Source organism: Aricia agestis, chromosome 13 (assembly GCF_905147365.1).
Source record: "Aricia agestis chromosome 13, ilAriAges1.1, whole genome shotgun sequence".
Taxonomy (NCBI): Eukaryota; Metazoa; Arthropoda; class Insecta; order Lepidoptera; family Lycaenidae; genus Aricia; species Aricia agestis.
Genome location: NC_056418.1, coordinates 9091283 through 9163371, shown reverse-complemented (window position 1 = coordinate 9163371; position 72089 = coordinate 9091283). Strand labels below are relative to the sequence as shown.

Genomic DNA, 72089 nt, shown 5'->3' with positions numbered 1-72089 from the left:
TTGTCGCCCGGTGCGGGAGAGATCAGACCACATACAGTATGTCAAACGGCGCACTCAGGTGCTCCGCGCTCGTACATAATGATTAATGCCCCGCCGCGATTGTTACGGTGGTAACTTTAACTGCAGCTACCGTTCGGCTCAACACAAAATCAAAATATCGCGAGAACCTCACGTTTCGCTGGTCGATTAGGTTCAATTTATACTAGCGCAGTCTAGGCGCATCGAAGCAAATTATTAAAACTTAACATAACAATTTTAACCTTAATATCTCATATAAACATTGCAATGCGTTTTCTTTTCAGTTCTTTTGACAATTTATTGAGATATATTTCATGCTAGATGACGCTCGCAACTCCGTTGCGCCAAAATTCATTTATCGCGGCGGAACCGTACATTTTTTCGATAAAAAGTATTCTATGTCCATTCTCGGGTTTCAAAATATCCCCATACCAAATTTCATCAAAATCGGTTCAGCGGTTTGGGCGTGAAGAGATAACAGACAGACAGACGGACAGACAGACAGACACACTTTCGCATTTATAATAGTAATAGGATGACGACGTCCGCAACTCCTTTTATCGCGCATTCACGCGGGAACCGTACATATATACCGAAATTTGGTACTACTAATCCTACTATCCTATCCTACTAATATTATAAAGGCGAAAGTTTGTTTGGATATATGGATGTATAGATGTATGGATGTGTGGATGTATGGATGTTTGTTACTCTTTCACGCAAAAACTACTGAACGCATTTTAATGAAACTTTACAATAATATAGCTTATACATCACAATAACACATAGGCTACAATTTTAACCGACTTTCAAAATGGAGGAGGTGCTATGTTCGTTTTCTTATGTTTAACGATTACTCCGCCGTTTGTTAACCGATTTTCAAAATTTTTCTTTTGGTATATAGGGTATCATCCCAATTTGGTATTATATTCACAAAAGTGGTGATCTGATGATGGATCCATAAGTAATCGAGGGAACTCCTCAAAATTTATGGGGAAACATGTGGTGACTTCGGTTTCGTGAGAAGTATTCTAAGCATTTGCTACAAACAAGTAAGATTTTGCACCGAGGTATACCTGGTATACCTGAGGTGAAGGTGCTGAGAGAACTTCTGGTTATTTATAGATACAAGTTTGGGAGTTTCGGCGTTGTTTTAAGAACGGAAAGCATATGTTACTATGCAAATTACCATAATATTATACCATGCATCGACCCATGATCATGAGCCTTTTCATAGTCTTTTAGATCGAGGCTCGAGTTTGTCAAGCGATAATTAAAAAAAATATATATTTAATATTATAAACCTGAAGAGTATGTTTGCTTGAATGCGCTAATCTCAGGAACTACAGGTTCGATTTTAAAACTTATTTCAGTGTTCTTCTCATTTATCTAGTAAGGATATAGGCTGCATTATATTATATTATCACGCTAAGACTAATACGACCGAAGAAACTCAGGAAAATGTGGTAAAAACGGGGAAAATATTAGAAATTGTTTATCTCACGAACTACTGGAGCAATTTTTATAGCAATATTTGGCACTTATATAGAGTAAACCACGTGAAAGGAGTATTTATAGCTATTTTTATTCGAAAATAGTACGGTTTCTGTGAAATTCCTAAGCGCGTCCGCGGGCGAAGCCGCGCGGGACATCTAGTATAATATATTCTGTGCCGAGATAAAGTATATCCAACGTCCTTTCCCGGGACTCGTATCTCCATACGAAATTTCTGAAAAATCGGTTCAGTGATTTGGGCGTGAAGAGAGAGACAGAGAGACACACTTCCGCATTTAATGGCATTTATAATATCAGGTGTGGTCAACTCCTTTATTGCTTGAGATCACTTCTCACCTGGACCAAGGAGATGGTCTTGTCGTCGGACTTAGAGCACCGTATGTCGGGGAGGTCGCGGATGACCCTCTTGTACTTCAGGAGCAGGCCTTGGAAGCGGGGGATGAAGTGGCAGTCGCAGCGCCACGGGTTGTGGCCGAGGTAGACATTCATTATGTTGTTGTTGCTCTGAAAAGCCTTGTCGAACGCGTACACGGGGATCTGTGAAACAATAATATTATAATAGTTTATAAAACAAAAAAAAAACATGCTTTTAGCACGCACTTTAATACCCACATCATGGGGGTGCATTTCAAATAGGGAATAGCCAATCCGTCATCCTAGATGTCAGCCATGTTGGATTTAAGTCACGTGACAATTTTTGTATTCCTGACAGCAAACCCTTTCATTTGATACCCATATATTATCATAGGGATGCATTTCAAATAGCCTGTCCGCCATCTTAGGGAGGCCGCCATATTGGATTTGTAATGACGTTTCTTAGCTAGTCATGTGTATTGTCATCAGAACTCAAAGCGTGTGCAAAATTTTATCCATATCGAAGACCGGGAAGTAAGTCAAATTAAGATTCTAAGGTTTTCTTACATACACAGTTACAAGTGAAGCTAGTAAAAGCATGTTAAAAATTTGGTAATTAAAAAAACTGTGTATGCTAGGGACACAATAGACATAACTACCAGTAGTTCGACTGCAAAGAGACGGACAGGTTTCAATATCTGTCAAATTCGTCGGGTTTCACTAGGAATATCAAAATTGGATTCTGACCATAAACTTATAATATACTGATTTTGACAATTTTAATCGCATGTGCCAAAACACAAACAACAATATGACCAAAGAGGAACACGTCCAGCGAATATGTCATAGTTTTAAATTCGTAGGTGTTATATAATATATAATCAAATGAATTTTATTTCACTGTTAGCAGTGAAATAAAATTCATTTGATTATCAAAAGAATGAAAGTTTTAAAAAATCCATTAATATATTTGTTTATAAATTATATTTGATAAAAAATATGTCTCATCTGGTTATCAGATCGGTGAAGGTCGACCACCCATCGGCTCTTAGACCAAAAGGAATGAAGATATTATGCATAAAATAGAGCGAGACAGTTCAAGTACCTATATGAACAAAACATAGTAGGCGCGTGAACGAAGAACGTGACGATTTTGTATTAAGTATGGCCTGTATTCACTTTGATGAGTGTGAGTGCCGGTGATTAGTGATGAGTGAGAAAGTAAAGGACTTGCACTAATCAATCGCTGTCCACACTAATTACTTTCTCCTGATTACTAATCACGTGCACCTATCACAATCAAAGTTAATACAGGTACTGTAGGTAGGTAATACATTGCTTTAACATATTTTCTCACGTACAAGAATTAATTTAACTTAAAAAATATTACTTGTTTCAGCAGGTTTCCTCTTAAGCTGAGAACCCTGAATGTGGTGAACCACTCGGTGCCCTCCAGCTCCTTGATGGAGTGTATAGTGTTGTTGTCCAGGTACAGGTCCATCAGACGACGATATTGAGGGTTCTGGACCAGGTGTCTGATCGTTGATATCTGTTGGACGAGTAATAATCAGATAACCCATACTAATACGAAAGTGTGTCTGTCTGTCTGTTACCTTCACACTCAAATCGCTGAACCGAATTTGCTGGGTGGAGATGATACTTTGAGTCCTGAGAAAGGACATAGGATACTTTTTATCCCGGAAAATGTACTATCAGAGAAGTTGATTCATAGGCAAATGGCGGACCTACGTAGTTTGGTTGAGTTATGTCAATCCTCAGCCGACCGATCACAATTCACAGCTAACATGGAATTGACATAAGGACCGGGACACATAAACACGATACGACGTTGTGTCGTACCACGATGCGGCGTCGTTTCACGATGCGACGTCGCGTCGTGGGAATCTACGACGAGCATCTTAAAAAACTGTCGCGACATCGTAACGTGCTACGATACACGGCACGACGTCGCGTCGTAGAAACTCACGATGCGTCATCTTTGAATTTTGAATAACAACTGTGGCACCTCGACCAATTGACGTAGGTCCGTCAACTGCCTAGGAAATAGGAATCAATTTCCTCGATGGTACATAAACTGGTGCAACGGAGTGGCTGGCATCAACTAGACCCGTATAAAGTCATTTAGCTCATATCATGTTACCTTGTTCCCTTCTAGCCGGAGCGTGGTGGAGTTGGGCGGCAGGGCGGCGGGCGGCTCCGTCAGGCGGCGTCGGGCGCAGTCCACCGTGATCAGCGGGATGACGGTCCCCGCCGCGTCCGACACCACGTGCGTCATCGCGCATGCGCAGGGCTGGGGGCAGGTCTCGCGCACCATCTGGAAAAAACAAAATAAATAACCACAATTATTAAAAAAAAAACTTGAGAGGTCAAGAGACACCCGGATGCAGCAAAGTTATGTTAAAAAAAATTAATGAAGAGTACCGCCACCACACCCAGCTAAAAAAAAAAACAAATTTTCCGCCATAGAGGAATGGTAGAATTTTATCCCTTCAGTTGACGTCATCGCCGTATCAACGCCCTATGCCCCTAGTCCCTACTTTGCAGGTACTAAAAAAGTATCGTTACAACTTTTTCCGTCTAGCCCCCTTTCGCAACGCGCGATAAGGAACTTCGTAAAGTTTTTTTTTACCTTTTTTATATTATTGTTACTATAGCAGAATGTTAGAACTAAGTATTAATTAAGACCTTTATATCAACAACATTCTGGCAATAAAGGCTTGAATTTGAATGCTATTTTGCTTCTCACCTTGATAATATCCATGACGGTGTGCAAAGGTTTCCCCTTGTAGAGCTGATGGTGGCACAGTATCCTGTAGTAGTCCTTCACGCGGGTCCGCGTGCGCCCGCTCTCCTTCTCCATCGCCAGCCAGTCGAGACCACCGTTGCTACAGTCCCATTTGTTATCTGAAATTATGAAAAAAGAAAAATAATATTAATTTTAAATAAAGAAAAAAAAAGTTCGTGTGACATTCGGATTTTGGGGACTGCCGCATTAAAGCTATCGCATAGCATTTTTTATCAACTTGTGCAATTATAATAATTAGGTTTATTTTCGTTACGGAATTTATAAAAGCTATGAGATAGCTTAACAACTCCCGCTTCAAAAGTCTCGCAAATGTCAAGAATCAGAACAGTTGCTTCCCACTCTTAAACTTTCTTAATTTAATATAGACTTTGAGGGTGCCTAGAATAGGAAAGCAACTGTCACAAATATCCGGCACTGGAAGCGAGATTCCTCCACTTACCGCGAAGAATATAAGCTATGAAATTGAGATTTACTCTTTCTCGAAGGTCAGGTATACCTTCAGAACTGGATACCTCCTAAAGTAATCGCGACCGAAACTCCATTGTTGCTGGTCGTTCTTATCTCTGTAATGTTAAGTACTCACATACGGTCCTACTCGTTAGTTTTACTACAAATCGAGCAAAAACCACCGTGTGGACCGCAAAATTCACAGCTCGAAGGGTCGCGTCGAGCCAGCTCGATGTTTCCTTCGAACTTACTCGACGCGAGCAGTCGTGCTTTACTCAGCGTGTGGACGTGATTTCGAGTGGCGCGAGTCGACCTTCTCCTTAGTGACATCTTTGATCATCTTTCGTTCGGTGAATACTGAACGGCGAGCTTACTCGATAGAGTAATGCTAAATGTGTTGACGACCAAACCGCGGCTTCGGAAGTATACTTCAAGTATGTGAGTATTTAGCATAACGGTTACAAACAGGTAAACTTTCAGCTTTACGAAACGAAGGAAGGTCTGGTTCTCGCGGGCTCTTACTCTATTAATAATAACTATTGTAATTGTGTTTGTGTTCGCTGATAACCTTGTAATTCCCAGATCCAAGCGACCTTCAGGAAATGAGTGAAAAAATAGGACTGGAATGGCGATATCGCATCGCATATTCGCATCGTAATGTCATTTTTATCTATTATTAATTTTGTCGCAGATATTTGCGATGCGATGCGAATTTGCAGTTATGTGTAGAAGCCCTTACTTGCAAGGAACACTTTCTCCAATTGCAGCGGGCTCTTTACAAAGTTTTCCTTCATGTGCCTGAGGCCGTTGCCGGTGAGGTTCAGCAGCCGCAGCTCCTTCATCTCCGCTATCACCTCGGGCTCTATCTCCCACAGGTGAGGGAGACCGTGCATCGATAATGTCTGGAATGTTATAATAATATCTATAGACGCTTCACATCATGTCAATCTGGTAACCTTCAAGGTATGAGAATCAAGGCCCCAAGGCCCCAAGAAATCCAAAATTTTGCATCAGACGCAAAATTTTGCAAATTTTTTAGGCATTTATTATTATTTTTTAGCTCTTATTCAGTCACTACAAAAACATTCAGGTAAAAGTATAAAAGCTCTTATAATATTAAGATAAATAAAGCATTGCAAGAATGAAAAACTCATAATCGACAAAAACGTCTTAAACAAAAATGTTTGCTAGCATTTAAGCTTCGGCCAAACCCACGCGATCAAAGCGACTGCGAAGCGGGAGCTTCTGCAACGCGGGATGTTCGCGTCGACAGCAGAGCGGGAATAATCTACGGATTCGCACCATAGTCGCGCGGCAGGTGTGCACACCAGTTTCGCGTAGCAGACGCTCCCGTCCCGCGTTCCACGATACTGAAACGAAGGTTTGGCCGAAGCCTTAACATGTAACAAGTATTTATTATGCGTATGTGCTACTTACTTGTATATTGCTGTCTTGATTAAATTTCCCCTTGAATGTTCTGAGGATTGTGGAGTTTATGATGTCGAGGATCTCCAGGTGGGGGAAGCTCAGCTCCAGGTGGTCCACGTTCAGACATGGCCCAGGCCAGGATACTATTTGCAGGTGCTTTATCAGCCGCCTGAAATATTTTTTTGGTAAATCTTAAACAGGATGTAATGCAAAAGTAATAATACTTTAGGGTGTGTATGAGTCTGCATAGAGTTCACTGGGAAAGTAGTAGCACTGAGAGAATATTTTTATTTGAGATTTGTATGGGATATGTTTGCCAGATCAACTTTTAGCGCAACTAGTTTAAATAACGTTAACCCTAATTTCTTAATTATTGTCATTTATTTATTACATTCTGTATCAGACTAGCTGATCTTACTTTTTATTGTCACTCAGGTCACTTAAGTCTGATCTTTAATGTAACGATAAAGTTATCGAAGAAAGGATGAGCGCAATGGCTTTGGCATGGCCGAAAACCTATCGAAAACCCCGAAATTGACACGAAACTTTTTTAGGAGGTTCCGTGGCCAAATGACAAAAAACTGAACCCTTATCGATTTGTCATGTCTGTCCGTCTGTCTTTCCAAATGTCACAGTCACTTTTTAGCCGGTGACATTCACAAAAAACCAAAAATATAAGGCAAATCCTTATAAATAAGTATAGTTAAATACTTATGTCAGATTTATGTATTTAAACCTTATTTAAACATCCATTTCATTGTAGACCAAGATAACATGCTACGCCGATAATGCTACGTGGTAGGCGGCCTACGCCAATTCCTTGTCAGATATTTTAACACTCCATTTCAATTTATACTGGTAAACAAAGATTGCGACTCCATCAAGTTGTGTTATTATTTACATTTATATTGGCAGCAGTATAGTTCACACTGAACTTTTTAGCTTCAGCTAGAAATTAATGATAAAGGAGCCTGAAGAAGTTTTAGGATACGTGTTATTGGTACATAGTACTAAAACATTTTAAGCAGATGACAGACCTATGTTATATACAAGCCCCGCGTTCCATTTAACGTTTAAAAACGATCAAAACGCTCAAAATAGGAGGCATTTTGAGTGATTTGATCGTTTTTAACGCTGAATGGAACGCGGGGTATATAGTCAGATTATACGGCTTAACATAGTAATCTTGGCCCGCTGTCTATGAATTGATTTCCTGGTGGTACAATGCATTAATCAACCTAATCCATACTAAAGTTATAAACGCGAAAGTTATGTCTGTCTGTTACATCTTCACAGCCAAGCCGCTGAGCCGATTTTGATGAAATTTGATAAATATATACTTGTAATTTCGAGAAAGGACATAGATTACTTTTTATCCCGGTAAAATGTACGGTTTTTGTGCGATAAACGAATTTAGGCGCAACGGAGTTGAAATATACGGAACTTGTACAACTCACAAATTGGAGCTGAAACTTATTCCCTATGTTATGCCACCCAAATAATTGCAGTATTACTTGACTTAAGTACATAATTCCAGTCCAGTGATTATAATCCAGCGCTGAATAATGTAAACGGGCACTGGAATGCACTGAAAACGCCACATTTCATAAAACTGACGTTTTGTGTCGTGTAGCGTCGCTGCCGCGTAGAGCGGCTTGCTTCATACTATTTCATACAAAGGGCCGTGTAGTGTCGCGTCGCGTCGCTGCCGCGTTGTGTTGCTTAAGGGTTGATTCAGAACGCAACGCGACGCGTAGATGCATTTCTAAATTTGTATGGATTAGACAGATTTCAATTGCGTCACACGTCTTGCGAATCTGTCAAATCCATATAAATTTAGTAATGCATCTACGCGTCGCGTCGCGTTGCGGTCTGAATTAACCCTTAGTGTGGGCTCGCCTTTAAAGTATAAACTTGATACTTACTTATTAGCCTGTAGCCAGTAACTGCTGATGCCGTTCTTACACACCAAATAGGCTTTGGTGTAATTACAGTGGGCCCCATGACTGTACACACTCAGGGAACACTCAGTTTGTAGATAGTTCTTAGTGTTAGTCCGCGTTATACACATCAAGATGAACATAATTATTCTGAGACCTGGAACAAAGTACCTGAAATTACTATTATTAACCTATACTGTCCCATTGTTGGATAACGGCTAACTTTGAATAAATTTAACGTGTAAATTTTTTTTATCTGTAAAAATAGTAATATCCAAAAAGGGCTATTATCATGAAATTTTTGAGTAGGTACGTTGAACCCATATGACATTATACCAATCATATTATCTTAATTGCAAAACAAAATACGGTGATTTTTTTGCTGCGTACATTCCTAATTCCTTTCACAGTTTTAGTATCTAAACACACCATGCCGAAGTTCCGCGGCGGAAGTTCGGCATGATTACGTCAGCGATGTCAAACGCATACAAATCATACAATATAACGCGACGGAATTTCGGTATGCAGGTGTGTCATCGGTAATTTAAAATATATTGCAGGCGAAATCATGCCGAACTTCCGCCGCGGAACTTCGGCATGGTGTGTTAGACACTTAATTAATTTTTAGTTCAGCAATTCGAGCGAAGCGGTATCATCTCGAACCGTTTAGCATTGTGTATCGGCTACTACTAATAATATTATTAAAATTTAAAGTTACTAATACTATATAACATAGACTTAAAACTTAAGTAGGTAGGTATATAATATAATATTATTATGACATTAAATTGGAAAGCAATTGAGTCATAAGACTCGACCCTCCTGGGATGGAACGTAGTAAAAACCAAAAGGGCATTTTTCAGTACGGCCGAAAAACAAAAACGGATAAGTTTATTTTCTGTACAGTTTTTGACTCGCTTAATTTATAAGTATAATAAATAAAATAATATAAATAAAATATTCTGATTAAAGCTGATCTCACATTTGTCAGCAACATAGTCCATACGCGTCGAACGCACCGCATATTGCACGAAATGCGGCGCGTACCTACGCGTCGCGTCGCGTCGGTGCGCACATTCGTGCGAGGTTTCACATTGTTTCATATACAACGAATTCTTGCGGCGCGTACGGCGCGTGCGTGCTGATAAGTATGCGTAGGTTCACCTTTAGAAACCGTTAAAAACTTATTTTGGACAAAATAGCTTTTACGACGTTTCTACCCAGAGGGGTTGAAACGTCAAAACGTGTTGTCAAACATACATATTCGTATGTTTGACAGGAATTAACGTTTAACTATGGCCGCTTTAAAAATGGAGATAGCGTAAGGAAAGCAGCAAGCAAACTCATAATATTTTTATCATATCATCGTGGATGTATGTAATCTTATTTCGAAATAACCAAGCACGGTTTAAATGATTAAAAAAACGTAATAAAATGTTTTACAATACACTTTATTGGGTACCTAAATAATGTTATATTTCTTATAATAATATCTTTTCCCTAAGGGTCAATTTATACTAATGCAGAGTCGAAGCGCATCGAAGCGAATTATTAAAACTGAGCAACAAAGCGTTAACGCACTTTATGACTTCTGAGAATTTAAAAATGCGTGCGCATTCGCGCGAATTCGCGTGAGTGAGCTCGACCAACGCTGATTGGCCTCGCAGAAAAAATGTATGCGTTGCGCTCTCAGTTAAGGTTGAATTTTCGGTGTTCAGTTTTGGGAATTCGCTTCGCTTCGACTCTGCGCTATTATAAATTGAACCTAAGGCTCAAATCACAATTTACACCGAAATGGCCGTGGACGGCAGTGCAGTGGCAAGCGTTGTCAGGTTCATAATATTATTTCAAACTTTAATAATAACTCCCACGCCGGTTTCGGTGACGGTGGCCGGTTTTATTGAAAAGGAGGAGTAATTTCATGGTGCCCAAGTGTGTGCGCAGTACAAGAACACTCTCTATTCCTTTTACTCCTATATAATAACCCAGTGGGACGGAAGATCAGGTGCAGGACCAACTTTTTACATGCTCATCCGACGCATGGATCATCTTCCTTGTCAGACAATCAGGTGATCAGCCTGTATTGTTCTAAGTTCTAAGTCCTAACCAAAAAGTAACATGTTTCCAAAGCGGGCATCGAACCCACGACCTACGAGTCAAGAGCCGCCCTCTAAACCATCTGGACCACAAAGGCGGAGGTGATTTAAAACTTTATCCTCATTATTGTAATACATAGTATCACTTGGAACGTAGCATAGAGTAGTCGCAGGCGGCTGGTGGTAGTGTCTTGCCTACCGCCCCTGCTCTCCGCAGCCGTGCTAGCATACGCCAACGAGATATCTCACTCTACACGTTTTCTCCCAGTTTACTGGTTTATCTCTTTATCTCTGTTGATCCTAACATGACATACATTTTTTCTCGTACCTCTGTCGTCAAAATTAGAAATAATTTAGTTTTTTTATATATTGTGCTATTTTTGTCTATATACTTACTATATACGAAAGAGAAATTTATCTCTCGAGTCTCGACGTCTGCATGTTAGCGAAAAAGAGATATATATTATCGATATCGACTAATTCACTACGCTCGAGAGTGAGATATCCACGAGATATCTCGTTAGCGTATGCTAAGGGGGCAGGTCTCATTCTTTCCTACAAGTACAAACAAGATTCCTTGTATAAACTAAGCATAGAAGTAGCATGCGACAAGTCGCGATCGCCGGTCGGTTGCGAGCAGTCGCGCCGCTGTCATTTCGGTGTGACTTGAGCCTAATCTATGTATTGATGTGTCATTTCTGCGTATGGGTATGACCATAGACATAATATATACCTAAAGACCAACAAAGAGTGCGAGAGAGAAGAAAATCCTTTATGGAATTATAACAAGATGAAAAAAGAGAGGCAGTCTAATGAAAATTGTAACAACTTTTATTTGACAGGTCGTCAAAAGTCGTCAATCGTTTTTATGCCCTTTCGGTATTTGCAATTTATTATTTAAATCGTATGTTATTTTCAACAAATACTAATATATATATAACAATAATAACTTGTGCTGTGAGTGATTGCAGTGTAAATCATAGGAATAATCCTGAAAAATATACATTTCACCCGCAATTAATCTTCATGTCCTAATTGCTACGATGTGTTTATTTTTGCTATATTCTGGTCTTTAGTTCTCTATTTCAAATAAAATATTGTGAATCCTTCCTTTTACTTTCATATTTTGCGTAACTAAAGGTACTATTGTTCCTATATTACACAAATTTTGAAGAAAAATTTTTCATCAAAATTTCTTACATATACGCTAGTGCTTGAATCAAATTTATCAATATGCTTATCGATATTTTACAATAACATAAATCTAAAATAAAAATCATTTACCTTTATTATTATCACCTTAAGCCCGGCCGCACATTATCCGAAATTTCTGATCAGAAAAATTCGGACGCCCGGCGGAACGCACTCTGTTCATACATTTTGTTGTAGACCCATTATACTAAAAGAATTTCTGACGTGTCAAAATGTATGAGCGTGGCGGGGCGTCCGAATTTTAATGATCACAAATTCGGATAATGTGCGGCCGGACTAAAAGGACATATTATCTTATTTTAACTAATAGTATATTATAATATAGCTAATATAATATAACTACTATAATATAGAGTGACTCTAAAACTAGAGGAAGGTTTATATTTATATATCATAATCATTTGTTTTACAGATTCCCTCAAGATCCTCTAATAAGAGGAAAATGGCTGAAAATAATTGGGCGTGTTGGTTGGAATCCCAAGAAAAATTCAACAATATGTAGCAAACATTTCATTGAAAATTTTTAAAGAAAAATTAGAATAAATACTATTTTGGTAAAGGAGCTATCCCAACTTAATTTGTGCCAGTAAGTTTGACATACTGTTGCACTTGTTACTGAAGCAATTATTAAAAATAAGCAATTAATGCTTTTTAGTTCATTTAAGATTATACTTATATGAACTAAAAAGTATTAAATAATCCTTATTCTGTACTCAATCTTCATAATTTTGAAGTCGGTACCAGTCCTAAGTAACTGGCGATTAGGTTAGCTGGTACCGATTGCAAAATAATGAAGATTGAGAACAGAATTATACTGAGTACAGAATAAGAATTATTTAATACTTTTTAGTTCATTTAAGTATAATATTACTATTGTCATTGCCTTGGAAGTCGGTTTTAATTTTTTGTTTAAAAATAATAATTTTACTCATTTTAGCTGTCCTTAACGTTTTCTATACTTACAGTTGGTGTTTTAAAAAATCAAAATCAAAATTGCTTTATTTCTGAACAAATCTAAAATAAAATATATTTTCAGAATACATGGTGCCTACCACCGGTTCGGTAACTAAGCCGACGAGAAGAACCGGCGTAAGAAACTCGCACGCCCACTTTTTACCAAAAAAAGTGAGAAAAAAAATAATCTTTTAAAACAAAATTTACAATGCTGTAACTAAAAATGATACCTACTCGGAACAATACAATGTACAGCAAAAGAAAAAATTTGAAAATCGGTTCATAAACGGCGGAGTAATCGTTGAACATACATAAAAATATATCTACAGGCGAACGTCTAGACTCCTCCTGTTTGGAAGTCGGTTCAAAATAATTGTATTTAATTTAAGAATAAAATCAAATATACTATGTGTGTTGTTTACTTTCAACGTTTACTTTCAATGTAAGGACTGATTTACCAGATAGATTTTACCTGAGTAATAAATAAGTAACTTTATAATGTATACAATGTAAACATAGATAGATACATAATAATTGTAAGTCATGTAGAAGTAGCCTTGCAAGCAGTCATTCAGCATTCTACTCCCAAGATGTGCCATCAATTATGAAATCATTTTGGCTTTGGCACAAAACGTTCTTTGACTACTTTTTTAAATTTATTAATCGAAAGATTTTGAACGTTTTCTGGAACCATATGTTCCCATTTGAATATCAAGGAGTCACTTCGATTTCTCATTGTTTCCATCACCAGACCACCACTTTTGTGAACATGATACCTACTCGGAACAATACAATGTACAGCAAAAGAAAAAATTTGAAAATCGGTTCATAAACGGCGGAGTAATCGTTGAACATACATAAAAATATATCCACAGGCGAACGTCTAGACTCCTCCTGTTTGGAAGTCGGTTCAAAATAATTGTATTTAATTTAAGAATAAAATAAAATATACTATGTGTGTTGTTTACTTTCAACGTTTACTTTCAATGTAAGGACTGATTTACCAGATAGATTTTACCTGAGTAATAAATAAGTAACTTTATAATGTGTTAAGTGTAAATTATTTACCCCTATAAGAACCTCATGTCATAACATATCCGACGATTGAAAAATCATTCCAAAAGAAAATGTGTATCTACTTTTCAATCGTCACCTTTTTTTGCCAATTAAAATTTATGATACCTAATTTGAAATACAAATCTATCAAAGTTGCATATTATTTATTTCTTATAGAAACTCAGGTAAAATAACTCGAACGGACTAAACTATCGATAGCAAAATACTATACTATCGATAGTAAAATATACATCACTAGCACACGCACACATTGACAGATCAAAAATGGTCACGCATTTTCGAGTTGTCAGGTGGTCTTTACGACAGTATATATTATGTCTATGGGTATGACTCCAGTAGCTAGAATAGTGTGTGTGTGACACGCTGTCTTGTTTTGTGACACTTCGGTAATGACATTTCTGTCCCTTTTTGTTCCCTTTTGTTTCCTTTCTTTGTCATTCTGACAAAGAAAGGAAACTGTTTGATTTAACTCTAGATATCCATATTAATATTATAAATGCGAAAGTGTGTCTGTCCGTCTGTCTGTTACCTCTTCACGCGCGAACCGCTGAACCGATTTTGCTGAAATTTGGCATTGAAATACTTTGAGTCCCGAGAAAGGACATAGGATAGTTTTTATCCCGAAAAAATGTGCGGTTCCCGCGCGTTACACGAATTTTGGCGCAACGGAGTTGCGGGCTTCATCTAGTAATAACTAATAGTAAAGTACCAACATAATATTAGTTTCAAACTAAGTTTTACCAAATTGGTGGCTCAACTCAACTCAGCATAATATATTATTGCGTACTCAACGCGAATTTTCGGCAAGCCTAATAAAGTACCTTTAATATTATATTCCACGCGGCTCCGCCCGCGAAAATAAGATATTTTTCGGGATCCGTACATTTTTCCGCAAAAATGTAGCCTCCTTCCTGTGGTCTACTCTAATCTGTGTTACATAATTTCATAACAATCAGTTAACACGTAGCTCAATTTTTATTTTTATGAAATAAGGGGGCAAACGAGCAAACGGGTCACCTGATGCAAAGCAACTTCCGTTGCTCATGGACACTCGCAGCATCAGAAGAGCTGCTGGTGCGTTGCCGGCCTTTTTTTACGAGGGAATAGGGTAATAGGGGAGGGTAGGGATGGGAAGGGAAGGGAATTGGGCCTCCGGTAAACTCACCGAATTTTTCGAATTCGTGCCGAAGCATGGCTCTCCCACGTTTCACGAGGAAAATGTAAGAAAGATCTCCGTTTTTTCTACATTTTTCTCCAATTTTTTGCTCGAATACTCGTCACAAGATTTTTGAATATATACGTCTTGGTTTCTACATTCACACCATTTCAAACTATAGAAGGTACAACTTTTGTGTCTATTTCAATCAAAGCTGGTAAATAATTGGTTTCAGTCACAGCTCAAATGTAATATGAAATGAGTTAATTTGTACGCCTGTGTAGTTCCTCTTTGATGTTCTCTCGCTTGGAATTAACACGACTTATAGAGTTATTGCGATTTCATGTTGATATCGTTTAACTTACATATTTCATTGCGTAACTAGTAATCATTTCCCGATTGCAGAAGGCGAGTTAAGCTTTTCGAGTGTACCTATATATAACTGCGAAAGTCAGCTTGTCTGTTACCTCTTTATCCAACAGCTAAATAGATTTTGAGGAAGTTGGGTATGAATATCTATACAGTATACATACATAATATTATAAAACAAAGTCGTCGTAAATATTATAAAACAAAATATATTTTATACCCGTGCGACGCCGGGGCGGGTCGCTAATTAATAATTATAATATTTAAACTACAGATATTTGGGCATACGATCTACTGCTTACATAAAGAAGTTTAGATATTTATTTTCAGACTCGAAAAATCTTCCTTTACATGGGAGAGCTTGCGTTGAGAAGAGACTTATCCGCACATATATTATGAAATTAACTTTTCTCACCTCTGGGCGGAAAACGTCAACTTTTATATTTTATTACTCTATGATACTTTTATTACTCTATGGTACTATTGAGATTTGAGTGTGACAGACATGGAGCTAATTTAGTTCCGTGGTGACAGACGACAGTAGAATTGATGCAATGTTTTCATGCTAGAGCACCACCCGCTGTAGCACCAGTGTGTGGAACCAAACGTTTTGTTTGTCTATACAAACAAAAAGTTTGGTTCCACTAACGACAACGATTCTGTCAATATTCAGTTATGATGTGTGCAACGTGTCGGATTGTGGTCGGATTATTTACTGTAGTAGCTGTAGTGCTAGTACGCACCTCTGCTCCGACCTTTGCTTAATATTCCCTGTTGGTTTTGTGCCTACGCTTCTAAGTAAGCTAGCCAATTAACCAAGACGATTTCTTCGGCGCTTCTTTACAGAATCGCCGATAAAATGTATGGAAATGACATAAGCGTTCGATAATATGAAGTTGACTTCGAAGCTCGTGTAATGTGAATTCCATACTTTTGATCGGTTGTTCTATAAAAAGGCTTAAAAACGTGTTGGCTGGTGGATCAGCAGATCAAATGCCGAAAACATGTATAGTTGATTCTTTAACTATACAAGGTGTAACAAAACTAAGTGATAATACTTGAGGGTAGAAAGTAGCAGCGCTGCGATTTTATTGTGATTTGTATCAGTTTTCTTATACAAAAGTAAAAAAAGTTACTCTGTCAACGCTGATGTACAGGCCACAGGGGACTCAGACACGCCCTAACCTATTATCGCTATGTTTTGTTACACCCTGTGACCTAATAGATCAAAAGCCGAAAACATGTAGTTGACTCTTTAACTATATATAGAGTATGCAAACACAGATATTACGTGTTGTGTGTCCAGCGTTTAGTGTGATGAGTATCATTAGCGGGCGAGCGTCAACGACCCAAGGTCGTTACGATTATTTCCTTACAATCACATTGTCACGACTTTTCAGTTTATATTACCATATTCTGTATAGACTGTAAGTCTATAATGATAATAGCTCCCACACCGGTTTCGGTGACGGTGGCCGGTTTCATCAAAACCAGGCCAGCTATGCAGGAGAAATTTTATAGTGCCCAAGTGTGTGCGCAGTACACCAGAGCACTCTCTATTCCTTTACTCTCATAACCCAGTGGGACGGAAGACCGACACGACCGGCGAGAGATTAGGCGCAGGACCGACTTTTTACATGCCCATCCGACGCATGGATCATCTTACTTGTCAGACAATCAGGTGATCAGCCTGCATTGTCCTAACCAAACTTGGAAATAACATGTTTCCAACGCGGGATCGAACCCACGACCTCCGAGTCAAGAGCCGCGCTCTATACCACTAGACCACGAAGGCGTTAAAGTCTGTAATGTGGAGGGGCTTAAGGTACAAGTTGGAAGCGGGCTACATGAAGCAGCAGACGACGTGTCGTCGCGACACTAGCTAGCGACACTTTAATAGAAATATATACATAGAAACAAATAGTGTCACGACGATACGTCGTCTGCCGCCGCTTCATGTCGCCCGCAGCTGCCAACCGGCACTTTTAACACAGAATAGAATGTAATAGTACAAGCTTTTAGTCGAGATTTAGAGCGTCCGTTGCCTAATGGGTAGACCTTTGGTTCGCACTCTTAGAGGGTGCAGGTTCGAACCCGGATGGAGGCGTGTATCTATGAGACATTTTCTGATCTCAAGTACATAATACGGACGCTTGTACGGTGAAGGAAAACATCGCGAGGAAACCCGCACATAGTTGGTCCCAGACGTATTGACTAGTTCTTTCCTCTGGACTACGCCGACTATGATGCGAGAATGCCGTATGCGCTTGGGCAACCATACGGACATTTAAAAATCTTGTCCCAGGCACTACAGTATTTGAGGAGTGGTTACTTCGCTCTGAAAAATACTGTATAAATCATCCATAACGGATGTAAAGGCCTAGTTTTTTAGTCAAGATTTTAATTATCGATTCTTTATAGAAACGCCGATAAAATAATATATGGAATTGATTTTCTGTCACGAGTCAAATGTGGAGTTAAATTTATTGTAGGCTATTGTCAATAATTGAAAGATGAAAAACGTGTTTGTTTAGCCCCAGAGCAGGTGTGGTGCAGGTGCAATTATCTGAGAATCATCATATTATAATTATTGGGAAAACGTTGTAATGTGGCCCCTGCATATAATAATATATTATTCCCCTTCATTCAATATTTGAATGTTTTAACAACGCCATCCAGTATAGAATTTTGGTGAAACGGGAAGCTCGCGACATGCTAATTGCTAGAATATACTAATTTATCACCGAAAAAATCCAACAAAGACTGTAATCTTCGATTTTCATTTAATCAAGTGGAAACTTGCGATTGTGTGATTTTATTTAGGTAGTTGTTAAAAAATAGAAAGATTTAGCTTTTGTGTTCGAACGCCGGATACATCAAATTACTGTTCTCCCACGTTTAAAAGGTAAATATTAAATTAATGCGCCGTGTCTACCAGAATCTGATGGCAAAAAGTGTGAAAAGAAATTAACTCCGGGGTAATTGGAATAAAACATTTTGATCCTTTTGTGTCCTTATAGCGGCTGATTATGTGTGTGAAACATGCAAATAAGTATAAAAATGTATCCAATGACCAATGATATATTTTTTTTAATCTGTCATCCGCCATCAGATCCTGGTAGACCTATACAGCGCTGAAATAGTTACTTTTGACTCTTTATTTTTTTGCGAGAAATGTCGGAATGTCAAAAATTTGCCCGGGCTGCAAAAAAAAGTTGCGCTTTCACCCCCGCCACTTAAGGCTGCGTTTCCACTGAAGCGGAGCGGAGCTTAGCGGTGCCCGAATCGCCTCGAAATCTTTCAATTCGGTCAATTCGGCATCGCTAAGCTCCGCTCCGCTTCAGTGGAAACGCAGCCTTAAGCTGTGGTTTCCTCTAAAAGCGGCGCCGTCATGCAGCGGCCGCAATACAGCGGTGAATGTGGTCACTAGAACGTAGTCCATGTGAGCAATATGGCGCGGTTTCCTAGAGAACGGTAATTGACACCGTTCTCTAGGAAACCGCGCCATACCGGGCCCACAGACAACGTTCTAGTGGCGTCATTCACCGCTGCATCACGGCCGCCACACGACGGCACCGCTCTTGGAGGAAACCAGAGCTTTACACAGTGAACTGTATAAAAGGGACACATGTAACAGCTACATGTGACCCTAAAGAATTATCACTTTGTTTTCACCCTGTATATAAGTTGTGTAATTTAAAGAAATTGTGGTCTTCGGTCTACCCAAATTTTGAATCGTAAGACCCTAAGGTTAATATCACCTTTCTTATATTTACGCTATGAACCGTGACGTCACAGAGATAAGATAAATGATTTCGACTGTTGTGACAGATGTCACTTCGAATAATCACTAGTGTTTTTAGGGTTTCGAGTTGTAAGTAAAGTTGAAAGTAAAAACACTGTTACACGAAAACCGGTAGATAGATGGATGTTTACTAATTATATTTATGTAGCGGCTACAAATATAACATTGAGATGCATGTAGTACAACATCTCAATGGAATATAAAAAGAGATTCTTATAAAAAGAGAATAGAACAATATAAATGCTAAGCAGCTCCAAAATTTTAGTTTCAAATTTTATCCAGCTATGACCGTGTATTTTGCCATAATAAAGACTTTTGCATGTGGTTTCCATTCCAATTTCCAGATTTCATGGCTTGACCGATTTATGGTGACAGCGCGACAGACAGACGGACACACTTTCGCATTTATAATATCGGTATGGGTATTACGGACAGTCCATTTATGCTAATTCATCATTAGGATAAGAGGATTGGGCAGCAGATCTTACTTGTAGAAACTACGAAATCAGTTGCAGACAATCTCTGCTCTGCTGATAACGAATTTCTAAGATATCGTGATTTTATAACAACAACAAATAGATAATATTATGCGGTCGACTATAGAATACTTTGTATTTTATTTTGACCAACGCTTTAGTTAAAAACGTGACCATTTTTTTCGTTTCGAATTTAGAAGGCGATGAACACACATACAGATGTATTTTTCCACAATTCATAGCAAAGGTACATTTGCAGACATTGAAGAAAAGTAAACAGTTTTCTAATACATTTTATTATTCATAATAGATATGCTGCATGACTAAAATAAGTAATTTTGCTATCAAAACATTATTAGATATATTATTGTTTGCCTCAACTCTAAAGTTAGGTACTTATCGTTTCTTTAGCGTTGAGGCAAACAAAATATATACCTACTTACCATATATTTTCTAGTCTAAATAAATTGAAGGCAAACATCGACATGAAAGCGACAGTTCTTTGAAATAATATATAATAAGAAAATAATTTGGCACCAACAAAAAGCAACAAAAAGTATTTTACCAATACGCTTCTAGTATCTTTGTTATTTTTAGTGCTAGGGTTGTTAAAACTCCAATGAAAGCTTTATTTTAAAACGTGTGTTAAGCACCAAAAACGAAAATTTGTGGTCGGGCGAAAATCGTAAAATGCAATTTAGTGTGCAAAATGTGAATAACTGTATTTCAAAAAGATAAAACCGACTCCAAAATTGTACGTTATTGAGAATTAAAACTCCCTATCTAAGTTGAACCTAGTAATCTAGTAAAACAAAAATAGAATTACTGAAATCGGAATGGTAATTCCAGAGAAACGTTTTTGTTCGGATTTCTCTGGAATAAAAACATACTTACATACATACCTACGCTTTTGAAATTTGGCACATTTGTTCAGACGCTGATATTATATACTAACAAGTAACACATACGAAAATTGGGCAGTTCGGGAAATATTACATACAATATACGCGTTGAATTGATAACCTCCTTTTTTGAAGTCCATTAAAAAACAATAATTACGGCCGCTTTAAAACTTGGCGATGACCCGTATTTGCGAATTGTATGCGTTTGACATTGCTGACGTAATCATGCGGAATTTCGGCCGCGGAACTTCGGCATAGTGTGTTTAGACACTTAGTTATAGGGACCCGTTTTTAACCTTAGTGTTCGGAACGGAACCACAGAATATTATATATTAGTAGTACCAAACGGAACTATAAAAAGATACAAATTATACCAGACATCTGCGGCGTTGATCTGGCTGTACCAAATTTTATTAAATTGAAGGACCAATTATTATTGACAGTGAATACAAAAAAAAAACTAAGCAGTTACAATGTGAACTGACCTTAAAAGATATCGCTGCGATAACACTTTTGCTAATTTTAGCCAGTGGCGGCGCCAGACCTAAATTGTATGTGGGCAAAATATATTTGATAGGTGATGCAAGAAGACGGATTTTGTTGAAAGATTTTTTGATACTCGTAAATCCAAAAAAAGAAAACGCGCTGTCCAAGGAGCGCGAGGCCCCTAGGGCCGCGAGGCCGTGTGCGGTCGCCCACACCGCCCACGCTTACGCCGCCGCCGCCTCTGATTTTAGCCAAGCTGTGATTGCCATTAATAAAAATGTTCCATGATAACGTCGTTTATTTCTGTTGGTGTTATTACTTATTTTGGTACTTGAGGGGCGCAGACGAGCCACAAGCGAGCCCTCGCCGCGAGCGACACATTTCAAGTCAAACGTGTATACTGTCTGTATTATACTGTTTAAATATGATAATCTAGGCTTTACTCTAAATCAGCTGAAAACTAAAAAGCTTAAATGTAATTTTAATTGTTTGGTATGCTCAGCAGCCTAAGCGGCATGCCTTGCCTCAGTCTAACAGCTTGATTATTATAGCTTGAGAGGCATCGATAGATTCGCGTTTATGTGTGAGAGTGAATTCTGAATATTTTTCACTATTTTTACTTCCCAGAGAAAGTTATTAATTATTATAGTTCATAGATAACACTATTTCGTCTTGTTTATTATATCCAGTCAAGGATGATTGTTTTTCTTTATTGCACCGACAAAATGTTTCGACATATCTTATTCATAGAGATGTGCCGACTAGTCGCCGACTAGTAGGTAAAGCCGACTATCCGGCCACTTTTGTAGTCGGCGACTAGTCAGCGAATAGTCGGCAAAAAGCGCCGACTAATCGGCTTTTTAGGTTTTTGCTATTATTAAAATTATATTAAAGAAAACCCTTGATTATTATTTATAGTGTGTTCAGACTTCAGATCACACTCAATCAATGTTACACATTTTAAAATTAAATGAAGTGTTTCTGAAATTACGTCTTGCTAGCAGGGCTCGAAAACGTTATTTTAAATAACGGTTTCAAATCGTTCGAAACATTTCCTTGCAATAACGTTTTTTGGGAAAGAAAACGAAATGAGAACGTTATTTAATTAAAGGTTTCAAATCGTTCGGAACAGGTCTTTGCAAAAACGTTTTTGGGAACGAAAACAAAATGAGAACGTTTTGAAAACCGAAATAAAACGGTTAAATCCACTGACTTGGCCGGGTCGCATCGCATTGACGGATTTTGAGTACTTTGGATATAGTGCAGCACGAGTCGGCGCATGAGTACCGAAAACTATTTCACCTCAATTTTTTCACCTCTTCAACAACAAAACTATTTCACCTCTTCAAATTGCCCTCCTAATGATATAAATGCATGTTGCCAGGGCGCAACCGGTGCCATATTGTTTAAACAAACATTGTTTAAACAATTGCAAGGAATTGTTATTTTACAACCGGACAATTTTTTTATATTCTTTATTGAAATACCAATAAAAAAGGTCCTATGACTTTTCACGATAAGATCTTTGTAAACAACATTCTTTGCAAATAAATGATGATTATGATTATTATGACAATATACATTCTGTGAAAATTTCTGAAGTCTAGCTATAGCGGTTCTTGAGATACAGCCTGAAGACATATAGACACACAGAGAGACGGACAGACAACAAAGTCTTAGTAAACCCTATTACTAAGACTTCTTCCATGTTTTTAAATTGTTTAATAATCTTTTTTCTACTCTCAGTTCTCACTTGTCACACTATGGCCGCGATCCCGCGAATGAATGACCAGACCAAAAAAAATAAAAATAATAGTTTTTGTTAAATCGATCGAGGAAATGGCAAAAACCGGTTAAAACAGTTTTAAGGATCAAAAACGAAAAAATTATAATGTTCTCAAATAGTGTTCCGAATAGCGTTCCGTTCCGAACGAAACCGAATTATAATGTTCTTTAGGTATTTAAGGCAATAATAACGTTTCGAAAAATATAACGTTTTTCGAGCCCTGCTTGCTAGTAAAGGCCGGCAACGCACATGCAGCTCTTCTGATGCTGCGAGTGTCCATGGGTGACGGAAGTTGCTTTCCATCAGGTGACTCGTTTGCTCGTTTGCCCCCTTATTTCATAAAAAAAAATATTTATGTAAATATAATTTTTACAACAAATGAAATATTTAATGAAAACCATCGACTGTACTATCATAGAAAAAAATTAAGTAAAAGTGATAATGCGCATAGAAATTTTTGTAATTTTTCGGCAACGGTCGTATTTCCTGAATTATAAAAACCGTATGAGCGGAATAAAATCGCTGCGTATTCTGTTTTTTTAGGCTTACGCAGCGTATTCGTTAGTTAACAGCCGATGTCGCGACGTGTAGCTCGTCTATACAGACCCTGAAGCTCCACGTTTCTCTGTAGTGGGTCCCTAACGTATTATTGGCATTTTGATGATTATGATTATGATTATTGAAGAAATATATTGAAGTTACCTATATTAGAACAACTTGATATATCTGTAGTTTCTATTACTTTTTAAACATTATAGTTGAAAAGATCTTTAGAGTTTCGACATTTTATTAAATAAAGCACATCGTTATTTTATTGTTGCGTAAAATGTATCTTTAAAAAAATATCCACAGCCGAACATATAACCTCCTCGTTTTTTGGAAGTCGGTTAATAATATTAATATTGTTAAATAATCTTCCACCGTTTGATATGAATGCGAGAGAACTTGAGAGCATAAAGAACTTCTAGTAAGTATAGAGAAAGAAATTACGAAATGATACTGGGGAAATCACCAATAATAATAACAAAAGGTTCTTTATTTTGCCAAGACACTCTAGTACTGTTCATAAGGTGCGTCCCTGGCAAACATTATCATCAATAGAGACATAAAAAGATATTATAAAGGGATAAAAAGAAAAGGGTACCGTTTTTAGGGTTCCGTAGTCAACAAGGAACCCTTATATTCAGTCTGTCGTCCGTCTGTCCATCTACTCCGACTGTCTGTCTGTCTGTATGTCTGTCCGCGGTTTTGCTCAGAGACTATAGAATATACAAAGCTGTAATTTGGCATGAATGAACATATTGATGATGCCGACAAAATAGTACATGAAATCTTAAGTAAATATTTTTTTATGGTAAGTACCTTCCTTACACATCAAGCGGAGATGAATTTTTTTTCGCGTCCACCCCATCGTGTGGGGTGTCGTTGATTTTTCTACCAGCTAAACGGTTGCTTCTGGAAATGTGAAAAAAATCAAGAGAATATGCTGTATTTAAAAAAAAACTATCACGGCTAGAAGACTTCATAAGTTATTGAGTAATAGTCGATCAACTAAAAAAATGTATTCGGCGAAGTATAAAGGAACTTTTCGTTTCAATTCCTTTGAAAGTAACTGAGATTATGATGTTAGTAGTGTAAAACACGTTATAAATGTACATTCATTGACCATACAAACATTTTAAAAAACTAGCGGTACTACGGAACTCTATATTGCGCGTGGCCCGACACGCACTTGGCCGGTTTTTTTTCGTGTAAGATTTTAGTGGCACAAAAGTCGCTTCTTAGATTTTTCCGTAAATAAAAAAGTAGATGAAGTTTTCTTCTAATATCCAAGTTTTATTAATTCAAAGACCCTGAAAGTTTTCGGGAAAATATTCTGTGCTATAACAATAATTAAGAAAAAATTACGTTCTGTCTGGTAGTATAGATTTACAAAGACTAGAGATCGCCCAATGGTCGAAATTTGACCTTAGTCTAGGACTACAGCTACCTATATTTTGTGAAAAAAATATTGACTTTATCATATTTTTTTCAACTCTTGCCTCTGGGACTCAGCTGATCTCAGACTGGCCGTGTAAGCATTGTCTAATAGTATCTCAGATTCAATAAAAAAAACTATATTCCATTTTCAATTTGTCACCTTGTTGTCAACAGACTTCAACCATAAAAGAGTATAATTCGTATGTATTCGTATGTACATAAAAGAGTATAATTCGTATGTACAGGTTTGTCACTCAAAAATCTGTCATTTTTCCTAGTGTGTGTGTTGTTGTGTGTGTAATGTTTTATTTGTTAAAAAAATGTATGATAAAAGCATAATTTCAAAATAATATTAGCTCGATGCATTTCTTCACCATATAAACTATAACTGTGCAAAATTTCATTCACCTACGTTTCCCCATTTTTCGTCAAAAGGGATACTTACAAAGTTTTTGGCTCACGTATTAATATATAGATGACGGTAATTAATAGTCTAAGCGATAAGTTGAGAATGGCGAAATATAGAGATAGGGGTCATAAAAATACGTGAGTTAGCTCATTAGATTCGGGAAGACGTCTAGAAAAATGTATCGGAAGCGTGTATAAGCACACAAAAAATTGCAAAAATTATAAGCAAATTAGGTTGCCAAAAATAAGGTCGTTTAAGTTAGATGATTGATTACTTCATCTCGTTATTTGCTTTTCTTAATTTTTTGCCCATCATTATATAATATATAGTAGGGGAGGGGAAGGTGCTAATTTTGTAGTCAGACGAGTGTCATGGAGACCTAGTAGGTTTTTTATATTAGTTAAAACTTTTAAAAAAATAATAAGAGCGTTTTTTATTTTAGCGGTGGGTTCAGAAACTGCAGCGATTTTAAAGTTTTGAAAAAGAAAATATATCTAGAAAATTACTTATTTAGGTTAATATTATATATAAAAATGGATTCTCAAATGTGTTAGTCGCGCTAAAACTCGAAAACGGCTGAACGGGTTAGGCTGATTTTAGTCTTAAAATATTCGTAGAAGTCCAGGGAAGGTTTTAAAGTAACACGAAGTTCACCGGGGCAGCTAGTTATAAATATATTTTAGACAATAAGGACTAAAACATTTATTTTAGTGCAAAATAAAATATCTGCGAAGCTTATTTAGGAAAATATGAAGCTTTATTTTTTTTTATTTTAAATAGTATTTCTTAGTATATTAGTTTTATATATACTAAGGCCCGTATTTTTGGTCAGTACTTAAGAAGCGCCTCGGCCTCAAGGCACGTTTCAGGCTCTGTGATTGGTTGGCTGTCAAAATTTGGACCAATCACAGAGGCGAACCGCGCCTTGAGGTCGAGGCGCTTCTTAAGTCCACCAAAAATCTTACTTAGTCTTTCTTTTTTCCGTTTGTTATATTTTAGTAATATTTATAGTAATTGTTACAACAACTTTATAATTTTGTACAATATTATGTAACTAATTATCTGTAACGATATTCTATTTATAATAATTATTAATTCAGTTTTTGTCTTATTTTTTCGATAAGTGTGTATTGTGCTTTTAGAATCTAAAACAATTTTTATTATATTTCCAACTCGTGGTGCTAAAATTCATTTAATAAATTATATTTTAAATTAATGTCCCTACACGCTTACCTAACCTTTGAATCGTCAGTGCTTTATATGGAAGCTTCTTTTGGGTATACTAAACATCCTCCACCTTAAACTGATAGATCCGATGACATTTCAATATTTAAAAAAAATGAACCCACCATGTGAGAAATTTTATTTGTATAAGTACCATGTATACCATGTTAACTAGACACATTTCGGAAGCCTATAAGTACATTATACAAGCTTAATCTGACACGCTCGAGCTTGTCCCGAAATCCCCTCTTCCCCTCCCCAACTATTAATTGTTGGCCTAATAAGTAATAATACATGTTTGTGGCACCTTCTTCGTGGGATATCGATATTTTCAATTGTTGGCCACCGCTTGGGGATTGTTGGGTTAAATAGTTTATAAACTACTTTACAAAGGTATAACAATATAGTACTTAATAATTCATTAAAGAAAAAAACAAAAACTGCTCGGTTTTTTAATACTTACGCTTGTGCTTAAAACCTACTCACTCGCCTACTTATACAACACAGAACCGAAAAACTTGCAAAGCGTTTGATTAACATTAAAATGTATCCACGAAAAACACACAATTAAGAAGGAAGATTTTTACATAAAATAACCAAAAGAAATCGAATTTTTCTTTACGAATCTCATGAATGTTAAATGGAGAGTACTTACCATACATTTCGGCGATATCGATACGTTATCACTGATAACACGTAGACGGCTCGCAGCGGGCGGACTCAGACTGGTTCCTGAAATGAAAAGCGCAAACACAGCCTTCTAATTTTCCGACAGTTTACATTACCGTAATGAGATTTGTTAATTCTTATTTCTTGTTTATCTTATATCTTTAAACGAGCAATTCTTGTATATATATATAATTGGAATCTCGGAATCGGCTTCAACGATTTTCATGAAATTTAGTTTATAGGGGGTTTCGGGGGCGATAAATCGATCTAGCTAGGAATTATTTCTAGAAAATGTCATTTTCATCGGATACCGAGCAAAGCTCAGTCAAACAGCTAGTGTAAATATTATCCATAAACGCCTCCGTGGTCTAGTAGTGGTATAGAGCGCGGCTCTGGACTCGGAGGTGGTAGGTTCGATTCCCGCGTTGGGAACATGTTATTTCCAAGTTTGGTTAGGACAGTGCAGGCTGATCACCTGATTGTCTGACAGGTAAGTTGATCCATGCGTCGTATGGACATGTAAAATGTCGGTCCTGCGCCTGATCTCTCGCCGGTCGTGTCGGTCTTCCGTCCCACTGGGTTATGAGAGTAAAGGAATAGAGAGTGCTCTTGTGTACTGCGCACACACTTGGGCACTTTAAAATTACTCCTGCGTAGCTGGCTTGGTTTCAATGAAACCGGCCACCGTCACCGAAACCGGTGTGGGAATATACATAAGTATATGCCTCCTAAAATATGGTGTGTGAAAATTAGGCACACCACGCAACAAAATATGTGAGAGTTGCACGCAACTTCGTTCGCGTTTGTTTATGGCATATATTGTATTACATCAGTATACATTTTTCAGGTAAACTCATAAAGTTAATATACCTTGCGGAATAGAGAAACAAAGGCCTGTAAAGAGAGATGTCACTATCAGTAACACTGCGTGGTAAAAAGAGACGTGTGATACATGACAGCATGATATGACATGACATGTTCAATCATGCTTGTGTAAATGTTTACGTACACATATTTTTACACACAGATGAAACCAATTATGGTTTCGTTTGACAGCTCGAGATTGTTGCTCTATTCCGCTAGGTATATTAACTTTATGGGTAAACTGCACTGATGAAGATAGTGGCAGATAGTGGTATGAGTCATGAGACTGTGTTTTTGACTGTGCCTCTGTTGTATCCATCGAAGACTTATCCATACTATCCATACTAATATTATAAATGCTTAAGTGTGTCTGTCTGTCTGTCTGTTACCTCTTCACGCCCAAACCGCTGAACAGATTTTGCTGAAATTTGACATGTAGATACTTTGAGTCCCGGGAAAGGACTTAGTATATTTTTTGTCCCGAAAAACTGAACGTTTCCTGCGTGAAAAGAATCCTATGTAGGTACTTTCCCGGGACTCAAAAGTATCTTCATGCCAAATTTCAGAAAAATTGACTCAGCGGTTTGGGCGTGAAGAGGTAACAGACAGACAGACAGACACACTTTTACATTTATAATTTTAGTATGGTTTTTTTTAAATTTTCAGTTTGGTTTTACTTTATCTAATTACTAGGTAATTAGATAAAGTAAAAAAAAAAAAAAAGATTGTGACGTTGTAGCGGGTAATGTCAGGATCTAGAGAATCGATTTCAAAAATACTCTTAAAAGTTGCAGTAGAAAGCCGAAAGAAGAAAGAAACAGTAAAAGTTATTTGTAAGTGCCATAGATTATAAGAAATATAAGACTTCAGTGCGGGCAAATTGCTGGTATGCATAAATAGCAAGTATTTTTACATCTTTGTAAAAATACTTGCTATTTTTTTTCTTTTATTTTGGCATCCAACAATATACAAAGGCAATACAATATATATTTTTTTGCAATAGCCCTATAGTGCCGAAACATAAATTTTACGCAAGCAAAGCCGTAAGCAATAGCAAGTTAATTATTTGATATAAAAACTTATTGTTGATACCATAGTCCATAGATAAGTAAAGTATTCTTGCAGGCTTTTAAGTTTTCATTCATGACAATTTTTATCCTACTACCGAGATGGTAGTACAACAAACAAATTAATGACATTAAATACCAATTACTTACTCCATTACCGCCAAAGCTAACAATTGGGAAGTCTTCGAAGTTAGAATACTTGGCATGTCTGATGTCTGTGGAATCGGGTAAGGTGACACCGCATTAAACTCGTTAAGTATTCGATGACACCAATAATTACGATTTAATTTCACATGACAATAATTTAATCACCTTTATAATAATTATATTATAGTGAAAGAGTCAGAAACAGCCAGACTTCCGTCATTAAAGATAAAAAAATGGGCTTTATACTTTATCAAAAGTCAGGTAGATCTTTAGAACTGGATATCTTCTAAAGTAACGAACGAAACTCCATAGTTGCTGGTCGTTCTTACCTCTAACTTACAGGAAAATTTTCAGCATTTATAAAATGACGTAAGTCTAGCCATCGCTGGCTCCTAAGCCGTCTAATCTTTCCCGCCCATATTATTTTATTTCACATTCTTTTTTTAATTGTATGTTTATGTGTCTGTCATATTATTAGGGTTTGGACCGACATCTGCCACGCTGGTCCGTTTGCGTGTTGGCAGATAGAATGATATAATAAATATATAAATAAAACAATATTAAATAATAATAATATTAAATAGACGTCGTCCGTCCACTGGTCACCACAGAGTTGGTACCAGTAGACGGACGACGCCGCCGGTGACGGCCTCCAAAAAGATAGCGAGATGAACTGGATGCTTACAAGCCAAGCTGGCCTGCGGTGGAGTTGGAGCGAGACAAATGGAACACCTTGGGGGAGGCCTTTGCCCAGCAGTGGGATAGCATAGGCTAATAAAAATGTTTATGTGCTAAATACCTACAATTTTATGTGCCAAGGATTGCATTTGTTTCTAACGTTTTAATCTTTATCTATCTTATCTTCTCTCTTCCTCTTATCTTTAAATACTAACCACTAGGTACTAATAAAAATATTTAAACAGAAGTTCTGTCCATGTCGGTGACATTAGATAAAGCATTAGACAGACTAGGACAAAACATTTGCGTTCATCTTGTAACAATTTTTATTAGTAAAGGTGAATGTTTCTTGCAACTTGAAACTCTCAAAAGAAAATTTCCAAAGCTACGTTTTCATTTTGCCTACAACCTACATTATATACATAATATTATCTACTGTATGGCATAATAGTAGGGCTTGTCTAACATTAAAAAAAATGACGCGCCCCTCCCTCGTATTCACAGTAAGTACAAAATTTGTCGTTTATATTATCAACTAGTGAAGTGGTGGGGCGTGTCATTTCAAAATAATAATAATAATATCTATGGACGCTTCACACCACGTCAGTCTGGCCCCGTGCTAAGTACCTGAAGGACTTGTGTTACGGGTACCAGACAACGGAAATATGTATATATTTTAATACTTTTATAGTATACATATTATGTACATTTAAGATTTTTATTATATTATAATATATTTAATATACATCCAAGATCCAGGAACATTGAAAACTTTTTGTTCAGTCGGCGGGATTCGAACCCGCGACAGCTACAAACTGAGCCACAGAGGTTGTCTAATTAGACGCTCTACATTTTTTTCGGTGAATTACTTTGAATCTGATTCAAAGATTCAAATATTTAATTTACAAACTAAGTTATACTTATTACAAATATGTACGAAGGTCAATTATTATGGTAGTTTGGAAGATATTTGAATTTTTGTAATGTTGATTATAAATCATAATTAATATAAGAGAAAAGAGAGACGTATACCACTTTTTTTTAAATCGCAGTTAGTCTTTTAACGTAAAAACTAAAAGTAGTATTTTTTTTATTTAAACGAGAATGAATCATACTCATTCAGAACTAAATGCTCAGTGACAGCACAGATTTAAATTAATTTCAATTATGCGGACCCACACTCATATCGTGCATCGAGGCGAAAGGGTTGCAGATTTTCAAGCGTTAATCCGCTGGAGATTAAGTAATAATTCAAATTAAATAATATTTTAATATAATGGATGAAGTTCCATACTAATATTGTAAATGTGTCTATGACACACGTACGCATCTATCTGTCTGTCTGTTACCTTTTAACGCTTTAAGCTGCACGTCCACTGCATCGGAATCGGAGCGTACGGAGCGTCGTCATTTACGAAATGCCGATGGGGTGCGTCCACTGCATTCGGATTCGGCATCGGCAATTTAGTTATTAATGTATATATGAAATGTGTTGACGCACACATTTCATATATACGCTTTGGAGTTAAGGTTGGATTTGCTATGTTCAGTTTTGATACTTTGTTTCGATGCGCTTTGACTCAGCACTAAATAAATAAATTGACCCATAGACGCGGCTGTGGATGACGTCATCGGCATAAATTCCGGTCTCAGGCGCAGAAATGCCGACCCAGTGCACGCAGTACCATACAAATCAATACAAAGCAACAAATCCGTACGCTCCGTACGCTCCGATTCCGATCCAGTGCACGCGCAGCTTTAGTACCTAGTCTTCTTTTAAGAGCACTTTTGCTTTTAGCGAAGTGCTATTAAAAGCTCTTTACACCTGAGTATAATGGAAGGCTTGGAAGTTATAACAGTCAGTTGCACAGATTGATTACAGAAGGAGGAATTATTAAATTACTTATTACGAAATCTGAGGGGTTAGTGCGAGTTTTATTCGATCATACGCATCGAGCACGTTAACGCGAATTTATATGGAATCAAAGCAGCGCCATCTACTGGCTAACGTGGATACTGCTTTGATCCCATATAAATTCGCGTAAACGTGCTCGATGCGTCGGATCGAATAAAACTCGCACTAACCCCTCTGTATGTGATATGGAAACTCTGCCTAGGGTTGCCAACTTTTTTTGACAAAAATAACGTAGAAACAAAATTTGGATAGGAAAAAATAACGTATAAGGGACAAAAAAAAAGAATTTAAAAAATTTTGTTGTTATTGTTTTAAAAACGTATTTTTATTTGCTTTTAGCACATACTAACAATTTTTTGTAACTTTTAAATGTTACAAAGCTCGTTTGACAATCAATATTTTAATTTAAATAAATAAGCGATGGGTATTGTCCATTTTTTTTTAATTTTGCTCATTACAAAAACATTTCGAGGAATAAGGTCTTAGGTCACTGATTGTTTTTCTGTATATAAACGGAAAAATTCCCATTGGTTACTTATATTTTTGAACAAATATGTTTAACTTTTGTTTGACCTTCAATGGCGTTTTATTAAATTTATCGATGCTCTATTTCGTTCAGCTAAGTACCAATAATAATAATAGGCATCACAGTACACTGTACAGGTTGAAAATAAAGTATTTTTGCATACTTTATTTGTATGTAAAAGTAAAAAGTATAGTTTTCACTTAACAAGAATAAAGCAGGATACGTTATTATAAAGTACTAGCTGTTGCCCGCTACTTCGTCCGCGTGGACTTTATAGTTGTTCCCGTACTATTGAGTCGTTTACGCGCAAATCAGAAAAGTATATTGTGTGGGAATCGCACATTTTTCCGGGACAGAAAACATTTCTTATCCCAGATTCAAATTAGTATCTCCAATCTCCATGCCAAATTTAAAAATTAAATAGTTTAGGCGAGAATCATGAAAGTTTATTGTGCGGGAACCGTATATTTTCCGGGATAAAAAGTATCCCTTGTCCTTTCCCGAGACTGAAAGTATTGCCATACCAAATTTCATCAAAATAAATTGAATAGTTTAGACTTTAGGCGATAATCATAAAAGCTTATTGTGCGGGAACCGTACATTTTCCGGGACAAAATTAGTATTCCTTGTCCTTTCTCGAGACTCAAAGTATCTCCATACCAAATTCCATCAAAATAGATTCAATAGTTTACAGGCAAATCATAAAAGTATATTGTGCTGTAAACAGTAATTTTTCCGGGACAAAATGTATCCTATGTTTTTTTTCGGGACTCAAAGTATCTTTATACCAAATTTCAGCAAAATGGATCAAGTAGCTTACGCGTGATGTCGTGACCACGCGAAATATAACGTACCGCGCAGCTTCGCCCGCGTAAATTAGATATTTCACAGACAAATTAGTCCACAAAAAATAGCCTATAATCCTTCACGTGGTCTACTTCTTACCTGTGCCAAATAACAGAAAAATTGTTCCAGTAGTTCGTGAGATCAGCCCTTTCAAATAATTTTCCCCGTTTTTTTCCACATTTTCCTCTATTTCTTCGCTCCTATTAGTTTTAGCGTAATAAAATATAGCCTATAGATAAATGGGCTATCTAACACTGAAAGAATTTTTCAAATCAAACCAGTAGTTCCTGAGATTAGCGCGTTCAAATAAGCCATTTCAAATAATTTCTCCCGTTTTTTCCACACTTTCCTCTATTTCTTCTCTCCTATTAGCCTTAGCGCAACAAAATATAACACATAGCCTTGTGCGTTCAAACAAACAAACAAACAAATAAACTAACAAACTCTTCCGCTTTATAATATTAAGTATAGTATAGATGGATGGCAACCCTAGCTCTGCCTCATACCTATTTCATAATTGTACGATTTTACAGGTAAGGCTACGGTTACACGGTCAGTCTGGCATCCGTTCAGTCCATCAGTCTCAGACTGACGCCAGAATGATGTCCGGAAAGTGCGTAGTAAAAAATAATCAGTCCGTCCGTCACGCGGATAAACGATCATTCTTTCGTCAGTTTGGATCAGACTGATGGACTGAACTGATGCCAGACTGACCGTGTAACCTTAGTCTTAGTGTAATCAGAATTATTAATTAATATTTTATTGTTAACAAAACTTATTACCAAGTTCTCAACCTTCAGAAGTCAGAACAATAATATTAATATTACGATTGAGAGTTGATAGTAATGAAATACAATGAACATTAAAATCAAGTGTTGATGTCTATCGTCTTAAAATTATAATTTTGCTTTGAAAAACATATTTTGTAAAAAAAACATAAAAAACATACTTAGATATTAAAAGAAGTTGGCAATTTAAATTAATATGTCAATGGGCGCTGCTGGTAAAGGAAAACTGTCAAAAATGACGTTTTTGTATGATAGAAGCGTTAGTTTCTTTTTTCGCCACGTTCATAAACAGCCTTGTCGAACTGTATACACAACATAGTGCCTTGCTTGCTATAGATCTGCCAGGATCTGATGGCAAAAAGTAGAAAAGAAATTGACTAGCAATACCGGGGTAACTGGAATAAAACATTTTGATCCTTATTTTTCCTTATAACGGTTGATTCTGTGTGTGAAGCATACTAATATAAAAATGTATCCAATGATCAAAGATATTTTTTGAAAATCTGCCATCCAAATTTCCCATCAGACTGGTAGACATACAAAACATTTTTATTTTGCTATCCTACTCTTTTGAATCGTATGAAACCTAACGGTGGACAATAGAATTTTCTAGACAAAATTAGCACGAGTAAAAACAAATTACTAATGTTGTCTACGTGTTTTGTAGTTTCCAACATGTTTTCAATAAAATAATTCTAGCGTGTACCTCCATTGTCAACAGACCAAGAAGTTAATGTAACGTGAAATTAAAAATATCTTATGAAAATAGAAAATGGCGTCTACTTGAGACGACAGACAATTTACTATAGCCTGTGGGCTAAGCATGACATATTAAGGGGGCGACTAACCCTAAAGTATCGATTTTATAATTCATTTTTATACTTGAAAATAAGCCCGAATTGTTTCATTTTCTAAAATTAGATACTTCATTATATTTCCGAGAATTCGATCTGAGCAAAAACACGGTATCTTAAAATTTTATCGATAGAAAAAAATCACAAAGATGCATCTAATTTCCACGAATTTTTCATTTATTGCCATAACCGTGCATTGAACTAAGTTAATATTTGAACACATTGTATAATCTTCCATCATTGAGAGATCGACCAAGCGGATTTTTAAAATGTTGTATATTTATCGAGTTATTGAGAAAAAACTAATTTGGCGAGGAGTCCGCGTCGTCCTTTTTCATCTGGCATATGAAAGACGGGCGTGAGTGTGAAGAGAGAAGGACGATGTTTGATTTTTTGGGTTAGTCGCCCTCTTAAGGCTACGTTTTTATGGGTATTGTTTTTAGGATTCCGTAACCGTATACCATCGGTCAGACCGACAGACAAACAGACAATCTAGGGTTACGTTTTTTAACCGACTTCCAAAAAACGAGGAGGTTATAATATACCTATTCGGCTGTGGATTTTTTTTTGTATTTTGCCATTTGGCTACGGAATCATAATAAAATCTTTCGTACCGAACCCCGTATAGACTCCAACTTGCACTTGGTCCATTTAAAATATTTAGAAATGAAGAATATAATAATTATTATGGTTAGTAATTATTATTACCTATTCAAAATGTTTTTTGAGAAACGATATATTTTGTAAAGGGTCGTATAACCCTGCCAAAGTCAAGTTATTTATTGCTAAATTTCTTCGAAAGAGTTTTTTTTTAATACACGAATCCTTAAAGGTACCAAACACGTCATGTTACTCAATAATTATACGAATGTAATGTGCTGCACGCACAGTGGGAGTCTGTCTTTGTCTAATTTTGGACATTGACTTATTGTCTGTAATAGCGTAATACTAGGAAATAATGGAAGGTAAAAGTGTAAAGTGGGCTAAACCCCAAACTATATAATATTATATTATAAAAAGTTGCGTATTATTTCCATATTCGCCTGTCGGTTAGAAATATTTAAATACACGAAACATATTATTGTAAAATGTATTAATAATCCACAGTAAGAATTATTAAAAAAATTAAAATATATAATTTCATTAATAATTTTTTTTTGCCTTAAAAAAGGACGTCCATCTTACATTAGATCTAACTATCACATCAATTATAATTATATAAGAATTTGAATTTGAATTTAGAACAATTCTCACTAAAATACTTAACGTGGGTAGTTAGTTAAAAAGTTTGACAAGTGACTATTCTTTAAAGTTTTGAAGAGGGCCGAAGATCCGGGCCCTTAAAACTTATTGTAGCTGTTACTACCCTATTACTTGACATCTAAAATTTAATCCATAATTTCCAATAAAATATTATGTAATTAACAAGAAACAACCTTGCTAACTTCGTACTTCGTAGTTACATAATCCATACTTTCATACTAAAAAAATTATAAATGCGAAAGTGTGTCTGTCTGTCTGTCCGTCTGTCCGTCTGTCCGTCTGTCCGTCTGTCCGTCTGTCCGTCCGTCTGTCCGTCCGTCTGTCCGTCCGTCCGTCCGTCCGTCCGTCCGTCCGTCCGTCTGTCTGTCTGTCTGTAGGAATGGTGATCTATGCGTCGAATTAAGGGCATACAAAAAGTCGATGGATCTGCATCCCCAGATGTGTCTGTCATCTGTATAATTTAAGGTCGTGAAGTAAGACAAAGTCTTTTGTGTAGTTTCAACAGGGAATATTATGCAAAGGTCAGAGCAGAGGGCGCTACTAGCACAATAAATACCTAGTAAATAGTCCGACCAATCTGTCGGATTTTGGTCGGATTTGGTCGGAGTTGCACATAATATCACGTCAGAATATTGACAAAAACGTTGTCAAACGTCGAAATAAACTTATTGTTTAGTGTCTATGCTGGTGCTGCATCTGCCATCTAGCGTGAAAACTGAAATCATTGCAGTAATATTATGTCCTATTAAAACGGCCACCGTCACCGAAACCAGTGTGAGTTAGACCCAATTCACACCGGATCGGCAGCGGCCGGCAGCGGCGCGAAGAGCACTTTTAGTGTGAAATAATTTTAAACTTTATTTACATACTTATAACTACTAGTATCGCTTGAAAACTTCAAAAGTGCTCGAGGCGCCGCGAGGTGCCGCGCGGCGCCGCGCGACCGTCGGCGGAAAGTGCTCGCGGCTTCCCGCGACCGCGCGCGTCGTCGCGAGGCGCCTCGAGGCGCCTCGAGGCGTCGCGAGGTGCCGCGAGCACTTTCCGCCGACGGACGCGCGGTGCACAGTGGATCGAAAATCGAGTATCATAGACATAAGTACTTGAATTTCCAGATGTCATTTTTTTGGGCTGAAATATGGTCACCTAGTTGTTATTACATAATAAAATGTAAAAAGACGCAGCTACGTGTAATAATAAGGGAGTTACAATCATTTAACAAAAAAACAATAGAATATGTCAAGTAGTTCCAGACAAACTCAAACTCAAACTCAAAATTTTTTATTCAGAATAAATTTTTTCAAATATTCTCGGAACTACACAGATGCTTACCACCGGTTCGGGAACTAACCCGGCGAGAAGAACCGGCGTAAGAAACTCGCACGGGGCCATCTTTTTCTAAAAAGATGGAAAATTACAAAAAATATATTATAAAATAACAGTGTCATTATGACTAAATAAAATACAACGAATGTACAATTATTATACATATTATAATGAAACAGCTCTGCAGGGGGCGACCTTATTCCCATGGTGTACTATCATTCATGAAATCAGTAACTTTATAGTACGCTTTGGTACACAAACGTTCTTTAACAACTTTTTTAAATCTATTAATTGAGAGATTTTGAACGCTTTCTGGGATCTTATTATAAAGGCGTATACATTGACCTTTAAAAGAATTTTTGACTTTAGTAAGTCTAGTCACCGGAATTTCAAGCTTATGTTTATTACGAGTATTTCTCCCATGGGTATCACATTTTTTCGTGAATTGATATATATTCTTTTTAACATATAATACATTTGATAGGACATATTGAGAAGCAACAGTTAAGATTCCAGTTTCCTTAAATTTTTCTCTAAGTGAAGTATTACGGGCCAACTTGTAGATTGCCCGCACAGCTCGCTTCTGCAGCACAAAAATTGTATTTATATCTGCAGCATTGCCCCACAGCAAAATGCCGTAGGACATAATACTATGAAAGTAACTAAAATACACTAGACGTGCTGTTGTTTCATCTGAAAATTGTCTAATCTTACTTACTGCATATGCTGCTGAACTGAGTCTGTCGGCCAACCCAGCAATATGAGGGTTTAAGGCCCAACAATTTAATTTAATTCAGTTGGAAGTTTTAAATTGTTACTAGGGACACTGGAAAAAGAGAGGGTTGATACATTATATCACCATAATAATTTCTTTCTTCTTTCTTCTTGAATTAAGTTTTTAATTAACCAAAATAAAGTACCAATGGACAGATTTTAATTAACCAAAATGAAGTACAAATGGTGCCGTAATACAAAATATGCCAAAATGTGAGTAATAATTAGTACTATAATAGTGGGTGAGGATATAACGGCCAACCATGCGATTCCAGAGATATTATGCTCATTTTTCATGTCGGCTCCATACTAAAATTTCTTAAAAAAATATTACTCCCTTATTATTACACGTAGATGAGTCTTTTTACATTTTATTATGTAATAACAACTAGGAAAACATATTTCAGCTCAGAAAAAGACATCTGGAAATTCAAGTTCCTATTTCTATGAAACTTGATTTTCGATCCACTGTGCGGCGCTCTGAAGGTAGCGCGCGGCCGCCAGCGGCCGCGAGCGTCCACAGTGGGCCGCGAGCGTCCACAGGGGGCCGCGAGCGTCCACAGGGGGCCGCGAGCGTCCACAGGGGGCCGCGAGCGTCCACAAGCGGCCGCCCGCGGCGACGCGAGCCGCCTCTGCCGGCGCGGCCTCGCCGCGCCTCTTCGCGCCGCTGCCGGCCGCTGCCGATCCGGTGTGAATTGGCCCTTAACCATACATAATTACTTGCTCAGAGAGCCAAGCACCATCTAGTAGTAAAATTATAAACTAAGTTTCAGTGAGGGTTTGAATATGGAGGGTTCATTTTTGGCTGAGTTCAAAACAATACGGCCTGATGAAAAAGCTAAGTCATAGATGGCGGTTTAGAATACTCATTCCAGTAGAGATGTCAAGAATATTCAGCTACTATTCGGTATTGCCTATTCGGCTAAATACAACGTACTATTCAGCCGAATACCGAATACTGAATATAAAAAAATCGGCCAAGTGCTAGTTGGAGTCGGACTCCGGAACATTATAATTTCTTCGTGCGCGATTCCAAATTCGCCCGAATAGTAGCCGAATATTTGTGGCATCTCTACATTTCATAAAGTAAAATAATATTAATTGAAAGTAATATACATAACATTATATTTATTTCATTTATAGACACTTTAATTTAATTAATTAAACGACAAGACACACATGATACAATTTTGATTTAAAAATATGGTACCTCTTGCTTTGGACGATAGCTTCCCTTTATTTCCTAAGATGATGGCGCAAAATATTTTGTGGTTCTTCAGTTTTATCATTATCGTCGTATTCTTCGTCGTCAGATAGTGCATTATCGTCGGAGTTAACGTCGAATGTAAACGGTTCTACTAGAATTGTAGGCTCTGAAAAATATTGTTAGCTAGTTAATAAATGTTACTAGTTGTGTTACGTTATGTTGAGGGTTAGTTAATATTGCAACGTACCGAGGCAATGATAAATAAGACAAAATTGAAATAGGCCGCTCCACACCGCGGGTGGCAAGTCTGTCTTTTCAATTTCTATCTTTTCGTGTAGTAATTTCAATAATACATTTGTCATTACACGTAAAATTGTGTAATGACACGTAAAATTGTGCGAAATGAACTAAAGTAAACCCTTTCGAGCAAGAACTAGAGAAATTATATTTTGATCCAATGAAAATATGATGTGTGCTTTATTTCCGAATTTGTCGAAGTCCTGCACGATTTCTACCACCAACTTTAAGCTTAGGGAAGGACTGCTCAGGGCCCCCGTAAGGGTTACTGGCGCTTGTGTGCAAAAAAAGGATTTTGGCGTCCCTTTAGGCAAATTTGGGACCTTGGTGTTGGCGCCCTTAAAGGTGGCAATTTGGCGCCCCTAGAGGATAGCGCCCGTGTGCATTGCACACATTGCACATATGGTAGCGGGGGCCCTGGGACTGCTAGTATAAAATCAGTTAGCTCACCACATCTAGCAGCAGCTCCAAGGTTTTTAATGGCTTTAACGACCGTTTGCGCCATAATACTCTCGATTTGATTTTCCAGCAGCGACTTAAAGGCAGGCAGCAAGCCCAAACCTCTTACGGTTAGGAAATTTGTCCTAAAACGTTTCTTGTAGTTAGTTTTAACGACTACTACCCGCTTACTTTTTAGGTAATGTATGAAATAGGCTTTGCTGAGTAACACTAAGTATTTGATCTTTGCCTTCGATATTATCAATGACAACTCGGGTCAAGGCCCTAACTACCTTTGAGTACACATAAAAAAGGTTATTAAAGTATAAAAATCAGCCAAGTGCGAGTCGGACTCGCGCACGAAGGGTTCCGTACCGTTATAGAAGAAAAATAGGCGAAAAATTGTGTTTTTGTATGGGAGCCCCCCTTAAACATTTATTTTGTTTTAATTTTATTTTGAATTATTAGATTACAGATAAAATCAAGGATATTGTGAAAATTTCACGTGCCTAGCTGTTGCCATTATTGATTACGAGCCAAAAAGGTCAAAAAAATTAGGTTTGTTGAACGGGAGCCCACCCTTAAATATTATTTTTATTTTGTTTTTAGTATTTGTTGTTATAGCGGCAACAAATATACATAATCTGTGAAAATTTCAACTCTCTAGCTATTACCGTTTTTGAGTTAGAGCCTGGAGACAGACGGACAGACATCGAAGTCTCAGTAATAGGGTTCCGTTTTTACCCTTTGGGTACGGAACCCTAAAAACGACTAAAATACAAAAAAACCCGTCAGTAAACCTCTCGCAAGCTTAAATCCATCAAGCCGAATACCGGCTGCAAAGCGTGCCAAGCAATAACACGCGCACGTCTGAACGCGCCATTCGGACATTCAGACGTGCGCGTGTTCTGCGCGTGTTCTACTATTAGCGTATGGGAAAACACGCGCGCGGCCTGCGTGCAGGTTCTGCGCGGCTTCAGCGCGTGCTGCGCGCGTATTTTCCCAAACTATATAGTAGAACACGCGCAGAACACGCGCACGTCTGAATGCGCTCTAATTATACATACATACTTTCGAAAAACGACACACCTCTTGGCTTAGTCGGGTAAAAAGCAAACTCTGTGGGGCTAAAATGGTCGCTTTGAAGAATCACGATATGAATCATAATAATATGATTCATTTTTCTAAAATCGCGAAATGAAACTCTGCTTGCAATTCATTTCTGTATTTTTGTACTGATTTGACATTTGTCAGTTTGACAGTTTTGACAATTCATTTGCTGAATTGATTGAGGGGAATTGCTAAATGTGACCATTTTAGCCCCGCTGTTCACTTACTCAGCAACGTTCAATATTTTCAGCTTCACAACAACTTGTTCATGGTCCTTTCTTGATTTGTTTAGCTTGATTGATAGCTGCGCTGACACATCATCAGCCGTTAGCACTATCAGCCCTTTATATGGATGTCTGTTTCGCACAAAGTAGTAAAAATAGTATACCTGCAATTGATTTATTTACTTAACTAAGCGCCTTAGCGCTTTTGTGAAACACCTGATGTTTAAGATAGAAAAGTTAGTGCGTTCGAAAAACTTACTGTTCATTCTGCCGAAATGGAAAAAATACGGTGTAATAAAACAAAGTTATTTAAATTAATTTGTTCAAAGACCAAAGGTGTCCATGAAAGTAATAGTGCAGAAAGAGTACCTAATTATTTTTCACAAAACAAAGCCCATGAAAGTAACAATGCAGAAAGAGTTATTATTTTTGATTTCTTTTTTTTTTATGAGTAATGCTCCAACATTATGAATTTGCCCATAAAATCATTGATATCGTTGCATAAAATAGTTTAAAAAAAGCAGCGACTCTTTCAGCGCTGCAACTTTTATAGTCAATACTCGTATAGGGACACATACAAACCCTACAATATTATCACTAAGTTTTGTTAGAAGTTTTTACGAGGGAGAGCCATTCTTCGGCACGAATGGGCCGGCTCGACCGGAGAAATACCACGTTATCACAGAACACCGGCGCGAAACAGCGCTTGCGCTGTATTTCGCTGAGTAAGTGAGTTTACCGGAGGCCCAATCCCCTACCCTTTTCCCTTCCCTACCCTCCCCTATTACCTTATTCCCTTTTAAAAGGCCGGCAACGTACCTGCAGTTCTTCTGATGCTGCGGGTGTCCATGGGCGACGGAAGTAGCTTTTCATCAAGTGACCCGTTTGCTCGTTTGCCTCCTTATTTCATAAAAAAAGAAGCTGCATTTTATTTAGGTACCAGTTCTTACCTTCATGTTGCTAAATCCGACAACTGCGTTAACTTCGCGATTGTCTCCCGGCGATACAGTGGCAGCTGATCGTCTGTACATGCTGTCCAAACCCATGAGCTGACCACGCGACAGTTCTAACATCGCCTGAAAAAAATGGTTTTGAATATGTCAGGATTTGACTTTTGAGGCAGACTTTTTGTAGAGTCTCTTTTCAATGTCTCATAGCCAGTGCCGGTTGTAGCACTACCAGCGCCCTGTGCGAAATTTCTTCGGCGCCCAGGGTAATGGTAGTGCCAAAAAAAGGCGCACCCCTTTTTGTTTTTATCCGGCGCCCTGGCGGTTGCCTAGCTTCGCCCCCACTAACCCCGCTACTGCTCATATCAATTCGTAGGTGATCTTAATGGGTACTGGGTAGTTTAGTGCTTCACTTCTATCAGTTCCACACATGAAGCTATTTTAGAAATAATTTTCGACTATATCTAAGAAGAAAATAGTAATTAATTACCATTTTTGTGGAAGGTGAGATCGTGTAGTCTGGTATCTTTGGACATGCTTGATGGATATCTCTCAATCTACTAGTCAGAAGTTCTATAGTATTGTCCACGAATTCGTTCGCTAGCTTCGTTCTTTCTCCATCATATCGGCTACAGTAAAAATATTTTGAGTTTTCTATTTAAAGCACGTTGGATGGTTTTTGAAATGGATAAACCCTACGGTTCCTGCCTAATAAACAATTAATGCCGACGCAAGGAACATGGTGGCAATATCTAAAATCTTAGATCGCCACTGCACAAAGTTATAAAATCTTTATTTCAATCTTTAATAACAAATCATCTTAGATCGATAATAATATTTTTCCAGTTACTTACAGGAAATTGTCTACATCCGGTCCATTTTCCAGCTCCACGAAATACATGAGATAGTCGTTGAAGTAATCCAGCATCCATTTGTCCAGATCTGTCTTCAGTCTTACGATAAATTCGTCTGCAATTCATTTTTTAATGTTATGTACTAACAGAGAAGTTGATTCCTAGGCAGTTGACGGACCTACGTAATTTGGTCGCGTTTCGTCAAACCCAGCCGACAGATCACGACAAATATTAAATTGACATAACCCAACCAAACGACGTGCAGGCGCGGTCGCAGCCTGAAGTTTTGGAGGGGGTCACTGACTAGTCACTACACTAAAAATGTATCGCTGTTATAGAATAAAATATAGACATTTCTTTTTATTATTTGGCAAGATTTTGGGATTTTTCAATTAGACCTAATAGATTTGGGGGGGGGGGGGGGAGTCATGTCCCTTGTGACCCCCCCCTCCCTTCGGATCGCGCCTGACGACGTGGGACCGCCATCTACTTATGAATCAATTTCTTCGATGGTACAATCAAGGAATTTGATTCATAATTATTCATTTACAAGTAAATACATTAAATTGTGATCCACGCCCTGATTCTCAAATCTAAATTCATATCTACAACTTTTTTCAACCCAACCAAATAACGTAAACCTACGTTATTTGGTTGGGTTGAAAAAAGTTGGGTTGAAAAAATTTAGATTTGAGAATCAGGGCGTGGATCACAATTTAATGTATTTACTTGTAAAATTGTGTAATAATAATAATAATAATAAACATTTATTCAACACATACACATTACACCACATTACAACGGACATTTGATTCACATGACACAAGTATTAGTAGGTATAAAAAAAAGAAGTTATAAAAAAAGTACAAAAAAGAAGCATAAAATTACAGTAACATAAAAGTAAAAACATAAGAAAAAAAAAACATAAAGTAAAGTAATGAAGTTTACAACTACAACAAAAAATAAATAGCACATTCAATGCCGTGCAATGCGAATGCCGCCGAAAAGGACCTCACTCAGGTGATGATCGCGGCATAGTTTCCTACACCGCACCGCGATCCCTGGTATTCTGTGAGGCCTTGCTTGTTGACAAATCGCTCGACAGATGTACACTGGCGCGGGCGTCAGTACTTAACTAATCAGGAAGAACACAAATTATATTAAACAAATTATAAATATATTATACACATGATATTATTCATTAAATGGATTATGGTCGGAACTCGGAAGTAAATAAAATAAATATTAAATACTTACATAATAATTATTATACTGGCAAATTACAACAGTATCTAAGCAATAAAAATCAAAATATTACATTATACGAATGATTGATTAATATTATATTACCCCTACACCTGAGTTTCACCCCACAACTGCAACATGACGTCACAAATCGTACTTAATATGAATTTACTTGTATAATTATTAATTACTAGCTGTTGCCCGCAACTTCATCCGCGTGAATGTATGTTATTAAAATCGAGATTTAGAAAATTGAACACCCATCTACGACTATTTTAGTTGGATCTATATTACACACGACATTGTTAATTTACATGTCACCGTTTTTAGGGTTCCGTACCCAAAGGGTAACAACGGGACCCTATTACTAAGACTCCGTTGTGTATCTCCAGGCTGTATCTCAAGAACCGTTATAGCTAGAGTTCTGAAATGTTTACAGATTGTATTGTGTATATCTATTGCCGCTATCACAGAAAATACTGAAAATAAAATAAAATAAATATTTAAGGGGGCTCCCATACAACAAACATAATTTTTTTGGCCTTTTTTGCTCGATATCAATAATGACAACAGGCAGGCAGTTGAAATTTTCACAGAATTCTTTATGTGTACTTTAATAATTAATAATAAAATTAGAATAGGATTAAAATTTAAGGGGGGCTCCCATGCAAAAACACAACTTTTGGCCTATTTTTTCTCTATAACGGTACGGAGCCCTTCGTGCGCGAGCCCGACTCGCACTTGGCCGATTTTATTGTAAACATGGTATCAAATTCGGGCAATCTATACAACAAAAAAAGAATTTTGAAAATCTGACCACAAACAGCGCAGTAAGCATTAACTCCTCCTTTTTTGAAAGTCGGTTAAAAAAGTATTTAAGATGTTAACCAGGGATGTAAGGTATCATCATGCCAAATTTAATTGAAATCGGTCCAACGGATTCAGAGATTAGCCTGTACAAACAGACAAACAGACAAACAGACAGAGAAACAAAAATTTCAAAAACAGTTAAAATGTATTCTACTACTCATCTTACATGCCCCTGACTCGATTTTTCAAGTTTATTTTCAATTTACAAAAATTTTACCTCTACGATTTTATTATAAGTATACAGATGTAGATATACTACATATACCTAAACTGCTCCGCCACTTGCTGTCCTCTTGTATATTCTTGAACTGGCGTCGTGACAACTAAACACAATAAATTCTATTATGTAACTATTATAAAGGAATTGAAAATAAAAAGGTGATGATTTATTTCAATAAAAACTTGGAAGGGCTTCACAAGATACTATAAATTATAATGGCCAAAATAAACAAATGTAGGCGATTAGTGATTACGAACTTATTGAAGAGTATAGTAGAACAATATTCGTCTCTAATTGCCAATTATGATTGACGTCAATTGTACATACAGTAGGCAGTGAAGAAGGGCCTATAGGGTCTACACAGACGGACCGCATTTCAACTGCAATCCAACCGCAAATTGCAATTCAAGTGCAGTTTGAATGCAGTTGACACGACTGCAATAGAACTGCAAACCAAACAGTTTACACGACTGCACGCCTACTGCAACTGAACTGCAATCCGCTATTCCGCTACGGTTTGCAGTTCTATTGCAGTCGTGTCAACTGCATTCAAACTGCACTTGAACTGCAATTTGCAGTTGAATTGCAGTTGAAATGCGGTCCGTCTGTGTAGACCTTTTGTGCCATTATCGAATTACAAGAAGTAGAAAACTGTACCTGACGATCAGGTAAGCTCACACCCATGTGTTCTATGTCCAATTTGGACACAATATGCTCCAGTTTCAACTTGTCCTGTAAAAGGCGATATCTTCCTTGCACCTTGTACCGTACGTTACTGAGAAGAATCCTGAAATAATATTAAATGTGTGTATTTTCTTTGATACCTATTTATTTTGGCACCTTTGGTGTATTTACTTTAGGGTGTTTAGCCGACTCAGGCCATTTGGCCAAAATGTTTGGGTGAAAATCTTTCCCTTTGACCGCAACGCTTTTTCTTAATTGGTCTATTTATTGTAGTGTTCGCGTGCACTCATAGGTAATTAGTGTGTACCGATAACACTCACACATTGGCAAAAACGCAATATTAAATATACTATAAACGATTACGAGGAATAGTGGGACGCGTCTTCGTGAATTGCACGGACTATATACACGTACGTATTCCAGGCACTACCTAGTGTATTTTCTGATCGTCATACAAAAGTTTTTTTCTAAGAAAAATCCCTAATTTCTCTGATCAAAACATTTACTTACTCAATATCGCCATATTTGTGTCGACAAGTGAGGTAGTAGTCGTGAGCCAGTGACGATTTTCGTCGTCGCAAGCAGCTGGAGAACGTCCCGAACAGGTGTAGCTCGTTCAGCCTGAGTTTCGCACTCAGCGTCATATCCTCGAAGTTGTTTCGAATGCTGTCCAGTTGGAATATCGTGTTGTTCCTCAACCTCAAACGGTAGAACATTCTGGAACAAGATACTTGATGTTGCCAATTGCCATTAACCTTATTTAATTAATGCAACATCCTATTAGCTTATTAGGAAACGTGCACAACAAAGGTGCTGGGAACTGGTGTCACCAATCGAAAACTTGTGCTTTTATTATTAAATTATAATAAAAGTCCCACACCGGTTTCGGTGACGGTGGCTGGTTTCATTGAAACCAGGCCAGCTACGCAGGAGAAATTTTTCGATAAAATTTGAAATTTTATCCGAGATTTCAATTATATATATATATAAATATATACAAGAATTTCTTGTTTAAAGATATAAGATTAGCAAGACGTGCTGCTACCTTTTTTAAATGGGGAAATGCTTTGCGCATCTTCGGCAGATCAGGGACATCGGCAGGAGTATGTGGGACTCTCCGAGGATCTACCCACTAAAACCCCATGGTGCTCTACTCCCCGTATAGACATAGTTCCGGGCACGACGTGCTGCTACAGTTTAAGCATTTTATGAACCAATGCTGCCTTGCTAAGTGCAACTTAATGGGCAGCTGTTGCATATGCCTTCCTGCCTTCATGATCACTATTCCCAAGGGCAACACCCCACTAGATTCTTACAAGATTATACAATCTTACGTTCAATGTCTGAAAGTCGGATGAGTGCGAACAGAGCATTATAGAAATTTTACTGGCCCTGTATTTAAAACTCTCAACTTTTATGTGCAGTGCTTTCATATTTATCTTGCCTTAATGTTTTATAGAAATGATCCCTATTTCGTTTTGACATAAAGGTCCTATAAAGGTAATAAGGGGTAAATCCCTGAGCCTACATCCTATACTTACAGAACAGTTCTCTCCAGCCGCATTATAACATGTCCGCCCAGGTTGATACCCGCGGGGATGGTGTTGGGTTTGACGTGCTCGTAGGCCGTCCGTATCGCCGCCCCGCCCTGACTCACCATCTCCTGAAATTATAGACCGGCTGTAGGATACACAAAGTTCATTGGTCCCAGTGATTTTAGCACTATCAGCACTCTGGGTGAAATTTCTTCGGCACCTAGGGTGTTGAAGTGCCATAAAAGTGGCCCTAGCGGCGCTCCTTTTTGTTTGCCTTCGGTGCCCGTTTTTATCCGGTGCCCTGGGGCGGTCGGCGGTCACCTAGCTAGCCTTGCCCTCCCCCTATCGCCGCTACTGATTGGTTCTGTCACTGCTCAGAGCCCGTATATTTTTCTTCATCAAAATATATTAATACAGTACCTACAGAAGGATTATTATCGTACATTTGACTTAAATATGGCTCCAGTTTCTCTTATGAGCCTGGTATGACTGAAAATTGTATAGCCAACCCAAGTATGACAATTTTAACTGAAAGTACTTACAAAACTTCGACTTTTTTAAACACTTGCTCTTTCATAGCATATTCGAAGCTTTTTTTGGTATCAATACTAATATTATAAATGTGAAAGCGAGTCTGTCTGTCTGTCTCTCTTTACGCCCAAACCACTGAACCATTTTTCTGAAATTTGGTACGGTATCCCCTTGGGTCCTGGGAGAGGATATATAGGATCTCGGAAAAATGTACGGTTCCTATATAATAAACTAATTTTGGCGCAACGGAGTTGCGGGCGTCATTTTGTATTTTAATTAAAGCTACAAATTTCTTTGTAATTCTCTACGGTAATTCTTATTAAAATCATGTTGTTCAGGCGTAATTTGAAACATTGAAACTAACCAGACATAGACGGTCAAAATGGTTACTTTCTTAGGTTTACTGTAACCGGAGGCCCAATCCCCTACCCTATTCCCTTCCCTACCCTCCCCTATTCCCTACCCTACCCTCCCCTATTCCCTCCCCTATTTCCATCACCGTGACCCGTTTGCTCGTTTGCCCCCTTATTTCATAAAAAAAAACCAGTTTAAAAGTTAAATATTATGCTAATCAGTGTTTACCTTTATCATGTTATCGTCAAACTCTTTCCCGCCCACCAGTCTGTGGAACGTTTTTCGTGCTTTCGCATATTTTACTGAAAAACATATTATTCACTTGTTAAAAAAAAATTATAAGATTTGCTGTCTTTTTCCGATATACGTTGGAAAAGCCATTTCAGACAGAGACACCAGACCTCATGGCTGCTGTTGAAATATTTTTGTGTTGGTTTTTCATAGCTTATCAAATTTTTTTGAATGATAATTATATTTTGATTCTATTTTTTGATTAAAAAAAATATATACTTACGAACCTTCAATGGCGTTGATATCCTCAAAGAATTTTTCTACGTTATAGTCCAGATTGCAATCATTGGTTTCTGCAAAGTCATATAATTATTATTATTATCAAAAGAACTTCGTTTTTCGGACATAAAAAACATTGTTTGCTACACCAAGAGTGGCCACTGCCTGCGCACCTTACTACCCAAATTATTCCAATTCTACTTTTTAATGCAAAATTTAAAAAAAAACTCAACTAACTTATTTTCTTACATAAGTTTGTAATATTAAGTTTTTAATATTATCTTTATAAGTTTGTAATAGGTGAACAACTGTATATATTGATAGTATAGCTTTTAATGCCTATTATATTTATAATATGCCTATGTAATAGTTTACAGAATAATATTAGCTATACAAGTGTTAGTGATATAAGAATGATGGCTGTTGTTGTTCCGAATAATAAATAAATAAATAAATTGCATCTTCGATCCATGTCCAATCCTGCTTGTTTCCTATCACACCAACAAAATTAAAATTTATTGAGAGTACTAGTACATCTAGATGTTGCCCGCAATTCCGTTGCGTTAAAATTCGTATATCGCGCGGGAAACGTACATTTCTCCAGGATAATAAGTATCCTATGTCCTTTCCCGGGACTCTAATATTATATCTCCATACCAAATATCAGTAAAATCAGCGGTTTGAGCGTCGAGAGGTAACAGACAGACATACAGAGAGACACACTTTCACATTTATAATATTAGTATGGAAAACAAACAATGAACGAAGTACTGTACAAGACCAAGTAGTGAGTGAGGTTTATTTGGATCGTAATTTTAAATTGTAATAATACCGTTATTTAAGTGTTCATTTGCACTGGTGCATGCAAATAAGATTAAACCAAAAACAAAATTGACTTTCGTATGGTATCCAAACATGATTGATATTCTAACAATTTTCAGTAGGTATATAAAACAATACACTTTATATTACGTTAAAGTCAAACGATACTTTTATTAGCATAGCAAATAATAGCAATACAACTATATTCTCGCTACTTCTTTTTCGGTACCTAACGAAAGAAAAACCTTTTTCAATGAATGAATATGAAAAAATAATTTTACATTTTCGCTGGTCAATTTTTTCTCTTTAAGAGGGCGACTAACCCCAAAAATCGAACATCGTCCTTCTCTCTTCACACTCACGCCCGTCTTTCATATGCCAGGTGAAAAAGAACGACGCGGATTCATCGCCAAATTAGTGTTTTCTCATTATCTCGATAAATATACAACATTTTAAAAATCCGCTAGGTCGATCTCTCAATGATAGAATTGTATACAATGTGTTAAAACATTAAGTTAGTGCAATGCACGGTTACGGCAATAAATGAAAAATTCGTGAAAATTAGACGCATCTTTGTGATTTTTTTCTATCAAGAAAATTTTAAGAAATCGTGTTTTTGCTCAGATCGAATTCTCGGAAATATAATGTAGTATCTAATTTTAGAAAATGAATAAATACAAATAATTAGAATTAGATAATATTATATAGGTAAGTATATTAATAGCATAAAGTTAATATTAACTTTATGATTAATAGACAGCCATTTGTATAACTATCGTGAACTTTTATTTAAGTATTTATTTTAAATAACCTCCTCTTTGAAGTCAGTTAAAAACTTAAACCTATCATCAAAAGGTGCTTCTAGTTTTTGTAATCCTGTGTTTGGGAGATAAAAAATTGAAAAAGAAATTAGGAAAGTTTTGCCTTAAAATATAAGTAAGTACTTAGAATATGGATGCTCTACTTATTTTTTTGTTACGAAAACTGCAATATAAAAATGCCATAAAAAACCACTAAATCTTGAAGTGAAATTCAAAAGTTAATGTGATATTTGAGATCATAAAATTGTAAGGAAAATAAATAGTTTATTCGATTTGTTGTGTTTTCAGTTACATTGCAAATATTATGTTTATTTTATTACATATCCTTGTTGTATATTTTGCGAGAGCAAGAGCGGATATAGTGGAGGATGTGTCAAGATATTTTGAATCGGGTGAGAACAGCAATGAACTCATAATCTGGTGCACCACTTTCACCGAATTTCCATAGGAATTAACTCAAAAAGTGGCATAGCCATAAAGCCGGGTCCAGACGAGTGTAACGTGTAATGTAAGATTGCGTGTAATTTAGCGTCAACAGTGTGGACGGCACACGAACTCAAAGCGAATTGTCCAAACGAGCCTTTGTGCTCGCGCGAAAACCGACAGCCGATGGATAAACCCCGAGCGTTACATGAAATGCTCGTAGTGCCGTCCACACGTAGAATTCGTGTTACATTACACGGCGAATTACATTACACGTTACACTCGTCTGGACCCGGCTTAATTGGAAACTATTATGAGTATCAAAAACTATGGCATTTTGGTTGTTTCAGCAGCTTTTAATACTTTTCATAATGTATGGGAACCACAAAGAAAATTGTATGAAGAAGCTATTGAGCAGGTCTGTAATATTATAGGTCTACCAGAATCTGATGGCAAAAAATGGAAAAAAGAAATTGACGCTACCAATACTGGGGGAATTGGAGCAAAACGTTTGATACTTTTTTTTTACTTATAGCGGTTGATTCTGTGAGTGAAACATGTAAGTAAATATAAAAATTTATCCAATGATCAAGGATATTTTTTGAAAATCTCCCATCCAAATTTGCCATGAGATTCTGGTAGACCTATAGTAGCCCCAATCCTGAGACAAGCCACAGATGTTAAAATTAAGAGTGCCTATCTGGCTAAAAAAAAAAAAATTATTGTAATTTAGTTATGTCCTTTTTGTTTGTAGATCTTTTAAAAATACTTTTTTAATTTCGTAATAGCGGGAATATTACCAAAAGGTCGGAGCAGATGGTGCTACGATACGTAAATAAATCCGACATGTTGTACACGTCATATTAACTGTATTATATTGCTCTATGCGTCATATCAAAATATTGACAGAAACGTGGTCAAACAACACTTTTTGTTTACTGTCTATGTTGGTGCCTCTAGCTAGAAAACGTGGGAGAGCCATGCTTCGGCACGAATGGGCCGGCTCGACCGGAGAAATACCACGTTCTCACAGAAAACCGGCGTGAAACAGCGCTTGCGCTGTGTTTCGCCGAGTGAGTGAATTTACCGGAGGCCCGATTCCCTTCCCTATCCTCCCCTATTCCCTTCCCTTCCAATCCCTACCCTATTACCCTATTTCCTCTAAAAGGCCGGCAACGCACCTGCAGCTCTTCTGATGCTGCGAGTGTCCATGGGCGACGGAAGTTGCTTTCCATCAGGTGACTCGTTTGCTCGTTTGCCCCCTTATTTCATTAAAAAAAAAAAAAACATTGCAGTAATATAATATCCTATTCAATAATTGCGTTTTGTAATAGCCTTCAATTCATTTTACGCTGATGTGAATATTACTTAACTTCATCCCTTCATTTGAAATACCATTATGCGAAAGCGATATCTCGATAAAAATCCTATTTCCCTCGTCGTGCTAACGTAAATTATTATGGATATTGATCACTTAGTACTTACTTTTCGCTGATTGGCCATTTTTAGGTTTTGAAGTTTAAAATAACTTTACCAAGAGTCCCATGACTTGACATTAATTGTCTATTTACGTTCATAAATACCGAAGTCACATTCTGTCTACTCTGCCGAAGCACAGTATAGCAATATATATTGCTATACTGTGGCCGAAGTCATGAAGACAGACCAAGGAACAAACGTACGAAGGAAAGTTATATGGTTATAATACAAATTATTTAGTTTTATATTACAAAAAAGCATTTAAATACTTTTTTGCAGCTTTTGAAGAACGGATATGGAAAAGATGATCAACTCAGCATGTTCGCCGCAAGACCGCTCATGGACATCCCAATATCAGAAGGTCTTTTTGTGGACGACAACGTCGCAACTGTGTATGTTCAGTTTTAGAGATAGAGATTAACGATAAACCACAAGGCAAACGATGTTCTCACACTGTTTTTTTGTTATCTAAAGGTTCTTTTAGGGATTTTCTCGCGGAGCACTTTTCTTGTTCACGAGTTCTGCTGTTTTCCAATCTTTGCCGCAGTCATCATAGAGAATATAATCACTACCTACGTTTTAAGCGGGCTCCACACTCGCGGTGCGAATTGCGGCCGCGATTCACGGGCGCTACGCGCCATGAACACGACGCGGATAAATACGGCCCTCTGCACTTGCAATCTTCGCATTTACATTCGTGCATTTGAGTACTCGTACCAACGTTGAAGTCATTGTTGTTGCTGCTCTTACATAGTGTGCTTATCAAAATGTCACGGGCCAAAAAACCGACACCGGACGGGGAAAGCCGCGAAGCGCAAACGCGAAGCCGCAAAACCCTCCACACTCGCGGCTCGCGGCCTTCGCGGGCTTTCGTGCCGCGAGTGTGGAGCCCGCATTAGCATTTTGCTGTGGTTTTTTTATCGTTAAGCGTTTGGGCAGCAGCGCGGTTGGAGCGCGCGCGTTCGAAGCTGTAACGAACGAATGGACGAACGGCCGCGCTGCTCAAGCGCGCGACTTTGAAACGCAACTTCTGCTACCCCCATACGTCTTCACGGCGAAGCGCAAAACCAGCCTTAGCGGTCACGGGTGGTCTGGCTAACAGCTGATGTCAAACTTCCTGTCGAATTTATTCAAAACTACCCGCAGATTCATCAATAATTATTTGTATTTTCAGATCAAAATACAAATAATTATTAATGAATTAAAAATTAATGAATATGGAGACTCACAGTACTATGCTCGTATTTTTTTTTTAAATTTCCAATTCTCAGTGCATTTAAATATTAATAATTTCAATCATTGGATCAACTGTACATATTTTGTTATGATTTCAGTTTATTCTCCGATCTGCATCTTCAGCAGTTGCCTCAACTTCTGGACTCTAAAGTATCCTTCGCTTTTGCCTCTAACACTCTGGACGTGGCGTCACAGCTGTGGAAGATGATAATAACGGCCAACTACGAGGTGTTTATTGAGGACCAGCAGAAATCTGGGGTTCAGGATCCATACAGGACCTCACCGTTCGCTTCACCTCAAGTGAAGAGACTGGGGAACGTTACGTAAGTAGCTTACGAAATAAGATAAAGGACTTCATACTGTGATGCCTTAACCCATCAATCCCCAAGCGGCAGCCGGCTGCCACATAACAATTGAAAATATGTTGTGTCTGCTATACCCACGATGGAGGTGATACCTGATTTTATAATACAATCTGGTGACATTGTATTTGCTGAAATGTAGACTTGATGATGAGGTTTATGCGAAATGTATCAAGATACCTGATAAAATGAGTTCGACTTATTTGAAACTTGAAAGTATTCCAATCACAAAAACGCAATGTTTTGTGTCAAATGTTTGTGATTCAGAAGCACAGAAACTCAACTGCAGTTCTGCACAGTGCACAGCTGCTTATGTTACATGATTTAGTCTTCTTTATTAGGTTTAAAATGATTAAAAGAGTTCATAATTATATTGGTGATCTGCAGGACAGGCTCAGCCTAGTGCAGGCGCCAAAGTTATACAATACGTGTAAAGTCTGTTATTTATTGTCTTCGTAAGTTCATATACAACTGTATTGTACTCCTAGGTCATATTATAACTACACATTGTAACAGATGCTAAAAGTTTTAAATAAATATTATTATTATTATTATAAGAACAGCAATTATTCTTTAAAAACTGTAACAAGTACTGGAGTTAGAATCTGAGCGACCAGAGATTTTCGTTACATCACAATATTTCTTAATTTTCTTGTTTCAGGATCATAGCAGAGGAGTGTAAGGTGTCCGGTCACGTCCTCACCCGGCTTCACAACATCTTGGTGGTGCTCGGACACGATACTTTCCAAGTGTCCGACTGCATTTTCACTGTTGAGGTACTTGTTTCTTAAAAATTATGTCATCACCTTGTTATTCCACATTGAAATTAAGTTCGGCATACAGCTGGGAGGGTGTACTTCCGATTTTGGGTTTATTTCTTACGTTCTGGGTATTTACTTCGGGGTACTTACATTATTTTATGTCATCCTGCAAGCTGTAATTATAGTTTTCAGTATTCTTTGGGCGTCCTGCTTCGGTAGAAATAGGCAGGATCGGATAATAAAAAAAAAAAAATAAAATAAAAAATAAAAATAGCCTTTATTTTCCTACCACCAATTTACAGAAATATACTAGAGAATAAATACAATTTTACTAACTAAAATATAACAAAATATAACATTTCTCTCCCTATAACTACATATTATTATTATACTTAATTTTTTTTTTTTTTTTTTTTTTTTCGGATCGGATAAATTAACCGAAAAATATGACTTTTACGCTTGCGGAAAAAAGTAAGTAAAGAGTCTGAAGACCCAAGAGATGATGAGGATTTGATGAAAGGAAACTTAATATTCTGACACTTTAAAGTTTTCGGGTATAGCAGTTTTTCAGACATTTCGACAAAATTTTATCTATATTCCATATAGATACAATTTTGTCGAAAGTTATGAGGTGTTTTAATGCTTACTATAAATCAGTATAATTTTTTCAGATTACGTCTTCGGAGTCCGCGGGCCCGCCTGTAATAGCTCCATATTTCAATACTAAGCATGGTGAGTTCAGGAATTACAATAAATTAGGCTCGGTGCTAACTGACGACGAAAATTAGCGTGGTTGGACGACATCCAGATTAGCAATGGTGGCATTTGTGGAATGAAATGAACTGTGTAGTTTTATTTTGTCCGTTCAAAAGTGGCTGATGTTAAGCATTAGCGTTTCATTCCACATAAAATCGGATTTTGAGTTAATAATGCAGTTTTGTTCTTTATTACATAAGGTTTACGACAGTGAAATCCATTTTTTTGAAAACCAACTGTAGCATATTCTAGAGTACAAAACTGGTTAATGCTTATTCCTGTAAGTGAGGTTTTGTATACAGCATTTATGTACTATGTTTCTAAAATGATTTGCGCTTAAACCGCTGAACAGATTTTGATAAAATTTTGTATGCAGATACTTTGAATCAATTAAAATGACATTAGATACTTTTTTCCCGGAAAATGTACGGTTCCCGAGCAGTCAACAAAAATGAATTTGGCTTATGATATCGATATAGAGTACATGTAGATATTACGTAAGGTTTTGGAGAAGGACATAGGATAATATTTTTTATCATGGAAAATGTTCGGTTTTCACGCAATAAACTTTATTCATTTGCGTTTAAACTGCTGAACCGATTTTGATTAAATTTAGTTACTAGAAAAATAATTAGTTTATCACGTGAAGAGTTGGGCAAAAAGTAATTAGTAATTTTAATCAAATTACAAATTAATCAGATTGATGAAGTAATTGTTGTGCATCTGAAATTACCCGTAAGTTAATTAGTTAATAATATCTATGAAATGTATTCTAATTTTAGTTTGCAATTAGATTAATAATTTGATTAGACTAACGAGTATTTCAATATATAGGCTGATATGATGATGATACAAGGTGTAACAAAAATAAGTGATAATACTTTAGGGTGTGTATGTGTTCCTTATAGAGAGTTCACTGTGAAAGTAGCAGCGCTGAAAGACCAAAATTTTTTTTCATTTTTGTATGGGCAAGCGCCCGAACGTCACGAGTTTCCCCGTACAAAAGTGAAAAAAAAATTTGGTCTTTCAGCGCTGCCACTTTCACAGTGAACTCTCTATAAGGAACACATACAAACCCTATAAAGTATTATCACTTATTTTTGTTACACCTTGTATCATCATCATATCAGCCTATAGTCGTCCACTGCTGGACATAGGCCTCTCTCCGTCCGATCCGACCTTGTATACCCCACACGAATAGGTTAAACAAAAAAAATATATTTTGTTTCAGTTGTACCTAGGGGAATCCCTAAAAATTGGATAATTTTTCAATTTTTGTATCAAAATCTTAATGCGGTTCACAGACTACATCTACTTACCAAGTTTCAATAGTATAGCTCTTATGGTTTCGGGAAAAGTGGCTGTGACATACGGACGGACAGACAGACAGACAGACATGACGAATCTATAAGGGTTCCGTTTTTTGCCATTTGGCTACGGAACCGTAAAAACTCCCACACCGATTGCGGTGGCGGTGGCCGGTTTCAATAAAACCAGGCCAGTTACGCAGGAGTAATATCATAGTGCCCAAGTGTGTGCGCAATACACAAGAGCACTCTGCGGGAAGTGCGGGAAGGGAAGAAGAAGCGGGAACTCTCTGTCTTTTCCCGAGACATAACGTATATCTGCATACCAAATATCATCAAAATCCATTGTAGCGGTATAAGCAGAAATTATTTTATTTAACGCCTGGGAACCGTACATTTTTTCGAGATAAAAAGGATCCTATAGCCTTTTCCGGGACTCAAAGTATCTCCATACCAAGTTTCATCAAAATTTGTTCAGCGGCTTAGGCGCAAAACAGGAAACTTTATAACGCGGTAACCGTACATTTTTCAAGACAATAATTATCTTATGTCCTTTCACGAGAGTCAAAGTATGTGCACACCAATTTTCATCAAAATCGGTTCAGCGGTTTAGGCGCAAATCATTTTTGTTTATCATACGGGTACCGTGCCTTTTTCCCGGATGTAAAGTATCCTATGTCCTTTCCCGACACATAACGTACCTACATACCAAATATCATTGAAATCCATGTAGCGGTATAAGCAGAAATCATTTTTATTGAATGCCTGGGAACCGTACATTTTTTTGGAACAAAAAGGATCCTATGTCCTTTTCAGGGACTCAAAGTATCTCCATACCAAATTTCGGAAAAATCGGTTCAGCGGTGTGGGCGTGACGAGGTAATTTTATATAATAGGACATTAATGTTATATGTAATAAGCCCTATAGCAATATATCATTAACCATATTTATACTTTTTCTCTTAAAAACGAATGTAAAATTAATTTCTTTTTTTCATAATCATAATCTACGCATTTCAACAAAAAAAATGATACCGCACAATAACATTTTTTTGCTTAAAATAAGCAGAAAGTAAAGATTATTCCAAAAAAAACTTAAAACTCAAAACTAGTCCAATGTGGGATGACACACCAATGCTTAACAGCATCCAAGTATAGATATAAGATAAATAGCAATAATAGCACGGCCATCATCGTCAAACCCAGTGAGAGAGGCATTTAAAAAAAGATATCGCTGTTTTTTTTAGTAAGAACAATAATTACTATTCCTATATTTTGTGACTACTTCAGTTCAGATTTTTGATTTCAGCCAGGGTTTTGGAGAAGCTACTAACAAAACCAATTCGTCAGGAGCTAAGGGTAGCTCTGCAGGGTGCAATGTATCTATACATAAACAGCAGTGCGATACTCGGTTTTAACGAGAAAGCGATAAAGTAAGTACTAAGTATGTGTAATTAATTTGGGGTTCTTATAGCTTCATTATTATTGGCTTTTCCCCACCACTTACAGTTTGAAGGTCCACATTACCACTTCCTTTTGATTGAGTAACAGTCTTGTGTATCATATAATAAAAATCTTAAATATATGTATAGTATAAAAGTATTAAATATATTTCCGTTGTCTGGTACCCGTAACACAAGTCCTTCAGGTACTTTCCACGGGGCCAGACTGACGTGGTGTGAAGCGTCCATAGATATAGAAGCGTCCATAGATATACAGGGTGCAATTAAACCTTCCTGTCAAATTTTGATAGATTGATCCTTGTTAGAAATAAAAATACACGTATTTTTTCTTCTTGTTTTTAGAATAGCTTTATAAGCATTTCTTGCATGAATAATATTGTAATATATTTTAGAAAACAATTTATTCTGTGTTTTCGTTTTAGGGACAGCCAACGAGATATTTTCAACAAAACGAACAAGGCTTTGAGCAAGTTTGCTAATATGGCAAATGAGAAGACTATAGCTGATAACAGAATAGCTACTGAAATTAAACCTTTAACAATTGTTTGGAATAATATGGTACGCTCAGTTCAAGTAAAAAGTATAGACATAGTTCTAAGAGCATTAAGTTAGTGCACAGCGCAGTATAATATCTACTTTTGTAGCTAAACTTAGATACGATAATATGGCCAATAGGCCATACAGTATCCAGGTATGAAAGATAAACTCTGTAAATTTCAAAAAGGAAAGTCAGATGTTAATAAAGTCTTACGTCCTGTTAGGGCAACTTACTCTGATCGAGATATTATAAACATTAGGTACCTAAGCATTTTTATCGTACTTCATTTCTGTTGCAAAGTACTGTTTTTACCATAATGTATACATTTATTGTTGTTAATACAAATGTGGAGTCAGTGACTCCATAATTGTTTGTGTTTTGTGTCTAAGTTTTTTCTTCTTTTGTTTATCTGTGAAAAGTTGTAATTGGCCTTCTCGTTTGAGTCATCTATATTTCCGAATTTCATAAAATAAATTAAATTAAGCTTTATTGTAGAACTGTGGGGTGTCTGTTTAAATTAAATTAGTAAGTTTTTCCCGATTGAGATTATCCGAATTGACCTCGATAAATTCGGATAATCGGAGTTTTACATGTGAAAACTTCTCTTAGGATGGACAAACGGAGAAATTGAAGGTGCGTTTCAGTGACGTGACACTTTACGGTCTGGACTCTCTGTACTCGGCGCATGTTGGCGGGCCACTCAAGCAACTGGACACACTCATTATTTGTGATACGCTGCGGTTCGCGTCATTGTTTGTAAGTTACAGATCAGAACTCAGACCAAATAAAAAGTATTTTAAAGACTTGTTATTTGGTCTGAGACTCAGAATCATTAATCGCCGCACTCGGAGACGAACATTAATTACCTAACTGTAATTAAATGAAGATTGTGTCATAAGCCCCATACAATATTATCAGTTTAACGCATCCGTGGTCTAGTGGTATAGAGCGCGGCTCTTGACTCAGAGGTCGTGGTTTCGATTCCCGCATTGGAAACATGTTATTTCCAAGTTTGGTTAGGACAGTGCAGGCTGATTACCTGATTGTCTGACAAGTAAGCATGCGTCGGATAGGCATGTAAAAAGTCGGTCCTGCGCCTATCTCTCGCCGGTCGTGTCGGTCTTCCGTCCCACTGGGTTATGAGAGTAAAGGAATAGAGAGCTTCTCTTGTGTACTGCGCACACACTTGGGCACGATAAAATTACTCCTGCGCAGCTGGCCTGGTTTCAACAAAACCGGCTGCCGTCACCGAAACCGGTGTGGGAGCTATTATTATTATTACATCATCAGTCAAACTCTTCATTAAATGGAAGTTTAGTCATCATGTCATCTCTGAGTGTTGCGGGTAACGATTACTTAACTTTAATTCAATTACTATATTGACATTTAAAGCTCCAGGAACTCTTCATTGAATTAAAGTTAAGTAATCGAGGCCGTTAAAAGCTGAACGCGATGTTGTGCACGCAAAAGAAAATCCAGCATAAACAGAACATCTTGTCATGATTAAAATAATTAAGCTCTGCGAGCCGACATACATGGCCAAGTCTACTCTCTTTGTCAAATCAAAAAAAACATAGAAGCAGATGACGAAAATGTTATGTTGTATTTTATTAGTAGAGATGTAGAGATTTGCTATAGGCACATTTCATAAACAGTTTATAATAACTTTGCACTTACTACTTATTTTGGTAAAGTTTTTAATGATGTAATTTAAGAAATTTATTATGCAGGTGCGAGGTCAAATAATTTTGGATAAAAACGTGGACGTGCGTGTCTTCGTTGCCGAGCTGAAAGACGTGGAGTTGAGACTTGATTACAACGTCAAGTCGTCGTCCTTGTCTATAGAGACAGTGGGCTGGAGGTAATATAATATTTTTAGGGTTCCGTACCCAAAGGGTAAAAACGGGACTCTATTACTAAGACTTCGTTGTCTGTCCGTCTGTACGTTTCCAGGCTGTAACTCAAGAACGGTAAAAACGGTTAAAATTTTCACGGATTGTGTATATCTGTTGGCACTATAACAACAAATACTAAAAACAAAATAAAATTAATATTTCAGGGGGTTTCCATACGACAAATGTGATTTTTTTGGCCGTTTTTGCTCGTAATCAATAATGACAAGAGATAGGCACTTGACATTTTCAAAAAGGCCTTAAATATAATATGTGTACTTTAATAATAATTAATAATAATATTTAAATGAAATAAATAATTAATTAAACCCATACAAAAAAAACACAATTTTTGGCCCATTTTTTCTCTATAACGGTACGGACCCCTTCGTGCGCGAGTCCGATTCGCACTTGGCCCATTATTCTATATTTCGTTTGCAAACGTTAAGAAATTCTTTGTTTTTTTTTCCAGAACTTTAGAAGTTTCCTTAATTAATTCTGAGGATTCTCCGCAAAGGTCGGTAGTTGTGGGCTACATACACAGCAAGCTGGCTTCGACAGTAGAAAACCACTTGAAAACTGTGTACCAGATCTCTCGATCAGCAAAATAATCAAACAAAAAGTGAATACACACTACACAGCAAAAACTAATTTAAAGGATGTATGTAGTTTGATTTTACACTGTAAAATTTAGAGTTACCACTTGAATTCGACTAGGATCAGGGACCAGGGGGGTGAGTCAAAATCTTTTCGTTTTCGCTTCGTTATAGAATCGCCGATGAAAATCTATGGAAGTGACATAAGCGTTCGTTAATATGACGTTGACGTTCGACTCGTCTTATGCCAATTCCATACATTTTTATCGGCGATTCTATAACGCAGCGAAAACGAAAAAGTTTCGGCTAAATGGCCTGGGTCCTTATACCTCGAAAGTCCCTTCGATCGCAGGATACTTCACTCACGAATGTTTATGTAGGCCTACTACGAAACCGTTTTGAGACTCAAACAATCTAATGAGAATGCCGTCCTGCTCTAACAACGTCATTTCACGTTTGTTAGAGTAGGATGCGGCATTCCGATTCGTTCGATTTAGTCGTTCGGTTTCGCGGTACGGGCCCAACTTGCGTTCAAAGCGTGGAGCGGCATTCCGGGTACGACACTATATTATCATATTATTATCTCGAATGCCGGGCCATAGGGGGCTCCAGCCTGAGGTCTAGACTTCAGTATTAATACCTAGAAACTAGCATCGATCATCGATTGAAGGACCGAAGAAGATAAAAAAGAATCAAGAGGTACGAAAATAAGAGACAAAATATGTAGCCGTAGGGCATAGAGGAAAATAATACATGCCGTAGGGTCTATTGTGTCAATTGTCGTGTCAAACAGCTGCTGTCACGAAATAGCTTTCACATTTTACGATGTAGCTGTCATTTATGTTTGTCGGATACGACATTTGACACGACAGACTCTGGTGGCAAATGATTATACTATATTCAAAGCCCTCATTGTGCTTTATTTTAGGCACTATACAAGACAATTTTTAAACAATATTATTTTATAACGTAGGTAGGTACCTAATATGTAACACTCAATGAACTCACTATTTAAGCTAACGCCTCCGTGGTCCAGTGGTTTAGAGCTCGGCTCTTGACTCGGAGGTCGTGGGTTCGATTCCCGCGTTGGAAACATGTTATTTCCAAGTTTGGTTAGGATAATGCAGGCTGATCACCTGATTGTCTGACAAGTAAGATGATCCATGCGTCGGATGGGCATGTAAAAAGTCGGTCCTGCGCCTGATCTCTCGCCAGTCGTGTCGGTCTGCCCTCCCACTGGGTTATGAGAGTAAAGGAATAGAGAGTGCTCTTGTGTACTGCGCACACACCTGGGCACTATAAAATGACTCCTGCGTAGCTGGCCTGGTTTCAATGAAACCGGCCACCGTCACCTAAACCGGTGTGGGAGCTATTATTTAAGCTAAGTCGAGTACATCAGCTTGTTCATTTCCTGTATCTGTACTCTCACGATGTAAACACATAGGCCAAATGCGTTATATGTGATGAGAAAAATCATTTTCCGTGAAAATATTACATACCACTCACGATCTTGGTAGACCCTTACCATGGAGTGAAGACTGAAGCTAGGTGAATATTTATTAATTTCAGAGACTCTGTAGAATATTAATATGGTAGCAATTTTCCCACTAGAAAAACATTAACTATTTTTTATAGTATATTGTATTCTGCAAAGTCCTAAAACAATGATTAATATTCTGAATATTGGATAATGTATGTATAAGTATGCGTGTAATATGACGACCTCTGTGGCTCAGTTGGTGGGCTGTTGGTAGCTTAAGCCGGGGGTCGCGAATTCGAATCACGCCGACGGAACAAAAAGTTTTCAATGTTCCTGGGTCATGGATGTGTATCATATAATAAAATCTTAAATATATGTATAGTATAAAAGTATTAAATATATTTCCGTTGTCTGGTACCCGTAACACAAGTCCTTCAGGTACTTACCACGGGGCCAGACTAACGTGGTGTGAAGCGTCCATAGATATTATTATTAGATATTATGAAGTATTTTGGACTAATTGCTTCTAAAAAGTAATAAGTACATAAATAATTTATCTTTTCATACTGAAACTTAAAAATCCTATAGACTGTTGGCGTTCCCTGCTAACACCTTATAGTAAGATTCTATTGCAGGAATTATATTATGTATTAAGAGACTCATCTTTAAATAACTAAATTCTATTATCTTAATTTCTATTCCAATAAGCTTAGAGGTTTACTCGTAAAGCGTGACAAACAAGAACACACATTCGCATATAAAATTATAACCTTCTTATTTACTTGTGCCCATATACGAGTACATATAACATAGTCATACAACTCTCGCAATCATAATATTATTATGTATATGACTTGTGCGAACTCATAGTAGGGCGTCAGATATCTTTATTGCTCTAATTTGATGAGCTTGAAGGAAAAAGTGTCACGGCGTACATTTTGTCTGGAAATTATATCTCGTTAATGTGATATGGGTCTTTAACGCACCTAATTTTGTCTTCTACCTTTGAATTGTCTTTTGCCTATTCAAAAACCGTTTTTAGTCCGTTGAAATGTTACATGAGTTTTGCATTTATTAGAGGACGCAATTTTATTTTTGGGATTTTCAAATTTTTTGTAAGACGTAAGTTTCCGAAATATCGCGAAAATAGTGTTGTCAACCCTATTTTATTTTCAAGTGTGGCGACCCCACAAACTTGAGGTTAAGGCAGGGATTAATCTCAATCCAAACGATAACCTTGCACACAACCAAAGACCAAGCACCAAGCATTTTAGCTTAGCATAAAACTATAGGTTCTCGGGCGGATCTTCTCTATTTTTCATGTTTTTTTGGAAATAAACAAAATTGTTCGGTTAAGGGCATTTTAATATAGATTTACAAACAATTTATTCAAATAAAATGTATAATTATCGTAGTTAATACTTAGATTTCGATGAAATAGATTTTTATCGGAGGTGAGTTTGTAAATTAATTACAGCCAAGGTATTATGTTTTATTAAAATGTTTATGGTTTAAGGTATTTTAAATATTGTGCTTTACTCTTGGATCACTAGTATATTAGTGATCGACGGCTTTACATCTCATATTTTTTAACACTTCGTTATTATATCGGAACTATGTAAGCCGGGAGTCACGGAATAACAAATTGGGGTTTATCCTCGCCTTAACTTCTATTGACCCCCTCCCCCAACATATGCCAAAAATAAAATTGCGTTGCGCCATTAATTATCCATTCCTTTGTGTCATGTTAATTACATGTATCATGTTTTTGTTAATTACAAAGTTCGAAATCAAAAATGTGTTAGAAAAATCCTAGTCAATTTTGATTTTAATAATATTACAAAAACATAAGACATCGTAAATGACACGTTACGCGATGTTTAATGACATAAAATAACGAAGGCATCAAAGCTAAGGGGCCCAGAAAAAAAGGCATACTCAGAACGATTTAATAAAGGTCGTTTAAACACTGTACATTTTCTGTCAGATTTTTCACGAAATTAAAGTTAATTAATCTCTACTTATGTGTTAACAAAGTGACAAGCCTAGAAAATTAGAAATTGTACAGAGTCTGAGCAAAGTAAATTGGTTTAATGTGTTAGGTTTTCGATTCCAACTAGCCGCGCTCGGAATATCAGGTGTCGTTGCAATTTTCTGCACTCACTGCAAGACTCATTATGTGCTAATCACGTCCTTAAATTACATTTCTTTTATATTTTATTCCTTCGATCGTGGATTCTTGGGAATCTATTGTTATTCTATTGTGTCCCGCTCACCGGTGAGCTTATGGGGCTTGATGGGTTAAAACGTAGCTCTTAATAGAGCAATTAAAAACTTTTTATCGATACGCAACGAGTTTCAAGACGTAAATTTTAAAATCCATATTAATATTATAAATTGTGTCTGACTGTCCGTCTGTCTGTCTGTTACCGATCTATCCGCTGAACCAATATTACTGCAGCAAAATCGGTTATTGTTCTATGTCCTTTTCCGGATTAGGTCCTATGTCCTTTCCCGGGACTCAAAGTAATGGAGGTATCCGGGAAAGGACATAGGATACTTTTCATCCCAGAAAGGTGTACGCTTCCCGGCTCTCGCACGAATAAGGAATTTTGGCGTCATCTAGTTTATAATCCTTTTCATCTGTTTTACATAATATTATTATATTATAGAAAGAGCTAAGGGGCTATTGCGTCCTTATATACATAATTTGGACTTGGAGTCTGTTTACAATATTATATTATGAATTAAATGTAAGTCTAAATGTATTGATAAGTTTTACTTAGTATATCTATAGTAGCAATAAATATTTTTCTTAACTTTTAGTTGCACTCTTATAAATTTGTGTTTTCGGCTGATGATTATTATCTAACAATTTACTAATTGGGTGAGTGCTTTTCATTATAATATAAAGCCCTTAATGCCATTTTCATACAACTCTAATTAACTTCAAGAGTTCTAAATCAAATTTTATATTCTAAATATATTCTATTAAAATAGTTTTTACTTAATATGTATAATTTATTTTGGCCTACAAAATAAAAATAATTAAGTATATTGATTTTTCAGGCTATTATACTTTTGACCCCTTTGGGTGGAGTTTTGTGAATTTTTTTTTTAGTATATGTGCGAAAAGTTTCTAGGTTTAAGGGTTTGGATTGTCTATTAGTAAATCAGCTTTCAATTTTTAAACAGTACAATATATTATCAGAACCTTGAGCCTAGACGTTTTCTTTATAGCTTCTTAAAATAATCGGCGATCAAAAATTTTATCGAACGCTCAATATGCCAATTTCATACATTTCAATCGGCGATTCTGTAAAGAAGCGATGAAGAAAACCTCTTGGCTAAAGGGACGGGTTATAATATATTGTTATAATTTCTTATTACGAACTCACTGTCAATAATTAATTCATCAAAAGATTTTAGATAAATTAACTAAAATTTGCATATAAAATATGCATGATTAATTAAATTTTATTATATTTTAAAATATAAATTTTAGGTACATCATTTCAATGTACTCGCGGTTAAGGAAAAATTCTAATATCAAAGTACAATCTCGTCGCGAAGAGGACTTTGGAATTGCACGAAAGTTCACGAAGTATTTCAGAGTTATTAAATTCTGTCCCATTGTTAATGTCGAAGTAAAATGCGATAAGATTTTCACTCTCAAGGCCCCCATAAACGGGAGACCGATCTATCCGATGCGACTGACCCCTGTGGTCAGTCGCATCGGATAGATCGGTAAGTCGGGTTTTCTTTCCTGACGCTATAACTCCAGAACGCACGAACCGATTTCCACGGTTTTGCATTCGTTGGAAAGGTCTCAAGCTTCGTGAGGTATATAGAAAAAAATATTTTTTCGTTTTTCGCCCCAAAGTTGCAAATTTTTAATAAAAGCATAAAATGACAAAGCTATTTAAGTTTAATCTCATAGGACAAATAACAGGATAAGTGAATTAGGTTATAGGCGTAACTTTTAAGCCCAAACTTGTGTCTACATAAGTTTTACTATAATGTCCATGTTGTTGTTATTTTAACACTAGGTAAGTACTTAGTACGTACAAGCATTAAGTTAGTAGGTACAGTTATTTTTTAACTTTTCATGATGCTAAAGCTTTGCGATCCTCGCGGCAAGCGACTGCAAGTCGTATGACAAATTAAATAAAATGCAACTTTGTGAACTAGGGTATAAGGTCTAATTTTCTGCCAAAACGATCCGTGCCGCCGATGTTTTGTAGTGGCGTAGAGACAAAATGAAACCTAAAGATTTAAATAATGTCACCATATGACCTAGGCTAGGTTATGGCCTAGGTCATATAGAAATTTTATTTGATTTTTTGTGGGTCGCGATCGCTTATGGCTGCCATACACGCTACGGTCTACCGGAGGGGTCGCCTGTACAGGTACGCCTGCGCAGGTCAAAAAGCAGTATATTCCCACACATATTCCGGTCTACCAGCGCTGGCATACCTGTACAGGTGGAACTCTCCGGTAGATCGTAGACCGTACCATGTATGGCTTACATTATGGCAAGGATATTCACCTTATCGAAGACCACTAAAGCTTTACTCATGGTTTTCTTATTTTAGTATTCAGGAAATGTTTTTTTTAATATTCAACAGTCCTGCTTACAGTTTCGAAACACATTCCATTTTACGAGGCAAGTGCAGATATAAAGTGAATTATTGATAAGGGCCAACTTAAGGTGACTTTCCGATCTTTGCGGAAAGCGACCGCGACCGACAAAAAATCAATTAAAATTCCACTTTATGACTAAGGCTATTAGTTTCATTTTTAACGAAATTGGTCTAGCGATCCATGTCGCCGCTTCTTTGTTATGACGTAGAGTAAAATGAAATCTACAGCCTAGGTCATAAAGTGGCTTTTTAATTAATGTTTGTGGGTCGCGGTCACTAACCGCGTTGATCGGAACCACAATCGGAAAGGTGCCTTTATGAATAATGAAGATAAAAATTTAAAAATTTACTTTCTTTACTTCTCTATAAACTCAAATGTCTAGGTGATGGAGTTCATGGCAGAGTACAAAGGATAAAGGAAAAAAAAGCGATTTCCCAAAGGCCGGGAATATTTTTTTCGCATTAGGTGGCGTGGGCTATACACACATTTATCCATGACCTCCTCCAAAATCTCGTGCCCCCTCCCCCTCTATTTTTAGGCTGCGACCGCACCTAGTTAGAAAACGACGTATCTAGTATGAGCAAAATGAAGATCACATAAATGAAATTTCGTAATTCGCCATAATTATAATCTTATCGAATACGGAACCCAAAAGATATCAAGTGACAGCTGTCATCGCGACGTACGTTTTCCTTTTCATATACGTCTTATCAGTTATCAGTAATTATATGCCTAACAAACATTACTAATGTGAATTGTACAACCTTATTAGGCTGTTTTGTTGCGAGGCTAAAATCAGAAATAACGACGCCATTTTATAAAACCTAAATAACTGTTTTACATTCACACATTTTCAGTTCCTGACTATTCCTTCTAAATGTGGCCAAAATATAAATTAACTGCAGCACACAGAGACATTTAATTATGAACCTTCAATTTAATGAAAAGTTTGACAGATAATTAATGTATATGCTTATGTCAACATTTTCATTAAATTACATTTAGGCGCTTTGCAGACGACGGGGCGGGGCGGGCTGGTCAATTTCGGCGCGAACGATAGCACAAAGGGAATCCTATATTACCAACGCACACGGCGGGAAAAAAGACCGCGACGCAGGTGCCCGGCGGGCACTGGCGGCGCATGTCCGCGGCTGCCCGCCGTGGATCACACAAACCAGTTTACATGCAGTAACGCAGACGGCATGTGCTTTGTGTACGAGGCACCGGCAGCCGCAGACATCGATGGGCGTAGGCAGCGAAATTGACCGGCCCGCCCCGCCCCACCCCGTCATCTGCAAAACGCCTTATGTTATATAGAATGTTCGTCTCTGAGCGCGGCAGTAAGGGCGCTATTCCTGTGATGCGTGTCATATTCGTATCGCCCGCGCGCGCATCTGATCCGCATGAAAGTTGCCCGCATCATTTCATAGATGTTGTTCCTGTCATGGCAACATGTTGTTGGATGGAGCATGTTGTCACCCTCATGTGGACAAGAACCGCACAAGATGCATGGCAGGAATAGCAACCCTACTTCTTCTTCTTTTTTTTTTTTTTTTCATATAATGTTACTTCGGCTATAACCATGGCCAGTGTCGAGTATATTATTATGGCGGGAAAACAATATTCTTTAATACAATTTTTATATATTATCGTCAGGTCAGGTCCAAAGTCTAGTCAAAGTCTAAGTATAAAGTCAATACAGTCAAGAAGTCAAGTCGGTCGATTCAGTAAAGTGGTAGGACGCTTTACTGAAACTTTTGATGGAGTTTTGGAGGGAACACAAAAGAGCACGTTTCTGGTTACTACATCACTTTCCCACACTTGTGCACGATAACGAATATTTAATGGTTAATATCCTACCAATATTACACATTAAAAACCCAGATAACACAATTTTAGGAAAATAATATAAAAACACAACATCACTCTTTCACATTCTCCCAAAAAACCACTTCTTCTTCTTCTTCTTTTGGCATAGCAACCCTAATCTGGAATAATTTTGATTGACAGCTTGATCACATATACCTGTCAATGTCATCGACGCGTCAAAACAACCATTACACACAAGGTAACATTGATTACATTTGGAAACGTCCACAATTTGTTTTTCACTTTGGTGGCGCACCGAATAATCGCCTTGAAATAAAGCCATTTTACCTCAATTTGAACGAACATATAAAATCTGTCGATACTCGATAATGCCAATCGATTTGAGCCGAATGTATGGTTTATTAGCTATTACATCATATACGGGCCAAGGACGGTATGTAAAGCTAATAATACCTGCACCACGTTTACCGCAATCGTAACTTGTACAAATTCACGGTGGGGACAAACGGGCAAAACGATCGCCCGATGGCCGTTACAGGCGATGGTGTTACAGATAGTGTTATCCACGAAGACGCGCCCCACTATTCCTCCTAATCGTTTATAATATAATATGTGTGCAATCTTTCGCCAATGTTTAAGTGTTATTGGTGCACACTAATTACCTATGAGTGCACGCGCACGCTACAATAAATATACCAATTATTAAGAGAAAGCGTCACGGTCAAAGGGAAAGATGCTCAACCAAAAATTGGTGGGGCGCGTCTTCGTGGATTGCACGGACTATAGCCGTATTTAATAATTCAATTTTATGGGTAAGTTCCGAAATATAACCCAGTTTACTTGTCAGTATTCGTGACGTAAGGTATAGACGCTATACTGTTGATTTTTTCCGAAATATTCTGGACATGGACGTTTATGACTTTGTTGTGATGCATAATTACATAATATTTTACTAATAAAAAGATAGCAACTGACGTCATGTCCAACACAATAAGTTATTAATAAAAGGCAATTAAAAAGAAGGTACATTTTAAACTTTTAAATTCGGAAGCTCCCACATAAATTATTCAAATCACACAAAAATTCGAAATGCGATCATCAAAACAACAAAACGATAATTCATTCAATAACTCTAACAAATATGTTATTTGTACCTTCATTCATGAACAGAATAGTAAAGAATCTGTGTCACAACTCACAACTCAATAATTGACATCGAGACACTTGCCAAGAATTCGTGATTGTCAACTGGAAACTGGAAATAGAGTAAGAGCCAGCGACCGCCAGACGTCATTTTATTAAAGCTGAAAGTTTTTCTGTTTATGACCCCTATTATTGCTTGAGGAGATCCGGCAGTGGGCAATATACGACATGTTTTTATCAAATTAATCGGTTTTGTCTCCTGGAAAGTTTCTGAAAATTACTTACGTGGTGATAAAATTAACCGTCGATTTTATAAAAGCTGAAAGCTTTCCTGTATATGTCCCCTAGAGTAAGAACGACTAGCAACTATGGAATTTCGCGGTTTTTAGTAGGTATCCAGTTCAGGAAGTCTGCCTGACCTTTGATAAAATTTATAGCGCAATTTTTTAATGTTTTTTTTTTCGGGATAACTGCAGAAATCTCTTTTTTCACTGCCACACCACCTCAAGTAGTTGGCCGTTCTTACCTCTATAGGGATCATAAGCAGGTAAAATTTCCGCTTTTATATAATCATGAATCATCGTTGATCAATACATAAGTAATTTTTGGAAATTTTCCAGGAGACAAAACTAATTAAATTGTCAAAAACATGACTCGTGCTGCCCACTGCCGGAATTGCTTGCTGCTGTTATAATATACAATGACGAAAATCTGTTCATTTTATAAAACCACCTGATGATGGTTTTGTCGAAACCGGTCGTGTAAAACATTAAAATTGTAATAAAATAAATTAATAAAGTGGAATAAGTGCATGAAAAGTGTATATTATTACTGGAAAATATGAATTTCCACCAAGAAGTTACAGTACATTCAATATCATCTTTTATATAAAATTCTCGTGTCACAATGTTAGTTATCGTACTTCTCCGAAACGGCTTTACTGATTTTTACCAAATTTTATATGTATATTCAGTAGGTCTGAGAATCGGCTACTGGCTACAGTTACTTCTTATATTCATTAATGCATTTGTTGAATAAATAATAGTAAATTATTCCAACTCGAGACTGACGATGGTCATTGTTTGTGCGACGGGATAGCGATGGACGTTGCCATGGTGACATACATTTAGTCACTTCAATAGAATAATCTAGGCGAAATACTTTATATGGCAAAACAAAGTTTGCCGGGACAGCTAGTATTATTATGAAAGTCTGTCGGTCGCTGGCTCTTGGGTGAAAAGTTCGGGCGCGTTTTCCGCGGAGTTTTCAGTTGTCGCGCGAGTGTTGCGGCGGCCGGCCGCCCGCCTTAGCCACAAACTTCCCGCCCAGTGTTGT

General features: G+C 37.2%; 3 protein-coding genes across 3 annotated transcripts in view; 1 reads left to right on the top strand and 2 right to left on the bottom strand.

Annotated features, from left to right (window-relative positions):
• Nucleotides 1-27255, bottom strand: part of LOC121733225 (protein singed wings 2) — a 27990-nt gene extending 735 nt beyond the window's left edge. The window contains exons 1-8 of the mRNA XM_042123420.1: nt 27117-27255; nt 8515-8686; nt 6599-6758; nt 5901-6063; nt 4655-4812; nt 4049-4222; nt 3278-3436; nt 1870-2070 (exon numbers count right to left, since the gene is read on the bottom strand). Of these exons, the coding sequence (XP_041979354.1) occupies nt 1870-2070; nt 3278-3436; nt 4049-4222; nt 4655-4812; nt 5901-6063; nt 6599-6758; nt 8515-8686; nt 27117-27123 (1194 nt within the window). The 5' untranslated portion in view covers nt 27124-27255. The remainder of the gene's footprint in view (nt 1-1869; nt 2071-3277; nt 3437-4048; nt 4223-4654; nt 4813-5900; nt 6064-6598; nt 6759-8514; nt 8687-27116) is intronic.
• Nucleotides 27256-39342: 12087 nt separating this feature from the next.
• Nucleotides 39343-50158, bottom strand: LOC121733226. The gene is made up of 13 exons (XM_042123421.1): nt 50034-50158; nt 49210-49275; nt 48920-48993; nt 47813-47934; nt 46782-46988; nt 46245-46374; nt 45633-45690; nt 43253-43367; nt 42889-43027; nt 42402-42527; nt 41455-41615; nt 40130-40263; nt 39343-39548 (listed from the first exon to the last, which is right to left on the bottom strand). Exons 1-13 carry the CDS (start codon nt 50116-50118, stop codon nt 39412-39414), a joined length of 1554 nt encoding a protein of 517 aa, XP_041979355.1. The 5' UTR covers nt 50119-50158; the 3' UTR covers nt 39343-39411.
• Nucleotides 50159-51067: 909 nt separating this feature from the next.
• LOC121733227 lies at nt 51068-61721 on the top strand. Its single transcript, XM_042123422.1, has 11 exons — nt 51068-51236; nt 51618-51685; nt 53026-53138; nt 54081-54305; nt 55006-55120; nt 55777-55837; nt 58478-58601; nt 59054-59189; nt 59779-59925; nt 60900-61030; nt 61534-61721. Exons 1-11 carry the CDS (start codon nt 51149-51151, stop codon nt 61670-61672), a joined length of 1347 nt encoding a protein of 448 aa, XP_041979356.1. The 5' UTR covers nt 51068-51148; the 3' UTR covers nt 61673-61721.
• Nucleotides 61722-72089: the final 10368 nt, after the last annotated feature.

Excerpts from the sequence above, each read along its gene's own strand:
- LOC121733226 (XM_042123421.1), bottom strand. The coding sequence starts at position 50,118 with ATGTTTGGATACCATACGAAAGTCAATTTTGTTTTTGGTTTAATCTTA. Across the intron at positions 48,994-49,209 it reads GGATATCAACGCCATTGAAG|TAAAATATGCGAAAGCACGA; the intron begins GTTCGTAAGTAT and ends TATGTTTTTCAG. Across the intron at positions 47,935-48,919 it reads TTGACGATAACATGATAAAG|GAGATGGTGAGTCAGGGCGG; the intron begins GTAAACACTGAT and ends CTATAATTTCAG.
- LOC121733227 (XM_042123422.1), top strand. The coding sequence starts at position 51,149 with ATGTTTATTTTATTACATATCCTTGTTGTATATTTTGCGAGAGCAAGA. Across the intron at positions 51,686-53,025 it reads ATGAAGAAGCTATTGAGCAG|CTTTTGAAGAACGGATATGG; the intron begins GTCTGTAATATT and ends ACTTTTTTGCAG. Across the intron at positions 59,190-59,778 it reads CAATTGTTTGGAATAATATG|GATGGACAAACGGAGAAATT; the intron begins GTACGCTCAGTT and ends AACTTCTCTTAG.